General features: G+C 41.7%; 1 protein-coding gene and 3 pseudogenes across 3 annotated transcripts in view; all 4 read left to right on the top strand.

Moving 5' to 3' along the window:
• Positions 1-2,054, top strand: part of LOC149400446 (cytochrome P450 704C1-like) — a 3,218-nt pseudogene extending 1,164 nt beyond the window's left edge. Inside the window, exons 2-4 of the transcript XR_016296285.1 lie at positions 194-911; positions 1,379-1,579; positions 1,681-2,054. The product of XR_016296285.1 is annotated as a cytochrome P450 704C1-like (transcript). The remainder of the gene's footprint in view (positions 1-193; positions 912-1,378; positions 1,580-1,680) is intronic.
• Positions 2,055-34,015: 31,961 nt separating this feature from the next.
• Positions 34,016-36,496, top strand: LOC149400445 (cytochrome P450 704C1-like; annotated as a pseudogene). The gene is made up of 5 exons (XR_016296537.1): positions 34,016-34,293; positions 34,391-34,589; positions 35,520-35,665; positions 35,766-35,966; positions 36,067-36,496. The product of XR_016296537.1 is annotated as a cytochrome P450 704C1-like (transcript).
• A 9,555-nt stretch (positions 36,497-46,051) lies between these two features.
• On the top strand, positions 46,052-49,236 carry LOC149400444 (cytochrome P450 704C1-like). The gene is made up of 5 exons (XM_089613672.1): positions 46,052-46,707; positions 47,355-47,639; positions 47,738-48,076; positions 48,567-48,767; positions 48,870-49,236. The coding sequence occupies exons 1-5, from the start codon at positions 46,177-46,179 to the stop codon at positions 49,065-49,067; spliced, it is 1,554 nt and encodes a 517-aa protein (XP_089469798.1). The 5' UTR covers positions 46,052-46,176; the 3' UTR covers positions 49,068-49,236.
• Positions 49,237-49,402: 166 nt separating this feature from the next.
• LOC149400443 (cytochrome P450 704C1 pseudogene) lies at positions 49,403-50,189 on the top strand (annotated as a pseudogene).
• Positions 50,190-69,476: the final 19,287 nt, after the last annotated feature.

The following is a 69,476-nucleotide window of genomic DNA, read 5'->3' as shown; positions in this document are numbered from 1 at the left end:
ATTAATAGTTCTGACTTCTGACCCAGGGGGGCTGATATATTAATCTTGATTACTAAATATTAATATGACTATTCTCATCATGACCAACCAATAACTGTGCTATTTATTGCGGTCACATGATATAATATGGATTTGTTAGTAAGATTTGTGAGGCTGTGATTTGGGTATTAAAGCATGGTTGTTATTTCCATAGGATTTGCTAATGCGATGTACATTAGATTCCATATTCAAAGTTAGATTTGGAGCAGAGCTGAATTGCTTGGAAGGCTCAAACAAGGAAGGACTCGCATTCATGAAGGCCTTCGACGACTCGCAAGCTTTGCTTCTCTGGCGATTCATCGATCCGTTTTGGAAGTTAAAAAAGCTTCTCAACATTGGCTCTGAGGCCACTTTGAAGAACAACATGAGACTCGTCGATGAATTTGTGGACAAACTTATCCGGGAAAAAAGAAGAATGTTTGAAGAGAGACGAGATTGTGTGAGTGATTCAATAAGTAAAAATACTTTTCTTGCTCTCCAAGACTCAAATAACGGATTTTTTTTCCTTTTAATCTTCTCTTGCTTTGAAATAGAATGACAAAGAAGATATACTTTCAAGGTTTCTATTGGAGAGCGAGAAAAATCCAGAGGAAATGAACGACAAATATCTGCGAGACATAATTCTGAACTTCACGGTCGCCGGCAAGGACACCAGTGCAAACACTTTGTCGTGGTTTCTCTACGTGTTGTGCAAAAACCCGGTTGTACAAGAAAGAGTTGTGCGAGAAATACGAGACGTTTTCGGAGACAAAGCTGATGAAACCAACATCAAAGCGTTCGTCGAAAACATAACCGATGAAGTGATCGAGCACATGCAATATCTTCATGCAGCGTTATCGGAGACTCTGAGGCTATACCCTGCACTTCCTGTGGTACAAAACTATCACTTACATTTACAGCTTTACAGCTTCAATTTACGAAACTTAGTCCCTTCTTGTAAATTGCTGTGTTATTTTTATTCGGTGTGAGTATACATTTTGATCAGAAATTAGTTTTGTGAGCAAATTTCTTTTAAACATTTACTTTTTTTGGTACTTTGTCTTGTAAATTCTTTTCTAACATAAACCAGTTTTCGTGTTAAAATAATAAAAAAATACTAATTAAATTATAATCAACATAAAATACTAAATAAAAAACATTTTTGGATTATTAGAGTTAGATTGTGTTTTTTTTTTCTATGTACAAATCATAAAGAAGTTATTCAGGTTTCTAATTTTTTTTTTTTTTAATTTGTTTAGGGGTAGAATCATATTGCGTATACATTAACAAAATGTCACACACATAATAAGCATGGAAATTTGTGCTTAAACCCAATCTTTTTATTTTATTAATTTATAAGGGCGGGAGAAACGCGGATAAGGACGATGTTCTTCCAGACGGGTTTAAAGTAAAAAAAGGAGACGCGGTGAACTATTTAGCCTATGCCATGGGAAGAAGAATTGACATTTGGGGAGATGATGCTCTGGATTTCCGCCCCGAAAGATGGCTCAAGGATGGGATTTTCCAACCCCAATCACCGTTCAAATTTATAGCTTTCCATGTCGGTTTATTCGTTCCGTATATTCTCTCTCTTTTTTTATACCTTCTCTTGCAAGGCAACTATTTTTTCTTTATTTGAGACGGGTCGAAATGAATTTTCAGGCTGGTCCTCGGATCTGTCTCGGGAAGGACTTTGCGTACCGACAGATGAAAATTCTTTCAATCGCATTGCTCCGCTTCTTCCGCTTCAGATTGGCCGACGAATTGAAGCCTGTTACATACAAAATGATGTTCACTCTTCACATCGAAGGTTCTCTCTCTCTCTGCGCTATTCCGAGGAGTGACATTACAGTCTCATGAAAGAGATCAATCAACATTTTAAGCTAAATACTCTCTAGAGTGAAAAAAAAATTGTATGTGCCTTCAGAAAATGTCTGTTTTTTTTCTTCTTCTTAGTATTTTGTTGCTTTCTTACACAGCTATACCAACTTATATAAATATTTTAAAATATCATAATTTTCTAGTGTCTCTCGTTTATTACCAGTTAACTGGATATCGTGGCTGGGTTAATTATATTGGGCTTGATCATACTTAAAAAAAAAGGTAGAGCTTAAACAAACCTTAAACACCAAGGGAACAGACTCTTCTCGGTGGTAAATGTGTTGAAAACATAAGGGGAGAAAAACAATGTCCATGCATAGGTCCATCATCCTTGGAAATTGCAACACTCTATTTCTCATGTATTTTTTGTATAATTCCTAGATTAACTCTTCATTGGTTCCATGTAAAGTAATCATGTTTACTTGTCTTCATTATATGTATAAATAGAGGTTTCACCTCTCATAACAAAAATAATGAGAAAAAGATTCAGTCTTCATAATTCTATATGGTATCAGAATTCAGAAATTCAATCACCATGAACACCTTCGAAAACTCATCCGCGTTCGACACCACTTCATAAACTACGTCCACTCAGTCAAACCCCGACTCATTCTCCCAACATATCACAAGTCACAAACTTAATGGCCACAACTTTCTATAGTGATATCAATCTGTGCTCATGTTCATCTCAGGACGAAGTAAGGATGACTATCTCATCGGTGTAGTTGAAGCTCCGAAGTGCGAAGATCCAACGTTCAAGAGTTGGAAGGCTGAAAATAATATGGTGATGTCCTGACTTATAAACTCAATGCACCCCGAAATCGGGGAAACCTTCCTTCTCTACTCCACAGCGGCGGAAATCTGGCAAGCAGCTAGAGAAATCTTCTCAAACTCCGAAGACGTGTTTGAGCTGTTTGAAACTGAGAACACTCTCCATGACCTATGTCAAGGAGAGATGTCTGTTACTCAGTTCTTCAGCTCGCTCACACATCTATGGCAGATGATCGATCTCTACAAACATCACCAGTAGACCTGCCCTGAGGACTCGAAGCTTTACCGCAGGACCGTGGAGACCAAGCGTGTGTTTAAACTGTTATCCGGACTAACAAAGACCTCGACGAGGTCAGAGGTTGGATACTCAATACAAAACCACTACCATCTCTCCGGGAAGCCTTCTCTGCGGTAAGACAAGAGGAGAGTAGGAGAAAACTCATGCTCGGAGGAAATCTACCTTATACGAGCTCAAATCCGAGCTCATCCTCAGACTCGTCTGCTTTCACCTCGCATGGAGACGAAGTCCTCGCAGCTCGCGTCTCAACAGAGAGACCTCGCAAAGCTCGTCCCTACTGTGACCATAGCAGATGGCCTGGTCATCTTCGAGAAACATACTGGAAGTTGCATGGGAAACGACGAAGCCCTCGCAGCTCGCGTCTCAACAGAGAGACCTCGCAAAGTTCGTCCCTACTGCGACCACTGTAGACGACCTGGTCATCCTCGAGAAAAATGCTGGAAGTTGCATGGAAAACCAAGTTCGAAGTCGACTCAAAATACTAAAGATCCAAACTCAACCGGAAACTTGGTATCCACCTCATCCGCTGCCTCAACTTCGACCTCGGACCCCTCTCCATTCAGCAATGACCAGCTCGCCATGCTCTAGAGACTTGTTAAACAAGTCCAACTCACTGGTGAAAGCTCAGGCATTGACCCTCTAGGTAACTCCCCTAGAGCTCTTCATGTAAGTGCGGAGAATCCTTCAGCGTGGATTGTCGACTACGGTGCCTCAGTTCACATGACTGGTAATCGAAATCTATTCACGAATTACTTTATATGTGATAGAAGCATATCAGTCACCATTGCAAACAGAGCCAAAACTCAAGTTATTGGTATCGGCACCGTGGTCTTGTCGAACTCTATGAGGCTAGAGTTTGTGTTCTTTATCCCTTAGCTACAGTGCAACCTCATATCTGTACACAAAAGCCTAGCTCAAGTTCTTCTCGAGACATACCCTCATTCTCGTCTCATTTCCACATTACCTGCAAAGGTATTCGGCTGCTCAGTCTTCACTCATTCATATAACCAAGGTAAACTAGAACCAAAGTCCCTTAAGTGTATCTTCCTTGGTTATTCAGCAACTCAGAAAGACTATAAATGTTATGAACCTCGGTCATGAAAGTTCATAGTCTCTATGGATGTCTCATTTCATGAGCTAAGTCCTTACTTCTCCAATTCAGCTCGTCAGGGGGAGAATGATGAGAATGACTTCCCAAATTGGCTCATCATAAATCTAGAATTCAACTCACCTCAAATTCCTCCCAGCTCGACACTTCTCCCAAACACAGTTCCTCCAAGTCCGACCTTGCTTCCTTCACAGAGCTTGCCATCACCTACCCCAAACATAGTCACCTCGCCACTCATCCCAAATTCGACATCGTCTCCGAGTCCGACCTCGACTTCGAGCTCGCCACTCATCCCAAGTTTGACCTCATCAAGTTCACTCTCTATACACAGCTTGTCACAAACTCCCATCACTAGTTCGCTAAATACTGAACCATTAAACTCCGGTCACTTACGAACTGACCCAGAGTCCGGTACAAGCTCGCGACCATGAAGTCTCTCCAGACCTGAATCTCGACACTAATGATCAAGGTATACACTTCATCTCCTGACTCACCCATCGCCTTGAGAAAAGGATCTCGTTCTTGTCGACCATACAAGAATGACGGTTTTGTGTACTATGGGAATCTCTCCGCGAGCTATCAAGCCTATGTCGCGAAGTTGGATGAGGAAAAAGGTGCCGCAGTCAATCGAGGAAGCTCTCCAGATCCCAACATGACGAGATGCTAGTAATGCCGAGATCCAAGCCCTCAAACAGAATGAAACGTGGGACATCACCAAACTACCACCAGGCGAGCGAACTGTGGGATATAGATGGCTCTTCACCATCAAACACAATCCAGACGTGTCACGTCCCGCAGGACACCCATCGCCCTCGGATCGCGACCTTTCTCGTAACATTTTCATAACCATTTATATTTTCAAATGAAATGAACATAAAACATTTTCAAACGTCATTTACAAAACGTTTATTAAATAAACAGCGGAAATAAAATTAATTTACATATAAGGAATAACAAGGGTTCCTAGAGCTAGTCCGCTAAAAACTGGTAAAATTTTTCGCTTTTAGAAGAGTTACAAAAATGCGGACTACCCTAGCTTGCTATCCATAAGCACAGGCCCATAATCGTGCTAACCGAGTTTCAAAACGTAAAAAGAGGTTCGGGCCGATTATCTAAACGTTATGATATAATAAAAGTTCTTCCAAAAGCTATATAAAACTTTCACGAGCATATAAGCTCGGTTTTCAAAAAAACCTGATACCCATTTCCCAAAAAGACATTTCCTATGCCACAGGTCGTCATGAGATCTACCTTGACTAGCACTCCTGCTTCGCCTGAGCTTTTCCTTTATCTACAAGGAGAGGGATTTAAGGGGTGAGTCACACCGACTCAGTAAGCAGGATATCTAACCTAGCACTACATGAGATGCATGAGTGCAGATGATAGAATACAGATGACAGCAGGTGATAGATTCATAAGAATAAAGAAGTTCCATTATTCAATCAGGATAACAAAAATCTCATTCAATCAACATAGACATATTCAGTTTTAGAACCCCGTTCTAAAACAATCAAACACATAATCATATAGGAATCCGGCTAACAACCGTCTTCCTAGAAACTCATCCATCTCGCTCATACCGGCGCCTTACATCAGTGGACTGGCCAATCAACACTTCAGTCCGCAGCCGTTCATGAGAGATGAGTAAACCATTATGAGAACTTGAGCCTAGCCCTCAGAAGGCCGAAGTTTTAAACGTCTGGGATCCACTAGCACATGTAGGAGGGCCTTAGCGCGCATTTGGTAGAGGGAATCAAACCCTCACCAATCCCTGGTCGATCCAGGGTTCATATTTCCTTCAGGACAGGTAAGCCACTCATCGACTTACCTGAAGCCACCCATCGACTTCCCATTAAAGGGCCTTCGGGAATGCCACTCGCTACATTGCCGACAAGAGTTCGTTATGTTTTACAGGAGCTGTCTACAGCCTACCTGCCTATCTTAATACAGGAGGAGATCTTATCGGGATAAAGCCCGTCATTAACATTATTAATTTCACTGTATGGCTCTTTAAGTATTTTAGAAGGAGTTGTCGACAGCTGTGAGGCTGGACCTTCTCCTAGAACAGTTCTTCTCGGGATTGAATCCGAAGGACACCGTCTTTCCTCCTCCCGTTGTCCTCTCATCAGGACGAAGGGGTAAAACCTATAACAGAAGCTCAACATAACTTTAAAGGCTTCAAGGTTCTTAACCCGCTAACCGTTTAACCCTATCATTTTATTATCTTATTAGTTAGTGGCCGAAGCCTTATTCGGTCATCTTGTCTAACTGAGGGTTTCTCTTTGTTTTAGGATTAAACGAAGAAACATAAACAATTACTCTACTAGGCACCATTCCCCTTTTGGCGCCTCAAACTTAAATCCCACTTACCCGGAATAGTTCGTCGGAGAACTCGATGAATTCCGGAGGACACTTTGCTTTACACGCTTCCCGAGACCTTTAGCACGTCCTGGAGCGTCGAGAGAAGAGTTAATCGAGCTTTAATTTCGATAACTCTTTTTCTTAGAATCTTCAAAACCGGCTTCGTCGCCTCCGCCTCGTCCGGTTTCCGTTCGTCCGTCTAGATCTTGCTTTTGGAGGAATCGAACTCTCCGAGGTTCAATCTTCTCTTCACCGGTGTCTCCTCGCCGGCGGCGCTCTCGGCGGCTCGCGGCGGTCGCGCGCTCGGTCTTGGCTGGATGGCGCGCGCGAAGCTTGGGCTCGGGATAGCTGGACGAGCGCAAGCGAGGAAGAAGAAGGGAAGAGGAAAGGATGGCGGCGTGGGTTGAGCGACCGAGAGAAATGGCTCGGTGATGGTTGTCTGGGATTTTTTTTTCGTCTGGTTCGGCTGAGAGAAACGCGAAGAAGATGAGGGAAAAAGAGAGAGAGAGATCGAAAATGAGAGTGAGAGAGAAGGAAATGAAATCCACGTGGCAAGTTCCTCTTGAGCCACATGTGGACAGGTGGCCCAATAAAATTTTGACACGTCCCTCTTAAAACAACCCCATTTTCCTCTTTTTCTTTCAATCTCATCCCTTATTTGTTGCACATAAGTCCTTTTAAAATAAAACTTCACAACTTCGTCCTTGATTAATTGAAAATAATCTCGAAAAATAACCGAGAAAATTCTCATTAATTCTCGTTACCTTGAATATATTTAAGGGATTTCATAATTTATTTTCACTCTTGAGATTTTTAATCTCCGAGTACATTCCGAGTAATTTTATTCAGAAAATAATATCCGGTTTACTCGAATATCTTTATTCCGAAATTTCATCACCCTCAAATATTATTTCCTTCGTTCTCAAGCACTTAACTTTATTCCAACATTCAAGTGCTTTCAAAAATCTCTTTCCTTATATTCGGATGATCAAAACTCACCATTTCCTTATTGTGAATTCTTATAATTCATTCAACATGGAGAGAGAAGAAAATTTCCTTTATTTATTGATAAGAGGAAATTTTTACAGAAGCTGACGTGTACAAAAGTCGGGTCTCACAACCCCTAACCCCTTAAAGAAGTTTCGTCCTCGAAACTTAGAAAAGCGATGGGTACTTTTTCTTCATTTCTTCCTCGAGTTCCCATGTCGCTTCTTCGACATTGTGCCTTTTCCATTGCACTTTCACCAAGGGGATTACTTTGTTCCTCAAAACCTTCTCTTTCCTGTCGAGAATTGCAACTGCTGGCTCTTCATATTGTACATTCTCTGAAACCTCGACTTCATGGACCGGAAGAACGTGAGAAGTGTCCTCTACATATTTCCTTAGCATGGAAACATGGAAGACATTATGCAGATGAGACATTGACGGTGGCAAAGCTAAACGATAAGCTACCACTCCAACGCGCTCCAGGATCTCAAAAGGTCCTGTATACCTGGGGCTCAGCTTACCCTTCTTGCCGAATCTCATTACCCCGCGCATTGGTGAAACTTTCAGAAACACTTTGTCTCCGACCTGAAACTCAAGAGGTCGTCTTCGTTTATCTGCATAGCTCTTCTGACGATTCTGAGAAGCCTTCATCCTCGCTCGGATCTTCTTGATTGCTTCTGTGGTTTGCTCTAGCATCTCTGGCCCTACGAGCTTGTTCTCTCCGACTTCGTCCCAGTGGACAGGGGATCGACATTTCCTTCCATAGAGTGCTTCATATGGCGCTATTCCAATAGTCGCTTGATAACTATTGTTATACGCAAATTCTATCAAAGGAAGGTAACGGCTCCACGAGCCCTGAAAATCTAACACACTGGCTCGGAGCATATCTTCCAGAATCTGAATGGTGCGCTCACTCTGCCCATCAGTCTGAGGGTGGAAGGCTGTACTGAACTTCAATCTTGATCCCATGCCATCGTGGAGACGTTGCCAAAACCTCGAAGTGAATCGAGTATCTCGATCTGAAACGATCGACAAAGGAACTCCATGCAGGCGCACTATCTCCTTGATAAATAGCTCAGCTAATCTATCAATTGAATAAGTGGTCCTTATGGGAAGAAAGTGGGCCGACTTCGTCAACCTGTCTACAATCACCCAGACTGCGTCATACCCTGTCGTAGTCCTGGGTAAACCCGACACGAAATCCATCGTGATCTGGTCCCACTTCCACTGTGGAACTTCCAAGGGTTGCAACATCCCTGCGGGTTTCTGATGCTCAGCCTTAATCTGCTGGCATGTAAGACACTTTTGGACGAACGTCACCACATCTCTCTTCATACCCGGCCACCAATAGATCTTCTTGAGATCTTGATACATTTTCGTCGCACCTGGATGGATCGAATATGGAGTCCCATGAGCTTCTTGCAGCAATTGGCGTCGGAGATCATCACCGGCAGGCACACAGACCTTACCATTACATCTCAACATTTCCCGATCGTCGAGTTTGAATTCACCTTCTTGATTCCCTTGGGCGTCAAACATCTTCCCAAGCAAGAAATCATCCGCGTATTGTCCCTCCTTTATCTGCTCAAGAAGGGTTGGTCGCACATTAAGAGCTGCTAATCTCCCAGTGATCAGCTGCATCTCCAACCTTTCTATCTCTGACTTGAGCTGAGGAGACTGTCCAACTAGATTCGCAGCTACTGCGGCGGTCTTTCGACTAAGGGCATCAGCCACCTTATTCGCCTTTCCAGGGTGATAATGAAGCTCAAAGTCGTAATCATTCAACAATTCCATCCAACGTCCCTGCCTCATATTCAACTCTTTCTGAGTAAAGAGGTATTTGAGGGTCTTATGGTCCGTGTAAATGTCGCAGTGCACTCCATATAGATAATGTCTCCAAAGTTTGAGTGCAAAAACCACAACTGCGAGCTCCATATCATGCGTTGGATACCTTGTCTCGTAGTCCTTGAGCTGTCGAGATGCGTAGGCGATCACCTTGCCCCGTTGCATCAGCACTGCTCCTAGGCCTTGTTTCGATGCGTCACAATAAATTGCAAAACCTTCAGTTCCTTGTGGGATTGCAAGGATTGGAGCTATCGTTAGGCGCTTCTTTAGCTCTTGAAAACTGCTTTCACCCTTGTCTGTCCATTCAAACTTGGTTCCTTTTCGCGTCAATTGCGTCAGAGGCATGGCTAACTTAGAAAATCCTTCCACGAATTTCCTATAGTAGCCAGCTAAACCTAGGAAACTTCGGATCTCCGTTACTGTTTTCGGCCTATTCCAGTCCTTAACTGCTTGAATCTTTGCTGGGTCGACCATAACTCCTTCCTTCGAAATGACATGACCCAAGAAGATTACCTTGTCAAGCCAAAATTCACACTTCGAGAACTTGGCATAAAGCTGTTTTTCTCGGAGTTTCGCTAGAACCATTCTTAAATGCTGCTCATGATCCTCCTGGGTCTTCGAGTATATGAGGATATCGTCTATGAAAACGATCACGAACTTATCCAAGAACGCCTCAAACACTCGGTTCATTAAATCCATAAATGCTGCAGGAGCATTCGTCAATCCAAAGGACATGACTAAGAACTCATAATGCCCATATCGCGTTCGGAACGCTGTCTTCGGAATGTCTTCACCTCGGACCTTAAGCTGATGATAGCCCGAACGTAGATCAATCTTCGAGAAAATTTGCGCTCCTGCTAATTGATCAAACAAATCGTCGATACGAGGAAGCGGGTATCTATTCTTGATAGTCACCTGGTTCAATCCTCGGTAGTCGATGCATAACCTTAGAGAACCATCCGCTTTCTTCACGAATAACACCGGCGCTCCCCACGGTGAATGACTTGGACGGATGAAACCTTTATCCAACAACTCCTGTAACTGCGTCTTAAGCTCTTTCAACTCTGCTGGAGCCATCCGGTATGGGGTCTTCGATATCGGTGCAGTTCCAGGAATCAATTCTATGCAGAATTCGATCTCCCGATCAGGTGGTAATCCAGGTAGATCTTCAGGAAATACTTCTAGAAACTCCTTTACGACTGGAATATCCTTCGGCTCTACCTTCTGTTCCTTCGATACATCTCTTACGCTTGCCAGGAATCCAGCACATCCACTCTGTAGCATCCTCAAAGCTCTCATCGCTGACACCATTGGAAGGGCTGGTTTCCGAGATGACCCATGAAAGTAGAACGATTCACTCCCAGGAGCTTGAAACTTAACCTCCTTCTTATTGCAATTAATCACCGCGTGATGCTTGCTTAACCAATCCATCCCGAGTATAACATCATAGTCAACCATTTCAAGTTCAATCAGATGAGCCATCAGCTCTCTACCTTGAACGTGAATTGGTACGTTTTTGAACCATAACTTAGATTCGAACAGATCTCCTGCCGGACTGACAGTTATGAACGGGTAGGAAAAATTCAACTTTTCACGTCCTAACTTTTCAGCTACTCTAGATGCAATAAATGAATGCGTAGCACCTGAATCCATGAGTACATAAGCTGAGAGATTTCCCACAGAAAGCTGACCTGTAACTGCAGTAGATGTTCCTGCACGCACATCATCTTCACGAATAGTGAACACTCGAGCATTGGCTTTCGGTGGGGCCTTGGCTGGTACATCTCCTTGTCTCGGGTTTGGACAGGTCCTGGAATAATGTCCCACTTGGCCACAATTGTAACAAGTAACATTATTGGCTCGGCACTCGCCTGAATGTCGGTTCCCACACTTCGCACATTGAGGGATGTTCTGATTGTCAGGTCTGGCGCGCTTGTTATCGACGTTCTGGTCACCTTTCTGGAAGCGCTTACCTTTTCCATACGAGTTTCCGCCTCCCGACTGATTCCTCTGTTGAGGCTGATTTCTATAGTTCGTCGGATTACGGCGTCCTGACTGCTGCTGGAAACGATTCCTCTTGAACTGATTCCCTGTATTCGAACCAGCTTGTGGTGGCGGCACTATAGTAAGAGGAGTTGGAGCAGAAACTGCCACGTCTCCATGCCAAGCGTCGATCCTCAACGCCCTTTGAACCGCACTAGCGTAGGTTCTTGGCCCAGTGTCTCCGCTCTCTACCAGCATCACGATTCCAACGTTCAAACCATGCATAAACTTCGTCTTCCGTGCTTGATCGGTCGGAACCACGGACGGAGAAAACTTTGCTAGCTCGTCGAACTTCGCAACGTATTCCGCTACTGGCATCTTCCCTTGACGCAGATTCATGAACTCTCGAATCTTGCCGGATGTGCTTGCCTCGCTCAGGTATTTCTCATGAAAGAGGTTTATGAAGTGTACCCATGTCATAGTCGTTACATCCTCTGACATGACAGTTACCTCCCACCAGCTTCGAGCCTCAAAGGTCATCTGGTAGACCGCGCAAGCTACGCGCTCCGCGTCGGACAATTGCATATAGCTGACGATCTGTTGGATCTTCTTGATCCAATTCTCAGCCGCTACAGGGTCTGGACCTCCTTCGAACACTGGTGGCTTCTGCTTCCGGAATCGTTCGTACACTGGCTCTCCTATAACAGGGGCTACATCAGGAATACGGTAGTTCAGCTCTTCCGCTCTCGCTACCGGTAAGGCTGGAAGAGGTTCTTGAGGTTGGTTCTCGGCAGCTAGAGGAGGATCCGGTTGAACCTGCTGATCCATTCGCTCAAGCAGCAATGCCATCAAACGATTCTGTCTCTCCGTTTGCTCATTCCTTTGCTGCGCTTCTCTAGCCTGTCGTTCCAACGATTGCTCTATCCTTGCGATACGAGCGTCAAGACTTTCCCCTTCTTCTGCCATTACTCCCAGATTCTAAAGGAATCACATAACAATAGCCAGGTCAGAAACTGAACGACGACAGAAAGCTCAAGATATCGTACATATTCTTCAACGAATCCAAACAGGAAACACAGCACACCGACACATTGATACCCTCATACTCCTAGTAACCATAAAAAAAAAATCACACATGTAGACACTCAGACCGTAAACAAGATGCTCAGTCAACTAATAGATCTCACAGTCTACAGAAATGACTAAACCTGTGGCTCTGATACCAAAAACTCTGTCACGTCCCGCAGGACACCCATCGCCCTCGGATCGCGACCTTTCTCGTAACATTTTCATAACCATTTATATTTTCAAATGAAATGAACATAAAACATTTTCAAACGTCATTTACAAAACGTTTATTAAATAAACAGAGAGACCTCGCAAAGCTCGTCCCTACTGTGACCATAGCAGATGGCCTGGTCATCTTCGAGAAACATACTGGAAGTTGCATGGGAAACGACGAAGCCCTCGCAGCTCGCGTCTCAACAAAGAGACCTCGCAAAGTTCGTCCCTACTGCGACCACTGTAGACGACCTGGTCATCCTCGAGAAAAATGCTGGAAGTTGCATGGAAAACCAAGTTCGAAGTCGACTCAAAATACTAAAGATCCAAACTCAACCGGAAACTTGGTATCCACCTCGTCCGCTGCCTCAACTTCGACCTCGGACCCCTCTCCATTCAGCAATGACCAGCTCGCCATGCTCTAGAGACTTGTTAAACAAGTCCAACTCACTGGTGAAAGCTCAGGCATTGACCCTCTAGGTAACTCCCCTAGAGCTCTTCATGTAAGTGCGGAGAATCCTTCAGCGTGGATTGTCGACTACGGTGCCTCAGTTCACATGACTGGTAATCGAAATCTATTCACGAATTACTTTATATGTGATAGAAGCATATCAGTCACCATTGCAAACGGAGCCAAAACTCAAGTTATTGGTATCGGCACCGTGGTCTTGTCGAACTCTATGAGGCTAGAGTTTGTGTTCTTTATCCCTTAGCTACAGTGCAACCTCATATCTGTACACAAAAGCCTAGCTCAAGTTCTTCTCGAGACATACCCTCATTCTCGTCTCATTTCCACATTACCTGCAAAGGTATTCGGCTGCTCAGTCTTCACTCATTCATATAACCAAGGTAAACTAGAACCAAAGTCCCTTAAGTGTATCTTCCTTGGTTATTCAGCAACTCAGAAAGACTATAAATGTTATGAACCTCGGTCACGAAAGTTCATAGTCTCTATGGATGTCTCATTTCATGAGCTAAGTCCTTACTTCGCCAATTCAGCTCGTCAGGGGGAGAATGATGAGAATGACTTCCCAAATTGGCTCATCATAAATCTAGAATTCAACTCACCTCAAATTCCTCCCAGCTCGACACTTCTCCCAAACACAGTTCCTCCAAGTCCGACCTTGCTTCCTTCACAGAGCTTGCCATCACCTACCCCAAACACAGTCACCTCGCCACTCATCCCAAATTCGACATCGTCTCCGAGTCCGACCTCGACTTCGAGCTCGCCACTCATCCCAAGTTCGACCTCATCAAGTTCACTCTCTATACACAGCTTGTCACAAACTCCCATCACTAGTTCGCTAAATACTGAACCATTAAACTCCGGTCACTTACGAACTGACCCAGAGTCCGGTACAAGCTCGCGACCATGAAGTCTCTCCAGACCTGAATCTCGACACTAATGATCAAGGTATACACTTCATCTCCTGACTCACCCATTGCCTTGAGAAAAGGATCTCGTTCTTGTCGACCATACAAGAATGACGGTTTTGTGTACTATGGGAATCTCTCCGCGAGCTATCAAGCCTATGTCGCGAAGTTGGATGAGGAAAAAGGTGCCGCAGTCAATCGAGGAAGCTCTCCAGATCCCAACATGACGAGATGCTAGTAATGCCGAGATCCAAGCCCTCGAACAGAATGAAACGTGGGACATCACCAAACTACCACCAAGCGAGCGAACTGTGGGATATAGATGGCTCTTCACCATCAAACACAATCCAGACGTGTCACGTCCCGCAGGACACCCATCGCCCTCGGATCGCGACCTTTCTCGTAACATTTTCATAACCATTTATATTTTCAAATGAAATGAACATAAAACATTTTCAAACGTCATTTACAAAACGTTTATTAAATAAACAGCGGAAATAAAATTAATTTACATATAAGGAATAACAAGGGTTCCTAGAGCTAGTCCGCTAAAAACTGGTAAAATTTTTCGCTTTTAGAAGAGTTACAAAAATGCGGACTACCCTAGCTTGCTATCCATAAGCACAGGCCCATAATCGTGCTAACCGAGTTTCAAAACGTAAAAAAAGGTTCGGGCCGATTATCTAAACGTTATGATATAATAAAAGTTCTTCCAAAAGCTATATAAAACTTTCACGAGCATATAAGCTCGGTTTTCAAAAAAACCTGATACCCATTTCCCAAAAAGACATTTCCTATGCCACAGGTCGTCATGAGATCTACCTTGACTAGCACTCCTGCTTCGCCTGAGCTTTTCCTTTATCTACAAGGAGAGGGATTTAAGGGGTGAGTCACACCGACTCAGTAAGCAGGATATCTAACCTAGCACTACATGAGATGCATGAGTGCAGATGATAGAATACAGATGACAGCAGGTGATAGATTCATAAGAATAAAGAAGTTCCATTATTCAATCAGGATAACAAAAATCTCATTCAATCAACATAGACATATTCAGTTTTAGAACCCCGTTCTAAAACAATCAAACACATAATCATATAGGAATCCGGCTAACAACCGTCTTCCTAGAAACTCATCCATCTCGCTCATACCGGCGCCTTACATCAGTGGACTGGCCAATCAACACTTCAGTCCGCAGCCGTTCATGAGAGATGAGTAAACCATTCTGAGAACTTGAGCCTAGCCCTCAGAAGGCCGAAGTTTTAAACGTCTGGGATCCACTAGCACATGTAGGAGGGCCTTAGCGCGCATTTTGTTGTCAATGGTGCCCACAAGAAGAGTAGTAGTGTCTATTTATGTACATTTGATGTCATATAGTCTTACGAAGACTCTTGCTTGTAATTGCTTATTCATTAATAAAAAGTTGAAACGTTCATTCAATCTTCCTTGTCTGAAGCTTTATGATAAAACCATAGTCTTTTAGTCCATAAACAAACTAAACAACTTACGAAGAGACAAATGTAGATTTGCATGAACAAACTCTTCGTAGTTTGCTTAAAACGATATATTCGCAATCTTAGGGTCAAAGGACTATTGACCTCAGTATGATTGTTAGAAGAATCTATGATGTCTGGTTATGAGGCATTGAGAGTTGGAGACTCTATAGTTCTTCTAGGTATCTTCCGAAGGTACTGAATTGACCAGTGCACTTCTAGAGACAATATAAGAACAAACCATTTAACCTCTTGTGTCTCGAAGTCACTATGTATGAATTGCATCATGCTTACCTTAATCCTGAAATGAGACATGCCATTTCACACCTTAGTATTCTCATTTGAGAAAGTCAAAGTTCGGACTCACTATGTGATTCCGAACAAGGCCTATTGGTGAAGTACTAAGTTGTGAGTCTGTCATGAGTAACTTTGTGAAGTTCTCATAGATATGGAATTCATGTACAAGATTGCTGAAATGCAATGTATGTCACCTCATGCTTTGTTCCTTGGAGTGTGAATAAATGAACTGGCCAGTGTCCAAATTGAGTCTCGACTCTTTTGGATGAAACAATGTGACTTGTTAGCTCCTCGTCAATACATTGTTTCTAACTTATTCACAAGCGACAAAGGAGTTGAGGAAATAACAGCTAGAAGGGTAAAATGGTAATTTAGTAAATCCCGACTAGCTGATGACATTCATGAAGGGTAAACATAGATAATATTCAGTGGATCCGCTCATCATAATTAGGTCGAATTCTTGAGTAGAAAATAAATTCATTTGAACCGAGAGATTTTCAGTGTCAGCTCTTTAGTGGAGTCAGTTGGCATTAAGCTAAACTTGGAAAAGGTTTGTGAACTTTTGAGTCCAAGTGTTTAGCTAAATCTTTGTTCATTTGGGTCCATGAGGTCACTGTCACGAATCACATCGATAGGAATAGTTAAACTGGAAGCTAAGCCAAAACAAGAACGAAAATAGTTAAAAGGGTATTTTTGTCTTTTGAGACAAAGGATGAAATGAATGTCAATAAATTTTTTGACAAGGTCATTTTGTGACATGTTTCACTCGGCCATGACTTGATCATTGGGCCTTGTGAATTAATTTCATTTCATAAGAATTTTATTGAAAATTCTTAATGGGCCTTTTTCATGTTGTCATGAACAAGTGAAAAAGCTTCTAGAAGGCCTTTCTAGCATCACTATAGGCGCCCAAATACCCAAGAGACAAGAGAGAATATTTGGTGCATAAATGTATGAAGATACTTGCCAAAAGAAAAAGAGGAAACAAATTTCCTCTAAGGGAAATAAGAGGTAGGCGCCCAACACAAGAAACAAGCAAGGAATGGAACAAAAAAGGAAACAAATCCAAGGGCTTCTAGAAGCCTATTTGGCCGAGTGACTCTAAGGGAAGGAGAGCAATATTTGCTCATGAATATGTGATATTCAATGAAAGAGGAAACTACCTTATTGAAGGTAAAACCTCCCCTATAAATAGAGGCCTCATTCCCTTCATTCCATTCATTTCCACATAAGTTAGAGATTGAGAGCTTCTCTCTCTAGACCTTGTGGTGGCCGAAATCCTCTCTCTCTCTCTTTCTATTTTATTTTCGATTTTTCTTGTTTTGGCACCTAGGTCCTCACTCGACCTAGTGTTTAGCTCTGCGACTTCGAGACTCGTTCTTAAGTCGTAGTGTTTAAAAGTGCCCACTCACTGATTCCTTCTTTTCGAGTGATTTAGTGATAGAAACTTTCGTGGTTGCTCGAGGTGCCGAGGAAAGGAAGAGAGACGTGCTGCGAGGGGAGACGAGCGTTGCAACTTTCCAAAAGCTTCTACAAGGTTCAAGCTTCAAGAAAGGTTAGTAACTTTAATAGCTCATATTAGTTTTTATTTACATGCATATGCTCTTGTCTAGGTTAGTAAATACTAGTTTTACTTAAAAAGAAAATTTTTAAAATTCCGCCGCTTAACGAAGCGTTAAACTTTTTCTCAAACCCTAGATCGATTCCAACAAATGGTATCAGAGCTATGGTCAAAGGAATGCATGTGCATGTTTTTAAATTATGAGCTTGAAAATCGTTTTCGAAAGTTTACTAATTTTGTGACAAGTTAGAATTGTAATCTTAGATTTTTTTTTAATTTATTGCTCATGCCTTTAAATTAAAAACCATGTTGATTTTCTATGAGTTTGGGATGATGTTAAAACACATTAGAATCAGTTCTAAAAGTTTTTAATTTTTTATATTGAAAAACGTGTTTTAAAGGTTTGAGATTTTTCGAGTAAATTTTGTGACTAGTTTTATTATCTTGCTAGTTTCTTATTTTTACTTGAATCGTTTTATGCTTGTTGTTATTTCTTTTATTCTATGTTATTACCCTGCTAATAAAACACAAATAAAAGCTTTAAACAACATCTTAAAACGTTCCGTTACACTCGATTCTTTTTCGCACCTAAAAGGACGAAGTTTTAATTTATTTCTTTTTCTTCGAGCTGGAATGTAAACCCGCATTAAAAGCGGCATAACTCTCTGCTCAGAAATCGAAATTTAATGATTCTTGAATCAAATTAAATCTCTGTCTGTCCTCTGTCCAATGCCACCGGTTTCGGCTCAAAAGGACATCGGAGCCGCCAGATATGGCGATTTTACTCCGAGGTGCGCGGCTGTCTGAAACTCCAGTTTTTTTTAGAAATCCGGATTTTCAAACCCCACTACCATGAGTTATAGAACTCTAATGAGAAAATTTTCTTGAGCAAAAATGTTTTTCATATGATTATAAACATGATGTGTAAAGATTAAAAGTTTTGATTTTTGAAAGATTAATTGAAATTGAATTTTTTACAAAACTAGTTTGAATTTTGAAAACCGTTTTCACTTTCAAACTTGAAAATATTTTGTCATCCAAATCAAATAATTTTTCAAAATGTTTTCAAAACTATATCTATATCACATATGTTCAAAATCTATATGCTCTTGAAATTTTGAGTGGGAGGTCTCTTTGTAGACAAAGCCGAAAAATAAAAAGATGTGTAATCTCAAACTTTCAAGTGTTCGAGTGAGTTGAAGTTCACACTTCCCTCACGCACTTTCCCGAAATAGAAAATAGGAAAAGATCGAGTATGTCCCTTGTGCCTTTATGCACTAATACTGCTCTGAACATGTCGATCTAGGATTCTCTTCTAGTTGTCCGCTCTGTCGCTCTCTAACTAGGAAATTTGTTTCCGAACTTAAAAGAGTCGATGAACCAACTCCAAAAACTAAGTGGGAGGGTTATACTTGTTGTTTGTAACCCACGATCCCCAACACTAATGAAAAGTGCAAGTGTCGCCGGACTAAGAGTCACCCTCGTGGCCCTCTCTTAAATGAGAGTACTCAAGGGCGCTTTGCTCTGATCATTGCTCAATGAGCTACGTCCGAGAGTGAGACGATGATGACAAGACCTCCCCTCGGCGGATTGTTTTTCAAAGTCAATCTTTTGGACTAAGTGGTTGGTTACACACTTAGACTCAATCCCTAGTAATCCTCCCTCGAGGCCCTGCGAAAGGATGTGAGTGATCAAACCAATTTACAAGGTGGCTAGTCAAAATTGATGTATTGACATCTTGGCTATGCATTAATGATGAGTCATTTACTTATGAAAGGAGACTCGTTGCGGCCTTCCCTCGAAGGAGTAAAGTGTCATTTCGTTCATAACACCTTTGGATTTTACAAAAGTCTTAATGAAACTTAAATCCTAAACCAAAGACTAATCATAAACTTGTTTCAACTGTTATAGGCAATATGTCTCTCAACCCTCTCTCTATCTTTCTTTCCTCGAACCAACTCGAAAACGAAAACTACATAGATTCGAAACGTAACCTCGACATAATACCTACCATTAACAAGCACAAATGGGTACTCACCACCCCGTGTCCTCCTCTGACGAATGATGATTCAACTCAAGAGGACAATAACGCCTTAGCGGCCTGGCTTCGATCCGATGAGATTGTGAGGTGCTATATCTTAGCATCTATGAACAATATACTGAACAAGCAACATCGTGACATCGAGACTGGCGCTGACATGCTCTACAATCTCCTTGAGAGTTTTGGAGGGCAAAGGCGTCAAGCAAGGCAAAAAGCAGTCCGACAGTTTATGAACTGTCATATGAAGGCTAGGACTCCTGTTAGAGACTTTATGATACTGATCATTAGTTTTCTAAATAAAATGGAAATCCTAGGATCTGAGACTGATGGGAAGAATCTCATAGATATGATCTTAGAAACTCTCCCCGCGTCTCTTGATACCTCCAAGATGAACTACTCCATAAACAAGCTAGAGTACACTGCTACCAAGCTTATGGAGGAACTTCACACTGCTGTAGGTTTCACTAAGAGAAAGAGGAATCAAGGAGAGGCACATGCTACTGAGCAAAAAGCCTCCGCCTCTGAAACTGTGAAGAGACCTTACAAGGCCGACAAAAAGAACTGTCCCGCCTATCTCAAAGCAAAGGAACATAGTATTGTACTAGTTACCGAAGCATGCTTAGTAGCTGATAATGTATCAACGTGGATTCTTGACTCCGCTGCTACTAACCATATTTGCTGTTCCTTGAATGGTTTCAAGAAAACCAAAAGCTTAGAGAAAGGCGAGTTCTGTTTCAAATGGGGTGATGGGAGCCTGGTGTCTGCAAAGGCTGTGGGATCTGTGACGCTGTCTTTTGAAGACCGCACTTTAAACTTGAATAATGTATATTTTGTTCCTACCTTTGGGAAGAACTTAATATCCGTTGCTCGTCTTCGTGAGCAAGATTATTGTTTAAAGTTCATTAAGAATGGAATTCGTATTTCGTTTCCTGATAATTCTTTTGTCACTGACGCATGTATGAAGAATGCTCTTTTCTACATCTATCCCACTCAACCTTCTCTTTTAGACACCGAAATAGATAATGATCTAATTAGGGAGCCAAAGAGGATCAAACTTTCTGAATCCTCCGATCTAACAAAATCAACACACCTATGGCACTTAAGACTTGGTCATATCAGTCTAGAAAGGATTAAGAGACTTGTGAGGGATGGTCCACTCCAAGCCTCTGCAATAGGTTCACTACCTACTTGTGAATCCTGCATAGAAGGAAAAATGACTAAGCGACCTTTCTCTGATAAAGGTCGAAGAGCCACTGAGTTGCTGGAACTAATACATTCTGATGTATGTGGACCGCTCAACCAACAGGCACGTGGAGGATACGAATACTTCGTTACCTTCACTGATGATTACTCAAGATATGGGTTTGTCTATTTGCTTAAACACAAATCCGAGACCTTTAACGTATTTAAGGTCTTTAGGGCTTTAGTGGAAAAGCAAACTGGCAAAGTGATCAAAACCCTTCGATCTGATCGAGGTGGTGAGTATATGTCTGGAGAGTTCGATGACTTTCTTAAAGAAGAAGGTATCGCTTCTCAGCTTACCGCACCTGGCACACCTCAACAAAACGGAGTGTCAGAGCGAAGAAACCGAACTCTTATGGAGATGGTTAGATCGATGATGAGTTACTCATCACTCCCGCTTTCCTTTTGGGGATATGCCCTCGAAACAGCCGCTTACATTCTGAACCAAGTTCCGTCTAAAACGGTTCCTGGTACTCCTTATGAAAGATGGACTGGCCGTAAAGTAAGTTTGGGCCACATCCGAATTTGGGGTTGCCCTGCACATGTGCTAAGGCAAAAGACTAGCAAGTTGGCTAGTAGGTCAGAATTGTGCCTGTTTGTAGGATATCCAAAGGAAACCAAAGGTTTCATTTTCTATAGTCCCGAGGACGATAAGACTTTCGTTAGCACGAATGCTCGTTTCCTCGAGGAGGACTTTATGAATGATGCAAAACCTAGAAGCAAAATTGTGCTTGAAGAAAAGTTGGGCGAGGAAGCTTCTACCTCATCTGTAAGAACTGTTCTTACCCCAACTGAAACACAACCTAACTCATCAGAATCTCGTCAAGTAGTACTTCGACGTAGTGGGAGGGCTACTCAAAAGCCTGACAGGTACATGTCTTATGGAGACTCTCTTGTAGCCGTCTCCGACATGGATGATCCTGTTTCCTATAGCCAAGCAATGGCTTGTTCTGAATCAAACCTTTGGCTTGACGCCATGAAAGTTGAGATGCACTCGATGTATGTCAACAAAGTCTGGAAACTTGTAGACCTTCCTGAAGGGATTAAACCCGTAGGGTGTAAGTGGATATACAAGAAGAAAAGGGGTCCTGATGGGAACGTTGAGACGTTCAAAGCACGACTTGTGGCGAAGGGTTATACCCAACAAGAAGGGATTGACTATGAAGAAACCTTCTCGCCAGTCGCGATGCTTAAATCCATCCGCATACTCCTATCCATAGCTGCAGCTCTCGACTATGAGATCTGGCAAATGGATGTCAAGACAGCCTTTCTGAATGGCAATCTTGACGAGCGCATTTACATGGCTCAACCAGACGGTTTCGTGGATAAAGGTCAAGAGACCAAGGTTTGTGAGTTGCTTAAATCCATTTATGGACTAAAGCAAGCATCTAGGTCATGGAATATTAGATTCGATGAAACTGTAAAGAGCTTCGGCTTTGAACAGTCAATAGATGAGCCTTGTGTTTACAAGTTAATACACGAAGGCAAAGTTGTGTTTCTGGTACTATATGTCGATGATATACTACTCATTGGTAATGACGTGGGTAAGTTATCTGAGGTTAAGGTCTGACTAGCAAAGCAATTCGATATGAAGGATCTAGGAGAAGCCGCGTACATTCTGGGAATCCAAATCTTTCGAGATAGGAAAAACCGGACCCTGTCGCTCTCTCAAGCATCTTATATTGATAAGGTGATGGATCGCTTCTCGATGCAAGACTGCAAGAGGGGTCAAACACCCTTTAGGCATAGAGTTTCACTCTCTAAGGACCAGTCTCCCAAGACTGCACAAGAGATTGAAGACATGAGGAAAATTCCTTACGCCTCTGCCGTAGGAAGCCTCATGTATGCTATGCTTTGCACCCGACCTGATATATGTTTCGCCGTTGGCGTAGTTAGTCGTTTCCAATCCAACCCTGGACCCGAGCACTGGATTGCTGTTAAGCATGTTCTTAAGTATCTTCGAAGAACTAGGAACTTGATGCTTACATACTCAGGTACTGACCTGACTATGACGGGATATACCGACTCCGATTTTCAAGCGGATAAGGATTCCAGGAAATCCACTTCGGGATCTGTGTTCATCCTTAATGGTGGAGCTGTTGTGTGGAGAAGTATTAAGCAATCTTGCATTGCTGACTCCACAATGGAAGCAGAATATGTGGCTGCTTGTGAAGCATCCAAAGAGGCTGTATGGCTTAGAAAGTTCCTTAAGTATTTGGAAATTGTTCCAGACGTCGACGAGCTCATGACCCTTTATTGTGATAATAGTGGGGCTGTCGCTAACTCAAAGGAACCTAGAAGCCATAAGCGCTCTAAACATATTGAGAGGAAATACCATTTGATTCGAGAGATCGCGCAACGTGGAGACGTGGAGGTGAAGTAGATCTCTGGAAGATCCATTCACCAAGGCCCTAGCGAACATGGTCTTCGACCAACTTCGAGAGGGATTAGGCATGTAGGACTACTCACATCTTCTTTGAGTCAAGTGGGAGTTTGTTGTCAATGGTGCCCACAAGAAGAGTAGTAGTGTCTATTTATGTACATTTGATGTCATATAGTCTTACGAAGACTCTTGCTTGTAATTGCTTATTCATTAATAAAAAGTTGAAACGTTCATTCAATCTTCCTTGTCTGAAGCTTTATGATAAAACCATAGTCTTTTAGTCCATAAACAAACTAAACAACTTACGAAGAGACAAATGTAGATTTGCATGAACAAACTCTTCGTAGTTTGCTTAAAACGATATATTCGCAATCTTAGGGTCAAAGGACTATTGACCTCAGTATGATTGTTAGAAGAATCTATGATGTCTGGTTATGAGGCATTGAGAGTTGGAGACTCTATAGTTCTTCTAGGTATCTTCCGAAGGTACTGAATTGACCAGTGCACTTCTAGAGACAATATAAGAACAAACCATTTAACCTCTTGTGTCTCGAAGTCACTATGTATGAATTGCATCATGCTTACCTTAATCCTGAAATGAGACATGCCATTTCACACCTTAGTATTCTCATTTGAGAAAGTCAAAGTTCGGACTCACTATGTGATTCCGAACAAGGCCTATTGGTGAAGTACTAAGTTGTGAGTCTGTCATGAGTAACTTTGTGAAGTTCTCATAGATATGGAATTCATGTACAAGATTGCTGAAATGCAATGTATGTCACCTCATGCTTTGTTCCTTGGAGTGTGAATAAATGAACTGGCCAGTGTCCAAATTGAGTCTCGACTCTTTTGGATGAAACAATGTGACTTGTTAGCTCCTCGTCAATACATTGTTTCTAACTTATTCACAAGCGACAAAGGAGTTGAGGAAATAACAGCTAGAAGGGTAAAATGGTAATTTAGTAAATCCCGACTAGCTGATGACATTCATGAAGGGTAAACATAGATAATATTCAGTGGATCCGCTCATCATAATTAGGTCGAATTCTTGAGTAGAAAATAAATTCATTTGAACCGAGAGATTTTCAGTGTCAGCTCTTTAGTGGAGTCAGTTGGCATTAAGCTAAACTTGGAAAAGGTTTGTGAACTTTTGAGTCCAAGTGTTTAGCTAAATCTTTGTTCATTTGGGTCCATGAGGTCACTGTCACGAATCACATCGATAGGAATAGTTAAACTGGAAGCTAAGCCAAAACAAGAACGAAAATAGTTAAAAGGGTATTTTTGTCTTTTGAGACAAAGGATGAAATGAATGTCAATAAATTTTTTGACAAGGTCATTTTGTGACATGTTTCACTCGGCCATGACTTGATCATTGGGCCTTGTGAATTAATTTCATTTCATAAGAATTTTATTGAAAATTCTTAATGGGCCTTTTTCATGTTGTCATGAACAAGTGAAAAAGCTTCTAGAAGGCCTTTCTAGCATCACTATAGGCGCCCAAATACCCAAGAGACAAGAGAGAATATTTGGTGCATAAATGTATGAAGATACTTGCCAAAAGAAAAAGAGGAAACAAATTTCCTCTAAGGGAAATAAGAGGTAGGCGCCCAACACAAGAAACAAGCAAGGAATGGAACAAAAAAGGAAACAAATCCAAGGGCTTCTAGAAGCCTATTTGGCCGAGTGACTCTAAGGGAAGGAGAGCAATATTTGCTCATGAATATGTGATATTCAATGAAAGAGGAAACTACCTTATTGAAGGTAAAACCTCCCCTATAAATAGAGGCCTCATTCCCTTCATTCCATTCATTTCCACATAAGTTAGAGATTGAGAGCTTCTCTCTCTAGACCTTGTGGTGGCCGAAATCCTCTCTCTCTCTCTCTTTCTATTTTATTTTCGATTTTTCTTGTTTTGGCACCTAGGTCCTCACTCGACCTAGTGTTTAGCTCTGCGACTTCGAGACTCGTTCTTAAGTCGTAGTGTTTAAAAGTGCCCACTCACTGATTCCTTCTTTTCGAGTGATTTAGTGATAGAAACTTTCGTGGTTGCTCGAGGTGCCGAGGAAAGGAAGAGAGACGTGCTGCGAGGGGAGACGAGCGTTGCAACTTTCCAAAAGCTTCTACAAGGTTCAAGCTTCAAGAAAGGTTAGTAACTTTAATAGCTCATATTAGTTTTTATTTACATGCATATGCTCTTGTCTAGGTTAGTAAATACTAGTTTTACTTAAAAAGAAAATTTTTAAAATTCCGCCGCTTAACGAAGCGTTAAACTTTTTCTCAAACCCTAGATCGATTCCAACACATTTGGTAGAGGGAATCAAACCCTCACCAATCCCTGGTCGATCCAGGGTTCATATTTCCTTCAGGACATGTAAGCCACTCATCGACTTACCTGAAGCCACCCATCGACTTCCCATTAAAGGGCCTTCGGGAATGCCACTCGCTACATTGCCGACAAGAGTTCGTTATGTTTTACAGGAGCTGTCTACAGCCTACCTGCCTATCTTAATACAGGAGGAGATCTTATCGGGATAAAGCCCGTCATTAACATTATTAATTTCACTGTATGGCTCTTTAAGTATTTTAGAAGGAGTTGTCGACAGCTGTGAGGCTGGACCTTCTCCTAGAACAGTTCCTCTCGGGATTGAATCCGAAGGACACCGTCTTTCCTCCTCCCGTTGTCCTCTCATCAGGACGAAGGGGTAAAACCTATAACAGAAGCTCAACATAACTTTAAAGGCTTCAAGGTTCTTAACCCGCTAACCGTTTAACCCTATCATTTTATTATCTTATTAGTTAGTGGCCGAAGCCTTATTCGGTCATCTTGTCTAACTGAGGGTTTCTCTTTGTTTTAGGATTAAACGAAGAAACATAAACAATTACTCTACTAGGCACCATTCCCCTTTTGGCGCCTCAAACTTAAATCCCACTTACCCGGAATAGTTCGTCGGAGAACTCGATGAATTCCGGAGGACACTTTGCTTTACACGCTTCCCGAGACCTTTAGCACGTCCTGGAGCGTCGAGAGAAGAGTTAATCGAGCTTTAATTTCGATAACTCTTTTTCTTAGAATCTTCAAAACCGGCTTCGTCGCCTCCGCCTCGTCCGGTTTCCGTTCGTCCGTCTAGATCTTGCTTTTGGAGGAATCGAACTCTCCGAGGTTCAATCTTCTCTTCACCGGTGTCTCCTCGCCGGCGGCGCTCTCGGCGGCTCGCGGCGGTCGCGCGCTCGGTCTTGGCTGGATGGCGTGCGCGAAGCTTGGGCTCGGGATAGCTGGACGAGCGCAAGCGAGGAAGAAGAAGGGAAGAGGAAAGGATGGCGGCGTGGGTTGAGCGACCGAGAGAAATGGCTCGGTGATGGTTGTCTGGGATTTTTTTTTCGTCTGGTTCGGCTGAGAGAAACGCGAAGAAGATGAGGGAAAGAGAGAGAGAGAGATCGAAAATGAGAGTGAGAGAGAAGGAAATGAAATCCACGTGGCAAGTTCCTCTTGAGCCACATGTGGACAGGTGGCCCAATAAAATTTTGACACGTCCCTCTTAAAACAACCCCATTTTCCTCTTTTTCTTTCAATCTCATCCCTTATTTGTTGCACATAAGTCCTTTTAAAATAAAACTTCACAACTTCGTCCTTGATTAATTGAAAATAATCTCGAAAAATAACCGAGAAAATTCTCATTAATTCTCGTTACCTTGAATATATTTAAGGGATTTCAGAATTTATTTTCACTCTTGAGATTTTTAATCTCCGAGTACATTCCGAGTAATTTTATTCAGAAAATAATATCCGGTTTACTCGAATATCTTTATTCCGAAATTTCATCACCCTCAAATATTATTTCCTTCGTTCTCAAGCACTTAACTTTATTCCAACATTCAAGTGCTTTCAAAAATCTCTTTCCTTATATTCGGATTATCAAAACTCACCATTTCCTTATTGTGAATTCTTATAATTCATTCAACATGGAGAGAGAAGAAAATTTCCTTTATTTATTGATAAGAGGAAATTTTTACAGAAGCTGACGTGTACAAAAGTCGGGTCTCACAAGACGGCACAGTGGAGAGGTTCAAAGCTCGTCTTGTCGCAAAAGGATACACTCATGCATATGTCACCGATTATCAAGAGACGTTCGCTCCAGTCGCGAAGTTCAACACCATCAGAATCCTTCTTTCACTAGCAGCCAACTTAGATTGGCCCCTCATTCAGCACGATGTGAAGAATGCATTCCTGAATGGAGAATTAGAAGAGGAAGTCTACATGCAACTCCCACCAGGATTCGATAATGATCAAGGTGCCAACAAAGTCTGCAAACTCAAAAAGTCATTATACAGACTAAAGTAGTCTCCTCGAGCGTGGTTCGGAAAATTCACCAACGTGCTCAGGCGATGCGACTACAAGAAGGGTCAAGTAGACCCGATGCTCTTCTCAAAGATCTCTATGTTGGAATTGATCTAGGGTTTAAGAAAAAGTTTAACGCTTCGGTAAGTGCGGAATTTTAAAAATTTTCTTTTGACAAGTAAAACGATTTTACTAGTCTAGACAAAGAGCAAGCACATGTAAATAAAAACTATTATGAGCATAAAAGATTACTAACCTTTTAGAAGCTTGAACGTTGAGAAGCTTTTGGAAAATTGCAACGTTCGTCTCCCCTCGCAGCACGTCTCTCTTCCTTCCTCGGTAACTCGAGCAACCACGAAAGTTTCTATCACTAAATCACTCGAGAGAAAAAAGAATTAGTGTGTGGGCACTTTTAAATACGACGACTCGAGAACAAGTCTCAAAGTCGTAGAGCTAAAACCACTAGGTCAAATGAGGACCTAGGTGCCAAAACAAAAATGAAAAATAACTAGAGAGCGAGAGAGGAGAAATCGGCCACAAGGTCTAGGGAGAGAGTCTCTCAATCTCTAACTTATGTGGAATGAATGAAATGAGAAGAATGAGACTCATATTTATAGGAGAGGTCTTACCTTCAATAAGGTAGTTTCTTCTTCTATAGAATATCACATATTCATGAGCCAATTTCCCATTTTCCCACTTGAGATACTCGGCCAAACAAGGTCTTCTAGAAGTCTTGATTTGTTTCCTATTTTGTTCCTTTCTCTAGTTGGCCGAAATTCTCTATGCCATGCATAGGAAATTTGTTTCCTCTTTTTCTTTTGGCAAGTATCTTGATACATTTATGCACAAAATATTCTCTCTTTCCCTTGGGTAGTAGGCGCCCATATTCAATCTAGAAGGGGTTTCTAGAAGCTCCTTCATTTGTTCATGACAACATGAAAAAGGCTCATTAAGAATTTTCAATAAAATTCTTATGAAATGAAATTAATCCACAATGCCCAATAAAATTAATTTTGGCCGAGTGATTCATGTCATTAAATGACCCTGTCAAAAAAATTTATTGACATTCATTTCATCCTATGTCTCAAAAGACAAAAATACATTTTTGACAATTTTCACAAAACTTGTCTCGTTTTTGTTTTGACTTAGCTTCTAGTTTAACTATTCATACTCGATGTGATTCGTGACAGTGAGCTCATGGATCCAAATGAACAAAGCTTGAGCTAAATACTTGGACTCAAAAGTTCACAAACCTTTTCCAAGTTTAGCTTAATGTCAACTGACTCCACTAAAGAGTTGACACTGAAAATCTCTCGGTTCAAATGAATTTATTTTCTACTCAAGAATTCAACCAAATTATGATGAGCGGATCCACTGAATATTATCTGTGTTTACCCTTCATGAATATCATCAGCTAGTCGGGATTTACGAAATTACCATTTTACCCTTCTAGCTGTTATTTCCTCAACTCCTTTGTCGCTTGTGAATAAGTTAGAAACAATGTATTGACGAGGAGCTAACAAGTCACATTGTTTCATCCAAAAGAGTCAAGACTCAATTTGGACACTGGCCAGTTCATTTATTCACATTCCAAGGAACAAAGCATGATGTGATATACATTGCATTTCAGCAATCTTGTACATGAATTCCATATCTATGAGAACTTCACAAAGTTACTCATGACATTCTCACAACTTAGTACTTCACCAATAGGCCCTGTTCAGAATCACATAGTGAGTCCGAACTCTGACTTTCTCAAATGAGAATACGTAAGTTGTGAAATGGCATGTCTCATTTCAGGATTAAGGTAAGCACGATGCAATTCATACGTAGTGACTTCGAGACATAAGAGGTTAAATGGTTTGTTCTTATTTTGTCTCTAGAAGTGCACTGGTCAATTCAGTACCTTCGGAAGATACCTAGAAGAACTATAGAGTCTCCAACTCTCAATGTCCCATAACCAGACATCATAGATTCTCCTAACAATCATACTGAGGTCAATAGTCCTTTGACCCTTAGATTGCGAATATATCATTTTACGCAAACTATGAAGAGTTTGTTCATGCAAATCTACATTTGTCTCTTCGTAAGTTGTTTAGTTTGTTTATGGACTAAAGACTAATGTTATATCATAAAGCTTCAAACAGACAAGGAAGAATGAATGAACGTTTCAACTTTTTATTAATGAATAAGCAATTACAAGCAAGAGTCTTCATGAGACTTTATTACATCAAATGTACAAAATAAAGACTACAACTCTTCTTGTAGGCACCATTGACAACACTCCAGGCAAGGCAATCACACCATCATTAATTTGTATGTGGATGACATAGTCATCACTGGAGACGATCTAGAAGAAATCAAGAGACTGAAGCAGACTTTGTCATCCGAGTTTGAAGTCAAGGACCTCGGCAGTCTGCGATACTTCCTAGGCATAGAGGTCGCCCGATCTGAAAAAGGCACTTTGTATGTCAGCGCAAGTACACTTTGGATCTCCTTAAAGAAACTGGCATGCTCGGCTGTAAACCAGATGACACTCCGATGGATGCCAATGTGAAACTTCTAGCTCGCACCACCGAGGTCGCCATCGACAAAGAAATATTCCAACAGCTCGTAGGAAAAATCATCTACCTCACTCACACGAGACCAGATATTGGATTCGTAGTATGGTTAGTAGATTCATGAGTAATCCATCGAAAACTCACATGGACGCAGTTATGAGGATTCTCCAATACCTCAAAGCTGTCCCAGGAAGTGGTCTCTCCTTCAAGAAAAGACGAAGTCATGGTATCGAAGTTTTTCACTGATGCAGACTAGGCAGGATATATCCCAGACCGAAGATCGACATCAGGCATATGCACCTATGTCTGGGGAAACCTTGTCACATGGCGAAGCAAGAAACAGTCTGTCGTCTCGAGAAGTAGTGTTGAAGCCGAGCTCAGGTCTTTAGCCAGCGGAGTATGTGAAGGCATTTGGCTGAGGAGAGTTCTCGTCGACCTCAAAATCGATGTCGAGGGTCCTGTCAAGCTCTTATGTGATAATCAAGCAGCACTCAGTATAGCTAAAAATCCAGTTCACCACGACAGGACCAAGCATATTGAGATTGACCGATAATTCATCAGTGAAAATATTGAAGGAAAAATCATCGATCTGGAGTACATTCCGATGGGTCACCAGATCGCTAACATTCTCACCAAAGCCCTTCCTCGAGCGACATTCTCCGAGCAATGTAGCAAGCTTGACCTTCTCAACATGTACAGTCAAGCTTGAGGGGGAGTGTGAAAACATAAGTGGAGAAAAACAATGTCCATGCATAGGTCCATCATCCTTGGAAATTGCAACACTCTATTTCCCATGTATTTTGTTTGTATAATTCCTAGATTAACTCTTCCTTGGTTCCATGTAAAGTAATCATGTTTACTTATTTTCATTATATGTATAACTAGAGGCTTCACCTCTCATAACAAAAATAATGAGAAAAAGATTCATTCTTCACAATTCTACAAAATGCAATCTGAGTAAAACTAGATGCTCTTGCTAATGAGTGAGCAACACAATTCGCAAATCGTTTAACAAATTTCAATGAACAAATAGGCAGATTAAACACAAAAATCCTTGAGAGTCTTGAACTATTCGACCAAACAGTGAGAACATAGCATCTTGTTGGATAACGCCTCGTATTACTTTCAGACAATCCGCTTCTACAATGATTGAAGTGTAATTTCGACGCTAGCTTATTAGACAAAATAAGCCTTGACTCTTGTCTTCTCTCCAACAGCCTTCCATTTGTTGTTTGAGCTTACACGCGCTTTTAACTGTGTACCAGCTCGAGGGTTCCTCTGACCATTGTCAACCATCTTCTTGATCTGAGATACTTGAAAGGGATCTTCAGAATTAAATCCCAATCCCAGTCGTTGAGCATATCATTTACCAGGTCCTCATCCCATCATTTTTTGCCGACTACCATATCAAACTCTCCACTGTAGCATCTTCTAGTCCTTAGATTTTGCCTACAAATGGGTTCTCGGTATGACGGAGCCAAGGTTCCTCTAAAATTGCCACCTTAGAACTCGAACCGATACTTTGTCTCACTCGCGTTGTAAGAAAAATTTCTTACAACGATTGAGTCCCAAATGCTCCGCCAAATAAACCTTGGGTCGAGCCGAGCGTGCTATCGAGAATTGAGCATTTAGCATAATACTGTACCTTAAATATTCTCCCAACGAGAGAGTTTTTCCGCGTTAATAATTGCCAAGCTTGCTTCCCAAGCATCGCAAGGTTAAAATCACGAAGATGAGGAAATCCTTGCATAAATCCCTTTCTTTTCCCGTACACATTTCTGATGGAAGTAAAAAAGACACTCGTTGCGTGAGTAATTTCAAACATAACCCACGTGAAAATGAAAATTAATTCATATTAGATTAGGAAAATAGTCAACTTAAACGTTTGACATTGCTAAATAACCAACGTTTGGTAAATCTTAGGTAAATAGTCATTTTCGTGCATTTACATACGTAAATTTTAGATAAATAACCAACTCCATATATTAGGCCACGTCATTATTTACAGTTATTTACCTAAGATTTACCAAACATTGGCTATTTAGCAATGTCAAACGTTAAGTTAACTATTTTCCTAATTTTTTGTTCAAATATTGATCATATTTGAATTGATTAAAAGATAAATAATAATAGTGGTTCCTTAATTGGTGGTAATTTCACACCAGTGAGTTTGTGCGTTCAAACCTTACCCTTGAAAAAAATTATCTCTTTTATTAACTTCAACTGGACACATCATAGAGGTTGATCAATCTCCACTGTATTGAATTTGGACTTGATCATAGAATCTCTCATAAATTGTAGTTGATCTTTGACGGGCATATATAAGAATTTTTTCTGGAGGGTCAAATATGATCTAATCATATAATTTTGGGAAAATTACACATATATACCTTCTATTTAAGTGAAATGTCGAGTTTAACTTTTGGTTTTCAAAAATATCGAGATCATACCCTCTGTTTAACTAAAATGCCGAAATTATACTCTGAAATAGACAACAGTATCACATATCTTCTTTTTATTGATTTTTAATTGACGTTGACTATAATATTTATATGTAAACACCAATTATCTTTATACATTCGTGTCATATATGTAATTTATTAAAAGAACTAAAAAATAAAAAACAATCTATTAATCGTGAAGAACGCAAAAAAGAGGCAAAAATGTAAAAATCGACAGTTGATAGTCATCAAAATTACAGATTCGAACAGAGAATCCAAGATTTAGAGTTGCAATTCGAACACAGAATGAAATCATCTCTTGGGAGATATGAATTTTATTATTTAATTTCAATTTAAGGCTATTTTTATTTCAAAATTGGAAATTTGGAAGTTAAAATACTGTTTTGAATTTGATTCGGTTTTTCTTATATAAGAGTTAATATCAATGAAAGGAAGGGAGATTTGTTACACTGTTATCCATTTCAGAGTATAATTTCATCATTTTAGTTAAACAGAGGGTATGATCTCGGCATTTTTGAAAACCAAAGGTTAAAGTCGACATTTCACTAAAACACATGATATATATGTGTTATTTTCCCTATACTTTTGAGACTAAACAAAACAAAACAAAAAAACAAAAAAAAAACCTTATAAGCCATGCTCTCTAACAAATGGCGTGAAAGATTATTATTCATCATATTATATTCCAAATATTAAGTATTATATCCTTGGCTTGAGATGTGTTTTCCTAAAAACTATCATATATAAAAAAAACAAAGTCAAACCTCTAAGAGATGTGTAAGAAGTAAGATATGTCCAATACATAAAAAGAAATTTCATTAATTGGAGTTAATAGTTGATTAAATATCTAAATTAGATCCTAACTCTGAAAAATATCTAAAACTGGACTTTTAACCCAAAATCGGACAAAAATAGGGGAAACGCTGCGTCGTTTCTCAGGGACTTTAGCTGCGTCGTTTTTAGGGGAAACGCTGTCAAGCTCGCTAGGGTCGTCCATGGATTCGCTCTTCAACACATGGCTTTCTTTCGATGTCCAAGTGAGTTTATTATACAGCATATCACCCACCACGTGTGCCAAAACCGCAAAAGTATCATTTATATCACCAAGTTTTAGTTACTACATGTTCTTCTTTTATTGCTTAATTATTCTTTATATTTTATAAATTTCAAAAATTCTCAAACCCCTCATCAATATTTTGATTAATATTTTGTGGTTCAATTCACCGAATTTGACGTGTAATAAAACTAGATATGTTATGAGAATTATTGTTAAATATTTATCGATTAGTATGAATAAGCTATATTAAATTAATGATTTATTGATAAAATTTGAATGATGAGAATATATAAGGAATTATTTAAATCTTTTTTATATAACCTATTCTATTATTGTTTATATTTTTATATGGTTATCTTGACTCTTAAATTTCAAATCATTATACTGAAACTTAATAAATTCATAAGTAGTTTTGGACGGCTGTCATTAAATATTATCTTAGACTTATTATTAGTATGAAGATAATGGAAAACTTAATTTATTATATGTTATCCAATTTAAACATCCCAATAACATCTCTGTGTGTGTGTGATGACTACTAGTTTTGACGGTCATGTACTTTAATCTCAATACGAGTAAAAGAACCTTTTATAGGTATTTGTTAGGCTGTGTATTGAATACTAAACCAGGGTTGTATCCTGTTTTTTCTTTTCATTTTTTTGGCTGTAGGAATTGCTTATGAGATGCACATTGGATTCCATATGCAAAGTTGGGTTCGGAGTTGAACTAAATTACTTGGAAGGCTCCAACAAGGAAGGACTCGCATTTATGAAGGCCTTCGACGACTCTCACCTTTTAACTGTCCGGCGGTACATTGATCCATTTTGGAAGCTGAAAAGTTTCTCAACATCGGATCCGAAGCCATTTTGAAGAAAAACATAAGACTCGTCGATGAATTTGTTAGCCAACTTATCCAGAAAAGAAGAAAAATGTTGGAAGACGGACAATATTGTGTGAGTTCAACAAACGCGTCGTTCCTTTCTTGCTCTCCAAGTCTTCATTAACAGGTTTTTTTCGTCTTCTTCATCATCTACCTCTGCTTTGACTTAGATTGCCAAAGAAGATATACTTTCAAGGTTTCTTGTGGAGAGCAAGAAAAATCCAGAAGAAATGAACAACAAGTATCTGAGAGACATAATTCTAAGCTTCACGTTCGCGGGCAAGGACACGAGTGCGAACACATTGTCGTGGTTTCTCTACATGTTGTGCAAGAACCCCGTCGTTCAAGAAAAAGTTGTGCAAGAAACAGGCCCGGCCCAACCATGAGGGAGTTAAAGCAATTGCTTTAGGCCTCATGTTGAGGAAGGCCCCAAAATTTCGAAAAACTTATTACCTCAAATATCGTATTTTATAACTAATTTCTGATAATACTTAGATAGCTGTTTTTATTCCGAGAATAGCTTATTTAACTCTAAGAATATCTCATTTATTGTTTTTCTCTTGTTTAAATTTGCTTCAAGTGTGATAATTACAGTAGGTATCTTATTTTTAAAATACAATATATCATATTTCATTGTTTTCTAATAATATATTTTTCTATTATAACAACATCTTAGTTTCCAATTTTTTTGTTTCTCTTATTAATCAGTGTTTTAAATAATTTTACCATATTCAAACTAAAAAATTGTGATTTGAAATTAATAGGATAAAAAAAAGGCCAAAAGACAAAAAAAAAATGACTTTCATGTTAATTATTTTTTTGGGATGATTGAAAGAAAAAAAAAAATTAGGCCCCTTTTTTTTCTTCGCCCAGGGCCTTCGATTTAGTTGAGCCGGCTCTGCTTATATAAAAATCATATATGCAGTCCATTAACTCTTCTATATATATTCTCCAAATTAGGCTCTCTTATGTGCAAATAAATATAAAAAAGTAATTATCATTTATATTTCTCTGTTTATTATTGTTTTTTTTCTTTATTATTTATGTTGTTTGCGTTATAAATATCAATTAGACATTTTTTTCCTGATTGTTATATATTGTCAATAATTTTTTGTTTGGGTTACTTTGCAAATATAAATAAAGAATAATTGCGCATACTACCAGTAAAAATTAGTAATTGGAGTACAATAAAATTAAGAAAAAAAAAAGAATAAAATTTGTATGTTTAAAAAAAATTTAAAGGCCCTATTTCGAACTTTCGCTTTAGGCCCCGTAATCTATTAAGCCGGCCCTGGCAAGAAATACATGAAGTTATCGGAGACAAGGCCGAGGAAACCAACATCGAATCATTCGTGGAAAAAATAACCGAGAAAGTACTCGACCAAATGCAGTATCTTCATGCAGCATTATCAGAGACTCTCAGGCTATACCCTGCAGTTGTTGTGGTAAGCCTGTTTACAATTCAAATTTTAGTTAATGCGTAACCTAATTCAGTCTTCTAAATGGTCGATTCATATTTATTAGTACTTTTATCGATTTTATTAGGGTTCGAGGAGCGCGGATAAGGACGATGTTCTTCCCGACGGGTTTAACGTAAAAAAAGGAGACGCGGTGAACTTCTTGGCTTATGGCATGGGAAGAATGACCGACATTTGGGGAGACGATGCCCTGGATTTTCGTCCCGAAAGATGGCTCAAGGACGGGATTTTTCAACCCCAATCTCCGTTCAAATTCGTAGCCTTTCATGTTGGTAGTTTTATTCTAATTTTTCTTACCTTCTCTAGCAAGGCAACCTCTTTTTTTTTTAATATATATTTGACACTTGGTCGGAATGATCTATATTCAGGCTGGTCCTCGGATGTATCTTGGGAAGGACTTTGCGTACCGGCAGATGAAGATTTTGTCGATCGTGCTGCTTTATTTCTTCCGTTTTAGACTGGCCGACGAGTCAAAGCCCGTGAAATATAAAATCATGTTCACTCTTCACATTGAGGGTTCTCTGTCTCTGCGGGCTGTTCCAAGGAGTGGCGTAAGAGAGAATCAGTATGAAAAGAAAAATACTTGGTGATTATAATGTGTATATGCATTCAGACAAAAGTCTTTTTCTTCTTAATATGTTGTCCCTTTTCTTTTCTTTTTTTAGGACAATATATGTTGTCCCTTTCTTACATACTTATATTACACCAACTTATGTAACGAATCCATGGTTGGATATTGCTCAGAATATTTTCTCTCTTTTATTAATTTCAATTGGACATTTCATAGAGGTTGATCAAACTCCACTGTATTGAATTTGGACTTGATCATTGAATCTCTCATAAATTGTAGTTGATCTTTGACGGGCGTATAAGAATTTTTTAAGAGAGTCAAATATGATCTAATCATATAATTTTGAGATTAAAAAAAAAAAAAAAAAAAAAAAAAAAAAAAAAAAAAAAACTTATAAGCCATGGTCTCTGACAAATGGCGTGAAAGATTATTATTAATCATATTATATTCCAAATATTAAGGATTATATGCTTGACTTGAGATGTGTTTTCCTTTCCTAAAAACAAACATATATAATAAAACAAAGTCAAACCATATAAGAGATGTGTAAGAAGTAAGATATGTCCAATACATAAACACGTCTCTAACTGCTCAGATCTTTCGTCCTCGTTTCTTAACTTGAAAACTGTTTTTGACTTTTCTAACTTGAACAGTATGAAAAAACTGAATTTACTGTTTGTTTGATGATTCTCAGAATACAACTCAAAAAAATTTCAAACTGTTTTATCTTTTAATGAAGAAAATCAGAAAACAGTTTTTAGGTGTTTTTCAATTTTTTCACTCAATTTTTTTTTTTTTTTAAATATCTCCTCTTGAAATCTCATTCTCTCTTATCAACATCATTTCATTTTCTTCACTTTTGATTATCGAATTCGTTTTCGTTCCCTGAAAAACTTAAAATTTTCAATTATGGCAAACTTTAAACAATCGGAATTTCATTTTACAAACTGTTAATTGGTCGTGATCCTCTCGTCGAGCACATAAGTTTTCACTATTTTTAATCAACATTAGGTATCAAAATTTGATATTTGTTCTATTGACTACAAAGACAAACGGTATTTTCCGATGAACTTGTGAACAATCATTATAACTAAAGGTACGACCATTATATTCGCAACAAAGATTTTCAATTAGTATATATCTCGACGTCTAATTCTTATGTGAATTATTACACTACAATGACAAAAAACTGAATAAAAAAAAATTGAAATCCTTACCCAATTGAAAAAGAAAAAAATGGTCGTTCAAACTTTGCTATACACAGTTCGATCGCCAGGCCGTGTCTACGATCGCCAGGCCGACCTCGCCACCGAGTCTCCGACGTTCCGGCTTCTGACGCCGGCGGCGAGCGAGGTGTTCACCGTCGACGCGCGCAACGTGGAACACGTGTTGAAAGGAAGCTTCGAGAGGTTCTCAAAGGGGGACAGAGTCAAGGAGATGATCAGAGATCTGCTGGGACAAGGGATCTTGCTCGCCGACGGCCACGAGTGGAAGAGCCAGAGAAAGCTCGCTAGCTTCGAGTTCTCAATTGGCTTTCTCAGGGACTTTAGCTGCGTCGTTTTTAGGGAAAACGCTGTTAAGCTCGCTAGGGTCGTTCATGGACTCGCTCTTCAATACAAGGCTTTCGATGTCCAAGTGAGTTCAATTTTGCATTTTGTATTCATAAATCTGAAATTTGTTATCTTCATCTTTCAAAATAATCCCAATTTAGACTTTCATTCCCCTCGTCGTTTTGTATGTTGTTTTATTTGGTGGCTGAAGGAATTGAAGATTTGGTGGGGGTAAATTTGAAAACAAATTCAGGATGGATAAATTTGAAAAACAAAACATATATATGTATATATATATATATAAAATTAAACTTTTAGGGTAAAAAGGTACAGCTTTTACAAGCTCAGGGGCATCAATTCACTACTGGTGTTGGAGTACGTCACTCAACACGTCACTCATCACTACTCCTTTTCGTAATCAGCATTCTCAAACCAAATAATTAATATTAAATCAAAGAGCATTATTATGTTGAAAACATAAGAAGTTTCATCACTAGCTCTGGCCCAGCACCTGTAATTATATATTATCATTAACTAGCTATATAGTTACAAATTTAATGGAATATACAATTTATTATGTTATCTTTGATTACCTAATGATGAGCAAGCCATGACTGTGGTGTGTGGTTAATCTTCATTTTAAACATGTACATAAACGAGTTTACCTTACCTGTGTGTGTGTGTAAATGATGATTTACCTTTCATAACTGTAGGATTTGCTGATGAGGTGCACATTAGATTCCATATCCAAAGTTGGGTTCGGAGTAGAACTGAATTGCTTGGAAGGATCAAACAAGGAAGGGCTCGAATTTATGAAGGCCTTCGACGACTCCCACTTTTTAATTGCCTGGCGATACCTTGATCCGTTTTGGAAGCTGAAAAAGTTTTCCAACATCGGATCCGAAGCTCTTTTGAAGAAAAAAATAGCACTCATCGATGAGTTCGTGGGGCAAATTATCCGGAAAAGAAGAAAAGTGTTGGATGATGGGCAACATTGGGTGAGTTCAACAAACCTTCATTTCTTTCTTGCACTCCAAGTATCCCAATAACGGTCTTCTTCTTCTACTACTACTACTTTGACATAGAATGACAAAGAAGATATACTTTCAAGGTTTCTTGTGGAGAGCAAGAAAAATCCGGAGGAAATGAACGACATATATCTGAGAGACATAATATTAAACTTCGCTATCGCCGGCAAGGACTCGAGTGCGAACACATTGTCGTGGTTTCTCTACATGTTGTGCAAGAATCCCGTCGTACAAGAAAAAGTTGTGCAAGAAATACGTGAAGTTATTGTTGAAAGTTCAGCTCCAGAGTTACCTTGCGCGACACGTCATCAAGAGCCCCAAACCAGCTCGCTTAACTCCTCAGCTCGCTCGCTACCAGCTCGCTTAACTCCTCAGCTCGCTCGCTAAACCAGCTCGCTTAACTCCTCAGCTGCGTCTACAGTGTCCAGGTGCATCTCCAGGCTGAAGACCAAGTTCAAGTGGCGTGCTGACGTGGTCCTACGAGTGAACAGGATTAAGAGATCGTCAACGGCTGAGATTCACGCTAGTAGATCTACGCGGTTATTTCTGTTTTAATGTATCTACCCGGGTTTGTGTACTCGTGGTTTGTTATAAGTAGAGATAGCTAGAGTTTGATCAGATTGATCGAAAATTCATTGTAAGAAAAAGGCATTGAGTGAGATTCTCTGGAAAAGCCAAATTCTTGAGTGATTGTGAGTTTTCGTCTGAGGTGCTCTTGGTGAAGAGTTGTAATTGGATTGGTTGTATTCGCTTGAAGATTAGTGCAAATCGAACGTCCTTGATATGAAGGAGTTCGCGGGGATGTAGGCTTGTTAACGCCGAACCTCGATAACAATCAGGTGTTCTTCGTTCTTTTCTTTTCGTTTTCAATTTTTCTGGTTTTGGTTTTGCGTTGTGTGGTTGCGTGCGATTTAAGGTATCTGGTTTGATACTGAGTTGTGGTGAACGTTTGTAACAGTGGTATCAGAGCTTGGTTCCTCTCCGACAACTTTTTTCTTTGGTGATCTTCGTGGACTCGAAGATCCTCTTGAATCGCAACACTGGAAGACACGCAGGGCTCTAATCAAGAACAGGCAGAACAAGGCTTACCTCTATCGCCATCAGATTCGAGAATCGATCTCGCAAATCCCTTGGCGTCGACTCACACATCAAGAACCTCTGAAAACCCTGTGCTGTGGAATCCACTTGCAGCAATGAGGGTTGACATCGACAAATTCGACGGCACCGGTGATTTCCGCATCTGGAGGCGCAAGATCTCTGCGCTGCTCGCGCAACAAAGATTGCTCCGAGTGATTACAGATCCGGTGACGTGGCCTTCTGATTTCCCTGAAGATCAGAAGAATGAGATGCTGGAGACAGCAACAGGTACCATCATCTTTCATCTCTCAGACTCAGTCATTAGACTGGTAGACAAAGAAGACACTCCTCTCAAGATTTGGAAGAAACTGGACGAGCTGTTCCAGACAAAGTCACTCTCAAACAAAATCTACCTGAAAGAAAGGCTCTTTGGGTTCAAGATGGACTCCACCAAGTCTCTTGAGCAGAATCTTGATGAGTTCTTGAAGATGAACATTGAGCTGGCCAACTCCGGGGAAAAAGAAGAGCTTAGTGATGAGAATCAAGCCATCATCATCCTGAACTCTCTCACAGACACCTATAGGGAAGTCAAGCTTGCTATCAAATATGGGAGATCTGCAATTACCCTAGAAGAAGTCATCTCTGCACTCAAGTCAAGAGCCTTGGAGATCAAGTCAGACAAACAAGGTGAAGGTGAGAATCACCTGGCCCGAGGAAGAAGCCAAACCAGGTCTTCTACCAAGGAGAAGGGCAAGAACAAGTCCAGATCAAAGTCAACCAACCCTAGCAAAGCTCCAAATCCCAATGCTGACAAGAAGTGCTATCACTGCAACAAGATTGGTCATATTAAAAAGGAATGTTATTCCTGGATAAAGAAGAACCAGAACTCCACCAAGCCCAGCACATCCACTCAAGAGACCACTGATTCAGCTAATCTTGGTGAGGGTTACATGAGTGATGGAGAAGTGCTTTCAGTCACCAATGGTGATAAAGAATCAGGATGGATTCTTGATTCTGGGTGTACTTACCACATGACCAATAATAAGGCATGGCTGAGAGAGTTCAAGAGCCTTGAGGGTGGCAAGGTGGTAATGGAAACAATGAAACTTGCCAAGTCACTAGCATGGGTTCTGTCAGTTTCAAAATGCATGATGGTGCTATAAGGATTCTCAGAGATGTGAGGCTTGTGCCTAAGCTATCAAGAAACTTGATTTCTCTGGGTGTTCTTGATGACTTAGGCTACACCAACAGCATCAACAATGGTTCTATGAAGATCTGCAAAGGCTCACTGGTGGCTATTAGAGGTCAGAAAATTGCTGGCCTCTATCACATGATAGGTGAGACTCTCACTGGCCAGGCTGCTATGGCCACAAGCCATGAAGATCAGAATGCCAAGCTGTGGCATAACAGACTTGGACATATCAGTGTCAGAGGTCTTCAAATCATGTGTGATCAACACCTGATGGGCAAGGATAAGATCAGTAAATTGGATTTCTGTGAGCACTGCATCCTGGGAAAGCAACACAGGGTCAAGTTCAGCACTGGCAAGCATCAGTCACAGCATCCTCTTGACTACATCCACTCAGACCTATGGGGCCCAGCAAAGGTATCAACACATGGAGGTAACTTCTATTTTCTGTCTATCATTGATGATTTTTCAAGAAAAGTTTGGATTTATCTGTTGAAACATAAGAGTCAAGCCTTTGCTAAGTTTAGGGAGTGGCATACACTCTTAGAAAACCAGCTAGACAGGAAAGTCAAAACCCTTAGAACTGATAATGGTCTAGAGTTTTGTAGTGAGGAGTTCAATAGTTTCTGTGCTAAGCTAGGTATCCAAAGACATAGGACAGTTAGATTGACTCCTCAACAGAATGGGGTAGAGGATGAACAGAACTCTTCTAGACAAAGCTAGGTGCATGTTATTTAGCTCAGGTCTGTCTAAAGCTTTTTGGGAAAAGCCATAGTTACTGCTACCTATCTAGTGAATAGGTGTCCCTCTAGTGCCTTGGAGTTCAAAACCCCTGAAGAAGTCTGGTACAACAAACCCCCTGACCTTAGTCACCTTAAGACTTTTGGCTGTGCTGCTTATGCACACCAAAGTATAGGTAAGCTTGAACCTAGATCCCTCAAGTGTATCTTCTTAGGTTACCCTCAGGGTGTCAAGGGTTATAGGTTGTGGGCGAGAGATGGCTCAGGGTTTAAGACCATTATCAGTAGGGATGTGGTATTTAATGAACTTGAGTTTCCATGTTTCAGACAAACTGTTGAGAAAGGTACAGCAGGCTCAGATAGCAACACCACAAGAACCAGGGAAACTGTCATTGAGCTTCAACCAGGAACTGATGTCCCTGGCCAGGTGGAGCCCAGTGAAGATGATGTGGATCAGGTGGAGCAACATGACAGCTCAAGCACTACATCAACACCCCTCAGTCAGGACCATCAGGACAGAGAGTCTGAAGATCATGAACAAAGAAGCCAAGACCTGGGTGGTCAAACAGATGATCATGACTCGCCACACTCCTATCATCTTGTTAGAGACAGAAGCAAGCGAGTTCTCAAGCCTACTCAGAGATATGGATATCACGTCTACTCAGAGCTCATTGCCTATGCCTTCACCTCAGCTCTTGAAATTGAGTTGAAGGAACCCCTGTACTACAAAGAAGCTGTGAGTGGTACTGAGTCAAAGCTTTGGATCAAAGCCATGAAAGAAGAAATGGAGTCACTATACAGGAATCACACCTGGATAACTGTTGACAAACCAAAGCATCAGAAACCAGTTTCCTGCAGATGGCTCTATAAAATCAAGGAAGGAACCAGTCCTAGTGAACCTGTGAGATACAAGGCCAGGCTGGTTGCAAAGGGTTTCACACAGGTGGATGGCATTGATTACACAGAGATTTTCTCTCATGTAGTCAAGTACAAGACTATCAGGATTATGCTTGTTGTTGTTGCTCAGTTCAACTTGGAACTTCACCAGATGGATGTGAAGACAGCTTTCTTGCATGGAGATTTGGAAGAGGTTATCTACATGGAGCAGCCAGAGGGGTTTGAAGTTCATAGAGACAAGGATCAGGTGTGTTTGCTGAAGAAATCCTTGTATGGGCTCAAGCAATCACCCAGGCAATGGTACAAGCGCTTTGATACCTTCATGCTGAAGCAAGAGTTCAGTCGTAGCTCTTATGATCCTTGTTTGTATTTCAAGGGTCAAGATGTCCTCAATTGTGTGTTTCTGCTGTTATATGTGGATGACATGCTGATCATCAGCAAGTCAATGAGTAAGATCTTGGTCTTGAAACAACTCTTGAGTACTAAGTTTGATATGAAGGATCTCGGTGGAGCTAAGAAGATCCTTGGAATTAGCATCATCCGAGATAGAGCTAATCAGAGCCTAGTGATGTCTCAGCAGGGCTACTTGGAAAAACTCATTGACAAGTTCTCCATGAGAGGATCAAAACCTGTCAGACAGCCTCTTGGTTCTCATTTCCTGGTGTCAAGTGCTCAGTGTCCCAGTACCTTGTCAGACAAGGAATACATGAGCAAAGTGCCCTACTCAAGTGCTATTGGATCAGTGATGTACTCCATGATCTGCACAAGACCTGACCTGGCCCATGCTATCAGCACCCTGAGCAGGTTCATGTCTAATCCAGGCAAAGAACATTGGCTGGCTATGAAGTGGCTGTTGAGATACATTGCAACCACAACCAATGTTGGCCTGAGGTACTTGAAGACAGGCACACAATTGGAGGTTGAAGATTATGTGGACTCAGACTATGCTGGTGATATAGACACAAGAAAGTCTACAACAACTTATTTCTTCTTGCTATGTGGAAATTGCATCAGCTGGAAGTCACAGTTACAACTCGTGGTGACTTTATCTACTGCTGAAGCTGAGTATATAGCTGCTACTGAGGCAGTAAAAGAAGGGATATGGCTGAAGGGAATGCTCCAGGAATTGAAGCTTTATGAGGGCTCTGTGAACATCTATTCAGACAGTCAGAGTGCCTTGCATCTGTGCAAGAATCCTGTGTTCCATGACAGGACAAAGCATGTAGACATCAAATACCATTTCATCAGGGAAAGGATATATGATGGAGAGGTTGTTATGAACAAGGTGAGCACAGATGACAACCCGGCTGATGTTGGCACCAAGGTGGTAACTCTAGGCAAGTTTAAGCATTGTCTTAAACTGCTGAGAGTTCTTGCCATGTGAGTCAGGGGTTGGTCTCGAACAATGATTTCAGAAATGAAAGGAAAAGATTTGCACTAAGGTTTAAGCAAGGTTAGTGTCTGAAGCAGAAGGTGGAGATTGTTGAAAGTTCAGCTCCAGAGTTACCTTGCGCGACACGTCATCAAGAGCTCCAAACCAGCTCGCTCGCTAAACCAGCTCGCTTAACTCCTCAGCTGCGTCTACAGTGTCCAGGTGCATCTCCAGGCTGAAGACCAAGTTCAAGTGGCGTGCTGACGTGGTCCTACGAGTGAACAGGATTAAGAGATCGTCAATGGCTGAGATTCACGCTAGTAGATCTAGGCGGTTATTTCTGTTTTAATGTATCTACCCGAGTTTGTGTACTCGTGGTTTGTTATAAGTAGAGATAGCTAGAGTTTGATCAGATTGATCGAAAATTCATTGTAAGAAAAAGGCATTGAGTGAGATTCTCTGGAAAAGCCAAATTCTTGAGTGATTGTGAGTTTTCGTCTGAGGTGCTCTTGGTGAAGAGTTGTAATTGGATTGGTTGTATTCGCTTGAAGATTAGTGCAAATCGAACGTCCTTGATATGAAGGAGTTCGCGGGGATGTAGGCTTGTTAACGCCGAACCTCGATAACAATCAGGTGTTCTTCGTTCTTTTCTTTTCGTTTTCAATTTTTCTGGTTTTGGTTTTGCGTTGTGTGGTTGCGTGCGATTTAAGGTATCTGGTTTGATACTGAGTTGTGGTGAACGTTTGTAACAGTTATCGGAGACAGAGACGAGGAAACCAACATCGAATCATTCGTGGAAGACATAACCGAGAAAGTACTCGGCCAAATGCAGTATCTTCATGCAGCGTTATCAGAGACTCTCAGGCTATACCCTGCGCTTCCTGTGGTAAATAATATTTTACAAACTTCAAGTTTATTTAATGCTTAGTCTAATCGAGTCTTGTAAAAAGTCGAGCTCTTACTTACTTTTCAAATTATTAACTTTAGGGTTCGAGGACCGCGGATAAGGACGATGTTCTTCCAGACGGGTTTAAAGTAAAAAAAGGAGACGCGGTGAACTATTTGGCCTATGCCATGGGAAGAAGAATCGGCATTTGGGGAGACGATGCCGAGGATTTCCGCCCCGAAAGATGGCTCAAGGACGGGATTTTCCAACCCCAATCGCCGTTCAAATTCATAACCTTTCATGTATGGTTTATTCGTTCTATATAATCTTTTATAAAATAAAAATAAAAATAGAAACTCTCTAGCAAGAAACAACCTTTTTATTATTAGCTGACATGGGTTGAAATTAATTTTCCAGGCCGGTCCTCGGATTTGCCTTGGGAAGGACTTTGCGTACCGACAAATGAAGATTTTATCGATCACACTGCTTCGTTTCTTTCGCTTCAGATTAGCCGATGAATCGAAGCCCGTGAAATACAGAATCATGTTCACTCTTCACATTGAGGGTTCTCTGTCTCTCTGCGCTGTTCCAAGGAGCGGAACTAGAGTCTCATGAAAATTACTCTTATGAGAGTCTCGTATAGCTAGTGTGCTGTTTCACATGTGAAGTTTGGTGTTTTAATAAGCTCAAATTTTCCTATCATCTCTCTCTTACAAGTCACACAGACATTTTTTCAATATGAGAACTTCAGTTAGCAATTTTCTTTTGTTTTAGATGGTTAACGGTTAATTATTAATCATTCAAAACGATTAAAAAATTGACCGATTAATTGTGATTTTTTTTCAAAGCGATTAACTAATTAACTACTAATTTTAATATTTTTTGTGGTTAACTATAAAATAATCGATTAAAATTCATATTAACCGAGCTATTTTTAGATAACGAGAGAAGCACGAATCAAAGATTTTTGGCTAATAAAACAAAGGTGGGACCCACGAAGAAACCATCTAAAAACAAAATTCGACAACGTCACACTTTCCTTTGCTTTTGACAGACACCACTTGAATAATTCAACCGCCGGAAAGATAAGCGTAAAAATCTCTAGCGCACTTGGCTCATAGTATTTCAGATCAGAGCTCTTTTCCTTTCTTTTTTTTTTTTAAAAAAAATGAACGCTTACACTTTCCTCTCCGTATTCTTCACACTAACATCGATATCAGTAGCGATCATCTTTGTGGCCTTGGCTTACTTGGCCATTAAGACCTACACAGGCAAGTCAATCACCGACTCTTCTTACCCTCCCGTGAAAGGCACGATCTACGGCATCTTGTTCCACTACGGCCGTGCGTACGATTACCAGGCCGACCTCGCCGCCGATTCGCCGACGTTCCGGCTCCTCAAAACGGCGGCGAGCGAGGTGTTCACGGTGGACGTTCGGAACGTGGAACACGTGCTGAAAGGAAGCTTCGAGAGCTACTCGAAGGGGGACCGGAGCATGGAGATAGCGAGAGATCTGTTCGGACAAGGGATCTTCGTCGTCGATGGCGACAAGTGGAAGCAGCAGAGGAAGCTCGCGAGCTTTGAGTTCACGACGAGGTTTCTCAGGGACTTTAGCTGCGTCGTCTTCAGGGAAAACGCCGTCAAGCTCGCTGATGTCGTTCGTGGATTCTCTGTTCAGGACCAGGTTTTTGATATGCAAGTAAGATTCGTTATTTTTCAGTTTCTCATCATTTTTATATGACCTTTTTTTTTTTGGTAAAATTCATCACTGAAATACTTATGGACTGACGGTTCACAGATTTTCTTTGAAACGATGAATTCATTATCTGAAATATAAGAATATTAAAATGATATCATGAATCTCTCACCGGATTGTTGAGGTTATTTACCAGTCGTTAAAGTTAAGCCTTTACCAAAAAAAAAAACAAAGTGAAGACTTTATGCGCATCCCCCAGGAAAAAAATGGCCTCTTTTTTTTTTTTTTTTTTTTTTTTTCTGTGTGTGTGTGTGTGTAGATGTGCTTAAAGTTGTCTTTTTTTTTTCAGAATAAACATAAGATACGGGGGACAATGACACATCAATACTTGCATTATATTGAATATACAACAACTGAATCATTGGTTATTCATTCATGTGTCGCAGCTTTTGAAATTAATAGTTCTGACTTCTGACCCACAGGGCTGATATATTAATCTTGATTACTAAATAATATGATAATTCTCATCATGACCAACCAATAACTATGCTATTTATTGCGGTCATATGATATAATATGGATTTGTTAGTAAGATTTGTGACTTGTGAGGCTGTGATTTGGGTATTAAAGCATGGTTGTTATTTCCATAGGATTTGCTAATGCGATGTACATTAGATTCCATATTCAAAGTTGGATTTGGAGCAGAGCTGAATTGCTTGGAAGGCTCAAACAAGGAAGGACTCGCATTCATGAAGGCCTTCGACGACTCGCAAGCTTTGCTTCTCTGGCGATTCATCGATCCGTTTTGGAAGTTAAAAAAGCTTCTCAGCATTGGCTCTGAAGCCACTTTGAAGAACAACATTAGACTCGTCGATGAATTTGTGGACAAACTTATCCAGGAAAAAAGAAGAATGTTCGAAGAGAGGAGAGATTGTGTGAGTGATTCAATAAGTAAAAATTATTTTCTTGCTCTCCAAGACTCAAATAACGGATTTTTTTTTTTCCTTTTTAATCTTCTCTTGCTTTGAAATAGAATGACAAAGAAGATATACTTTCAAGGTTTCTATTGGAGAGCGAGAAAAATCCAGAGGAAATGAACGACAAATATCTGCGAGACATAATTCTGAACTTCACGGTCGCTGGCAAGGACACCAGTGCAAACACTTTGTCGTGGTTTCTCTACGTGTTGTGCAAAAACCCGGTTGTACAAGAAAGAGTTGTGCGAGAAATACGAGACGTTCTCGGAGACAAAGCTGACGAGACCAACATCAAAACGTTCGTCGAAAACATAACCGATGAAGTTATCGAGCAAATGCAATATCTTCATGCAGCGTTATCGGAGACTCTGAGGCTATACCCTGCAGTTCCTGTGGTAAAAAACTATCACTTACATTTACAGCTTTACAGCTTCAATTAACGAATACGTAGTCCCTTACTCCCTTCTTGTAAATTGCTGTGTTATTTTTATTCGGTGTGAGTATACATTTTGATCAGAAATTAGTTTTGTGAGCAAATATTTTTTAAACATTTGATTTTTTTGGTACTTTGTCTTGTAAATTCTTTTCTAACATAAACCAGTTGTTCGTGTTTAAAATAATAAAAAAAATACTAATTAAATTATAATCAACATAAAAATACTAAATTAAAAAAAAAAAAAAAAACATTTTTGGATTATAAGAGTTAGATTGTGTTTTTTTTTTTTCCTATGTACAAATCATAGAGAAGTTATTCAGTTTTCTAATTTTTTTTTTAATTTGTTTAGGAGTAGAATCATATTGCGTATACATTAACAAACGTCACACACATAATAATCATGGAAATTTGTGCTTAAACCCATTCTTTTTATTTTACTAATTTATAAGGGCGGGAGAAACGCGGATAAGGACGATGTTCTTCCAGACGGGTTTAAAGTAAAAAAAGGAGACGCGGTGAACTATTTAGCCTATGCCATGGGAAGAAGAATCGACATTTGGGGAGACGATGCCGAGGATTTCCGACCCGAAAGATGGCTCAAGGATGGGATTTTCCAACCCCAATCGCCGTTCAAATTTATAGCTTTCCATGTCGGTTTATTCGTTCCGTATATTCTCTCTCTTTTTTTTTATACCTTCTCTTGCAAGGCAACCATTTTTCTTTATTTGAGACGGGTCGAAATGAATTTTCAGGCTGGTCCTCGGATCTGTCTCGGGAAGGACTTTGCGTACCGACAGATGAAGATTCTTTCAATCGCATTGCTCCGCTTCTTCCGCTTCAGATTGGCCGACGAATCAAAGCCTGTTACTTACAAAATCATGTTCACTCTTCACATCGAGGGTTCTCTCTCTCTCTGCGCTATTCCGAGGAGTGACATTACAGTCTCATGAAAGAGATCAATCAACATGCTAAGCTAAATACTCTCTAGAGTGAAAAAAAATTGTATAGGCCTTCAGAAAATGTCTCTTTTTTTTCTTCATTCTTAGTATTTTGTTGCTTTTTTACACAGCTATACCAACTTATATAAATGTTTTAAAATATCACAATTTTCTAGTTTCTCTCGTTTAATACTAGTCAACTGGATATCGTGGCAGGGTTAATTATATTGGACTTTGAATTGGGCTTGATCATACTTTAAAAAGAAAAAAGAAAAAAAAAAGGTAGAGCTTAAACACCAAGGGAACAGACTCTTCTTGGTGGTAAATACAATCTGAGGATAAATTAGATGCCCTCGCTAACGAGTGAGCAACACAATTCGCAGATCCCGATCGTTGAGTATATCATTTACCAGGTCCTCATCCCATCGTTTTTTGCCAACTACCATATCAAACTCTCCACTTTAGCGTCTTCCCTCCGGTCAAAGGAACACTCTTCCGCCTCGTATTCCACTACGGCCGTGTGTACGACCACCTGACCGACCTCGCCGCCGAGTCACCCACATTCCGGCTTCTCACGCCGGCGGCGAGCGAGGTCTTCACCGTCGACGCGCGCAACGTGGAACACGTCTTGAAGGGAAGCTTCGAGAGCTTCTCCAAAGGCGACCGGGTCAAGGAGATCATCGGAGATCTGCTGGGACAAGGGATCTTGCTCGCCGACGGCCACAAGTGGAAGAGCGAGAGAAAGCTCGCTAGCTTCGAGTTCTCAACTGGGTTTCTCAGGGACTTTAGCTGCGTCGTTTTTAGGGGAAACGCTGTCAAGCTCGCTAGGGTCGTCCATGGATTCGCTCTTCAACACACGGCTTTCGATGTCCAAGTGAGTTTATTACACAACATATCACCCACCACGTGTGCCAAAACCGCAAAAGTATCATTTATATCACCAAGTTTTAGTTACAACATGTTCTTCTTTTACTGCTTACTTATTCTTCATATTTTATAAATTTCAAAAATTCTCAAACCCCTCATCAATATTTTGATTAATGTTTTGTGGTTCAATTCACCGAATTTGACGTGTAATAAAACTAGATATGTTATGAGAATTATTGTTAAATATTTATCGATTAGTATGGATAAGCTATATTGAATTAATGATTTATTGATAAAATTTGAATGACGAGAATATATAAGGAATTATTTAAATCTTTTTTATATAACCTATTCTATTATTGTTTATATTTTTATATGGTTATCTTGACTCTTAAATTTCGAAGCATTATACTGAAACTTAATAAGTTCATAAGTAGTTTTGGACGGCTGTCATTAAATATTATCTTAGACTTATTATTAGTATGAAGATAATGGAAAACTTAATTTATTATATGTTATCCAATTTAAACATCCCAATAACATCTCTGTGTGTGTGTGATGACTACTAGTTTTGACGGTCATGTACTTTAATCTCAATACGAGTAAAAGAACCTTTTATAGGTATTTGTTAGGCTGTGTATTGAATACTAAACCAGAGTTGTATCCTGTTTTTTCTTTTCATTTTTTTGGCTGTAGGAATTGCTTATGAGATGCACATTGGATTCCATATGCAAAGTTGGGTTCGGAGTAGAACTAAATTACTTGGAAGGCTCCAACAAGGAAGGACTCGCATTTATGAAGGCCTTCGACGACTCTCACCTTTTAACTGTCCGGCGGTACATTGATCCATTTTGGAAGCTGAAAAGGTTTCTCAACATCGGATCCGAAGCCATTTTGAAGAAAAACATAAGACTCGTCCATGAATTTGTTAGCCAACTTATCCAGAAAAGAAGAAAAATGTTGGAAGATGGACAATATTGTGTGAGTTCAACAAACGCTTCGTTCCTTTCTTGCTCTCCAAGTCTTCATTAACAGGTTTTTTTCGTCTTCTTCATCATCTACCTCTGCTTTGACTTAGATTGCCAAAGAAGATATACTTTCAAGGTTTCTTGTGGAGAGCAAGAAAAATCCAGAAGAAATGAACAACAAGTATCTGAGAGACATAATTCTAAGCTTCACGTTCGCGGGCAAGGACACGAGTGCGAACACATTGTCATGGTTTCTCTACATGTTGTGCAAGAACCCCGTCGTTCAAGAAAAAGTTGTGCAAGAAATACATGAAGTTATCGGAGACAAGGCTGAGGAAACCAACATCGAATCATTCGTGGAAAAAATAACCGAGAAAGTACTCGACCAAATGCAGTATCTTCATGCAGCATTATCAGAGACTCTCAGGCTATACCCTGCAGTTGCTATGGTAAGCCTGTTTACAATTCAAATTTTAGTTAATGCGTAACCTGATTGTAAAGGAAAACTTTTGAATCTCGCCGTTTGCAAAATTTACGAGCTTCCGTGTGTTACAAGTAAGTTCTTGAATGAATTATGGACGTATAAGTTTATCGAGTTAATTTAAATTATTTTAAGGTAATGAAAAATCTCGGAATAAATAAAAGATTTATCGAGTTCGTCTCGAGTAATAAATTATTTTCCGAGGAAATATTCCGGAATTTAATTTAAGAAATAAATTCTCAAGGACGAGAATTATTTCCGAGAAACCTTAAATATATTTAAATTAATCGAGAACGAATGAGAATTCTCTCGGGTTTTTTTTTAAAAGGACAAGATTGAGAAATTTTATTTTGAAAGGACTAATGTGCAACAAATTGAAGGACGAGATTGAAAGAAAAAGTTGAAGAAGGGCTGTCTGGTGAGTGACGTGTCAAAAATGTGGTGGGCCACTTATTTTCCGTATGGCTAAGTGAGGAGCTGCCATGTGGCAATTTTCTTCCTCATCCTCTTGAATTCGGACACCTCACCATTTCTCTCTTCCTTTCCTTCTTCCTGATCTTTCTACTTTCTTCTTCTTCATTTTGCACGATATTTCTTCTCTCTTCTTCTCCTCACCGCGCGCTCAACCTGCAAAGGATAACGAAAAAAAAAAAAAAAAAATTGGACAGCAGCAACTGAGAGCTCTTCCTCCGGCCGCTCAACCCTCCAGCCCCACCCTTCCATCCCCTCTTCTTTTTCCTTGCGTGCGCTCGTGGAGTGCCTCATCACTGAGCCGTGCGCGCGCCATCCAGCCGAGACCGAGCGACCGCCGCTGAGCCGCCGTGAAGCTTGAGCCGCCGCGAGCTAGAGTAGACGCCGGTGAAGAAAAAGGTGAACACCAAAGAGTGTAATTCCTCCAGAAACAAGGTTTTAGTTTCTCGACGCTTCAGGATGTGTAGAGTCTCGGGAAGCATGAAAAGCAAGGAAACTCAGGATGCTAGTTCTTTCGACGTTTCGACAAGAGTCAAGTGCCTCGAAGAACGTGTGAAGCAAGACATATTCGGGAATCGTCGAGCTTTCTGTCAAATAATTCCGGGTAAGTGTGGAGACATAAGTCAACTACTTACCAAGGGAATAACCCTGTTTGTTTGTGCATTTGTTTGCTAGTAAACAAGAGTAGGTGAAAGCCCTAAAATGAATGAACTTAAAAGTTAAGGCTTCGGCCACTCTTGCTTGAAAACTTAATTCGGGTACGCCCGTTAGGTTCAAACGCTAACTTGAACCAGCCACGTTTGCTATGTGTATAGTTAGACCTCTCTTCTAATTCTAGGAAGTAGGTTAGAATCGAGATGACGGAAGAGCAATAGACTCTCGAATTCAATCGGGAGTAGAGGGTTCGGAAGTCACATTTCGAACTTTCAGCTTAAAACACTTAACGAGCTTCAAAGAGAAACAGTAAGTTTTTCGGGGTTTATCCTGTTAAGCTCTTCCGTATATAAGTATAACGTGTACGCTGCTAGCCGCAGAGTACCCAAACTTTAATTAAACTCATGTCGGTGGTACCCACAAGTCAATGACTTGTGTTTGTGGCAGACCTAGGTGGTCTGTATGGCGCTGAGTACTCAAAACTGGGGAGAACCCAACGGTAACGGGCAGTCGCCATGAGCGAACCCGATGGTAAAGGGCAGTCGCCTCGAGCGAACCCAACGATAACGGGCAGTCGCCACGAGCGAACCCGATGGAAATGGGCAGTCGCCTAGAGTGAACCCATTCAGCAATGAGCAGTCGCCTCGAGTGAACTCATTGTCGTGCCAAGGGGGCACACATGCGCCGACGTCAGATGAAGATGGTACCACTAGTGGATCCCAGACAATCTTAAAACACCCAAGCCGCCGTAAGACTGCTGCTCGAGGTCTGAGGCTGGCTTATTGTCGTTGTGGAGATCGTAGCAGAAGAGGATGTACGATCTTGCAGAACGACAAGTGAATAGTTAGAGTGTGATATCACGCGTCAGTCATGCTCTAATGTTATGTTCTAGTTATATCTAGCAATCATTCTGCATTCTTGTGTATTTGTTTGCACGTCACATGGCATTAGTCGTTTTACTTTATAGATAGACTCCCACTTACTGAGTCAATCGACTCATAGTTTTATGACCCTTGGTAATGTAGATAAGGGAAAAGCTGGTAAGCGGGAAACGAGATTGAAGACCGAGACCGAGCGCGTATTGCCTTGACCTATGAGCTATGGGGTTTCTTGATTCGGGGGTTAGTGTCTTTTGTTAAAACGTTCCGGAACATATTTGTATAGGAGTCGCTATAAGACTCTAAGTTATAATAGCGAAAAATTTCCCCGAATTTTCGCAAACTATTTTATTATGTTTAATTTATGTGTTTATATTATGAGTTATGTACAGATTTGAGTTGATCAGTCGCGGTTCGTGGGCGAGCTATCGCTCGCGGGTCGTGACAGATTTTGTGGTATCAGAGCCCCAGGTTTAGCCGTTTCTGTAGACTTGGAATACGTGTTCTCGGTATAGGTCGCGAGTATGCCATGTGATAGTGTTGTGCTTAAAGTCGACCTGTCTAGAGATAGGTTCGACATGATGCAAGATGTGTTGCTAGGAGTTAGATCTCTCCTCCCCGATGAGATTCATATGTACCTCGATAGGGTTACGTGAATTCCTTCGACCGCAAGTACGTTCAGTGTCGTGAAAGGCACCATCACTTAGGGGCCGGTGAATCGGTCTGACTTGTGAGTGGATGAGTGTCATCTCGACGTTTCACTACTCAAGTACGAATATCACGATAACCCCTCCTTATTGGCCGACGATGACTCGTTTCACCTCTGACGGCATTATCAGCCGAGATTGTGAAATGTTCCGGAAGGTGATACTACACACGTTCGGGACCAGGAGAGAGGGACGAGTGAGAGGAGCAAGCTTACGGATTCTACCAGCTCAGGATTGAATCGGTTGTCCGATATGGAGACCGACTTGTCCAAGAAATTATGGACCGCTGTCTGATGTGCTCGAGGATAGACTCCAGCGAGGTATCGAGTATTGAGAGCTGTGTGTAGAGCTCCAATATCTGACGTTGGAATCTGATTGCCCCTCATTCATTGTCTTGCGAATGCAGACTGAGTTCCTCGTCGTGACGCGATGTGGTATATGAGTACCTTACCCCCGATGATTGCTTTTTCGGTGGTCGTTCCGCATGATGACGAGAAGGTTGACTGTGACGAGGAAGATTCCGAGAAGGATTCCGCTGAGCATTCGGACGACCCAGCTGCGTAGACGTTTGCTTGTCAATCACGAGAGTGGTTGCTTTGTGTGCGTAACGAGAGAACTAGCATTTTGCGCTTAAGTCTCGTTTGACTAGCTCTTGAGAGGCTAGTCCAGGTTGGTTATGCATTCTCGATGATGTGACTTGGATTTTATCCATGCCCTCTTCCATGAGTAGAATTGAGCGGGCATGGAGCCTAGACGAGACCCGTCTAATGCCGAGAATGTTACAGCGGTGGATCTCACGGAGATCAGACACGCGCTGGAGAGACAAGCTGTTGACGCGACCTAAAGAGATGAGATGAATCAGAGGCTCGCGCAGTAGCTAGATGAGCAGAACCACACGATCGCAGAACTCTTAACGACGCTGAACGCGCCGCCTCAACAGCACCCAGCGCCTCCAGTTCCAGGAGAACGACTAGAAAATCCACTGCAAGTGCCTATGGATCCTCCTGAGGAGTTCAACATCCAGATTCCTGACATCGTTCCTCCTATGAGCGAGCCGGTATACGAGTGGTTCTGTGAGCAGAGCCTCCGACATTGACGGCCATGTTGATCTAGATGCAGCTGAGAACTGGGTCAAGAAGATGCATCAAATCTTCAACTACATGCAGCTATCTGTTACTGAGAGAGTGGCTTGCGCTGTGAATGAACTGGAGGATGAGGCTAGGGGCTGGTGGGAAGTGATGACGTCATCTGAGGATGTCCACTCGATGACGTGGTTCCATTTCCTCAAACTGTTCCGTGGGAAGTATCTGAGTGAAGCTAACTTGTCGGACAAGTTCGTTATCGTGTTTATTGACAACATCCTGGTTTACTCGAAAATCAAGGCAGAACACCAGAAACCAGCAGGAATGCTGCAACCACTTGAGATTCCACAGTGGAAGTGGGAGCATATAACGATGGATTTCGTGTCAGTTCTGCCAAAAACCACAGCTGGTCACGACTCAATCTGGGTCATTGTCGACATATTGACCATATCAGCTCATTTCCTGCCCAACAAAACCACGCACACCGTGGATAAGCTCGCTGAACTCTACATAAAGGAGATTGTACGTCTTCATGGGGTTCCTAGCTCAATTGTTTCTGACCGTGATGCTCACTTCACATCCAGGTTCTGGAAGAGATTACAAGAGAACCTGGGAACTCGCCTGAAGTTTAGTACTGCTTTTCACCCGCAAACCGATGGTCGAAGCGAACGAACGATCCAAGTATTGGCGGATATGCTCTGAGCTTGTGTTTTAGACTTCCAGGGCTCGAGAAGTCGTTATCTTCCGCTAGCTAAATTTCTCATACAACAGCAGCTACCAAGCGACGGTTGGCATGGTGCCGTATGAAGCTTTGTATGGACGGAAGTGTCGCTCTCCAATCCATTGGGATGAAGATGGTGAGAGCAAGTTTATCTGATATGCTTGAACAAACCATAGAAGTGGTTCAGAAGATCCAAGCTCGAATAAAAACGTCCTAGAGTCGTCAGAAAAACTACGCTGACAGGCGTAGGAGGCCTCTAGAGTTCGAAGCAGGAGAAAAAGTTTTTCTGAAGATCTCACCAATGCAAGGAGTTATGAGACCTTTGAGATCCTTAAGCATGTAGGCAAGACCGCTTATCGCTTGGCGTTACTGTCATCTATGTCCAACCTTCATGATGTGTTTCACGTGTCCATGTTATGGAAGTACGTGTCTGACCCTTCGCATGTTCTACAAGAGCAAGAGGTTGAGATCTCTCCTGAAATCTGATATGAAGAGCCAGCCGTTGCGATTCTTGATCGCAAAGATAAAGTCTTAAGGAACAAGACCATTCATTTGGTCAAGGTTTTGTGGAAGAGACATGTTGTAGAAGAAGCTACATGGGAGCTCGAGAGTGAGAAGCAAAAGAAGTACCCTGCTCTGTTTTAAGTTTCGAGGACGAAACTCTTTTAAGGGGGTGGAGATTGTAAAGGAAAACTTTTGAATCTCGCCGTTTGCAAAATTTACGAGCTTCCGTGTGTTACAAGTAAGTTCTTGAATGAATTATGGACGTATAAGTTTATCGAGTTAATTTAAATTATTTTAAGGTAATGAAAAATCTCGGAATAAATAAAAGATTTATCGAGTTCGTCTCGAGTAATAAATTATTTCCCGAGGAAATATTCCGGAATTTAATTTAAGAAATAAATTCTCAAGGACGAGAATTATTTCCGAGAAACCTTAAATATATTTAAATTAATCGAGAACGAATGAGAATTCTCTCGGGTTTTTTTTTTTAAAAGGACAAGATTGAGAAATTTTATTTTGAAAGGACTAATGTGCAACAAATTGAAGGACGAAATTGAAAGAAAAAGTTGAAGAAGGGCTGTCTGGTGAGTGACGTGTCAAAAATGTGGTGGGCCACTTATTTTCCGTATGGCTAAGTGAGGAGCTGCCATGTGGCAATTTTCTTCCTCATCCTCTTGAATTCGGACACCTCACCATTTCTCTCTTCATTTCCTTCTTCCTGATCTTTCTACTTTCTTCTTCTTCATTTTGCACGATATTTCTTCTCTCTTCTTCTCCTCACCGCGCGCTCAACCTGCAAAGGATAACGAAAAAAAAAAAAAAAATTGGACAGCAGCAACTGAGAGCTCTTCCTCCGGCCGCTCAACCCTCCAGCCCCACCCTTCCATCCCCTCTTCTTTTTCCTTGCGTGCGCTCGTGGAGTGCCTCATCACTGAGCCGTGCGCGCGCCATCCAGCCGAGACCGAGCGACCGCCGCTGAGCCGCCGTGAAGCTTGAGCCGCCGCGAGCTAGAGTAGACGCCGGTGAAGAAAAAGGTGAACACCAAAGAGTGTAATTCCTCCAGAAACAAGGTTTTAGTTTCTCGACGCTTCAGGATGTGTAGAGTCTCGGGAAGCATGAAAAGCAAGGAAACTCAGGATGCTAGTTCTTTCGACGTTTCGACAAGAGTCAAGTGCCTCGAAGAACGTGTGAAGCAAGACATATTCGGGAATCGTCGAGCTTTCTGTCAAATAATTCCGGGTAAGTGTGGAGACATAAGTCAACTACTTACCAAGGGAATAACCCTGTTTGTTTGTGCATTTGTTTGCTAGTAAACAAGAGTGGGTGAAAGCCCTAAAATGAATGAACTTAAAAGTTAAGGCTTCGGCCACTCTTGCTTGAAAACTTAATTCGGGTACGCCCGTTAGGTTCAAACGCTAACTTGAACCAGCCACGTTTGCTATGTGTATAGTTAGACCTCTCTTCTAATTCTAGGAAGTAGGTTAGAATCGAGATGACGGAAGAGCAATAGACTCTCGAATTCAATCGGGAGTAGAGGGTTCGGAAGTCACATTTCGAACTTTCAGCTTAAAACACTTAACGAGCTTCAAAGAGAAACAGTAAGTTTTTCGGGGTTTATCCCGTTAAGCTCTTCCGTATATAAGTATAACGTGTACGCTGCTAGCCGCAGAGTACCCAAACTTTAATTAAACTCATGTCGGTGGTACCCACAAGTCAATGACTTGTGTTTGTGGCAGACCTAGGTGGTCTGTATGGCGCTGAGTACTCAAAACTGGGGAGAACCCAACGGTAACGGGCAGTCGCCATGAGCGAACCCGATGGTAAAGGGCAGTCGCCTCGAGCGAACCCAACGATAACGGGCAGTCGCCACGAGCGAACCCGATGGAAATGGGCAGTCGCCTAGAGTGAACCCATTCAGCAATGAGCAGTCGCCTCGAGTGAACTCATTGTCGTGCCAAGGGGGCACACATGCGCCGACGTCAGATGAAGATGGTACCACTAGTGGATCCCAGACAATCTTAAAACACCCAAGCCGCCGTAAGACTGCTGCTCGAGGTCTGAGGCTGGCTTATTGTCGTTGTGGAGATCGTAGCAGAAGAGGATGTACGATCTTGCAGAACGACAAGTGAATAGTTAGAGTGTGATATCACGCGTCAGTCATGCTCTAATGTTATGTTCTAGTTATATCTAGCAATCATTCTGCATTCTTGTGTATTTGTTTGCACGTCACATGGCATTAGTCGTTTTACTTTATAGATAGACTCCCACTTACTGAGTCAATCGACTCATAGTTTTATGACCCTTGGTAATGTAGATAAGGGAAAAGCTGGTAAGCGGGAAACGAGATTGAAGACCGAGACCGAGCGCGTATTGCCTTGACCTATGGGCTATGGGGTTTCTTGATTCGGGGGTTAGTGTCTTTTGTTAAAACGTTCCGAAACATATTTGTATAGGAGTCGCTATAAGACTCTAAGTTATAATAGCGAAAAATTTCCCCGAATTTTCGCAAACTATTTTATTATGTTTAATTTATGTGTTTATATTATGAGTTATGTACAGATTTGAGTTGATCAGTCGCGGTTCGTGGGCGAGCTATCGCTCGCGGGTCGTGACAGATTTTGTGGTATCAGAGCCCCAGGTTTAGCCGTTTCTGTAGACTTGGAATACGTGTTCTCGGTATAGGTCGCGAGTATGCCATGTGATAGTGTTGTGCTTAAAGTCGACCTGTCTAGAGATAGGTTCGACATGATGCAAGATGTGTTGCTAGGAGTTAGATCTCTCCTCCCCGATGAGATTCATATGTACCTCGATAGGGTTACGTGAATTCCTTCGACCGCAAGTACGTTCAGTGTCGTGAAAGGCACCATCACTTAGGGGCCGGTGAATCGGTCTGACTTGTGAGTGGATGAGTGTCATCTCGACGTTTCACTACTCAAGTACGAATATCACGATAACCCCTCCTTATTGGCCGACGATGACTCGTTTCACCTCTGACGGCATTATCAGCCGAGATTGTGAAATGTTCCGGAAGGTGATACTACACACGTTCGGGACCAGGAGAGAGGGACGAGTGAGAGGAGCAAGCTTACGGATTCTACCAGCTCAGGATTGAATCGGTTGTCCGATATGGAGACCGACTTGTCCAAGAAATTATGGACCGCTGTCTGATGTGCTCGAGGATAGACTCCAGCGAGGTATCGAGTATTGAGAGCTGTGTGTAGAGCTCCAATATCTGACGTTGGAATCTGATTGCCCCTCATTCATTGTCTTGCGAATGCAGACTGAGTTCCTCGTCGTGACGCGATGTGGTATATGAGTACCTTACCCCCGATGATTGCTTTTTCGGTGGTCGTTCCGCATGATGACGAGAAGGTTGACTGTGACGAGGAAGATTCCGAGAAGGATTCCGCTGAGCATTCGGACGACCCAGCTGCGTAGACGTTTGCTTGTCAATCACGAGAGTGGTTGCTTTGTGTGCGTAACGAGAGAACTAGCATTTTGCGCTTAAGTCTCGTTTGACTAGCTCTTGAGAGGCTAGTCCAGGTTGGTTATGCATTCTCGATGATGTGACTTGGATTTTATCCATGCCCTCTTCCATGAGTAGAATTGAGCGGGCATGGAGCCTAGACGAGACCCGTCTAATGCCGAGAATGTTACAGCGGTGGATCTCACGGAGATCAGACACGCGCTGGAGAGACAAGCTGTTGACGCGACCTAAAGAGATGAGATGAATCAGAGGCTCGCGCAGTAGCTAGATGAGCAGAACCACACGATCGCAGAACTCTTAACGACGCTGAACGCGCCGCCTCAACAGCACCCAGCGCCTCCAGTTCCAGGAGAACGACTAGAAAATCCACTGCAAGTGCCTATGGATCCTCCTGAGGAGTTCAACATCCAGATTCCTGACATCGTTCCTCCTATGAGCGAGCCGGTATACGAGTGGTTCTGTGAGCAGAGCCTCCGACATTGACGGCCATGTTGATCTAGATGCAGCTGAGAACTGGGTCAAGAAGATGCATCAAATCTTCAACTACATGCAGCTATCTGTTACTGAGAGAGTGGCTTGCGCTGTGAATGAACTGGAGGATGAGGCTAGGGGCTGGTGGGAAGTGATGACGTCATCTGAGGATGTCCACTCGATGACGTGGTTCCATTTCCTCAAACTGTTCCGTGGGAAGTATCTGAGTGAAGCTAACTTGTCGGACAAGTTCGTTATCGTGTTTATTGACAACATCCTGGTTTACTCGAAAATCAAGGCAGAACACCAGAAACCAGCAGGAATGCTGCAACCACTTGAGGTTCCACAGTGGAAGTGGGAGCATATAACGATGGATTTCGTGTCAGTTCTGCCAAAAACCACAGCTGGTCACGACTCAATCTGGGTCATTGTCGACATATTGACCATATCAGCTCATTTCCTGCCCAACAAAACCACGCACACCGTGGATAAGCTCGCTGAACTCTACATAAAGGAGATTGTACGTCTTCATGGGGTTCCTAGCTCAATTGTTTCTGACCGTGATGCTCACTTCACATCCAGGTTCTGGAAGAGATTACAAGAGAACCTGGGAACTCGCCTGAAGTTTAGTACTGCTTTTCACCCGCAAACCGATGGTCGAAGCGAACGAACGATCCAAGTATTGGCGGATATGCTCTGAGCTTGTGTTTTAGACTTCCAGGGCTCGAGAAGTCGTTATCTTCCGCTAGCTAAATTTCTCATACAACAGCAGCTACCAAGCGACGATTGGCATGGTGCCGTATGAAGCTTTGTATGGACGGAAGTGTCGCTCTCCAATCCATTGGGATGAAGATGGTGAGAGCAAGTTTATCTGATATGCTTGAACAAACCATAGAAGTGGTTCAGAAGATCCAAGCTCGAATAAAAACGTCCTAGAGTCGTCAGAAAAACTACGCTGACAGGCGTAGGAGGCCTCTAGAGTTCGAAGCAGGAGAAAAAGTTTTTCTGAAGATCTCACCAATGCAAGGAGTTATGAGACCTTTGAGATCCTTAAGCATGTAGGCAAGACCGCTTATCGCTTGGCGTTACTGTCATCTATGTCCAACCTTCATGATGTGTTTCACGTGTCCATGTTATGGAAGTACGTGTCTGACCCTTCGCATGTTCTACAAGAGCAAGAGGTTGAGATCTCTCCTGAAATCTGATATGAAGAGCCAGCCGTTGCGATTCTTGATCGCAAAGATAAAGTCTTAAGGAACAAGACCATTCATTTGGTCAAGGTTTTGTGGAAGAGACATGTTGTAGAAGAAGCTACATGGGAGCTCGAGAGTGAGAAGCAAAAGAAGTACCCTGCTCTGTTTTAAGTTTCGAGGACGAAACTCTTTTAAGGGGGTGGAGATTGTAAAGGAAAACTTTTGAATCTCGCCGTTTGCAAAATTTACGAGCTTCCGTGTGTTACAAGTAAGTTCTTGAATGAATTATGGACGTATAAGTTTATCGAGTTAATTTAAATTATTTTAAGGTAATGAAAAATCTCGGAATAAATAAAAGATTTATCGAGTTCGTCTCGAGTAATAAATTATTTTCCGAGGAAATATTCCGGAATTTAATTTAAGAAATAAATTCTCAAGGACGAGAATTATTTCCGAGAAACCTTAAATATATTTAAATTAATCGAGAACGAATGAGAATTCTCTCGGGTTTTTTTTTTTAAAAGGACAAGATTGAGAAATTTTATTTTGAAAGGACTAATGTGCAACAAATTGAAGGACGAGATTGAAAGAAAAAGTTGAAGAAGGGCTGTCTGGTGAGTGACGTGTCAAAAATGTGGTGGGCCACTTATTTTCCGTATGGCTAAGTGAGGAGCTGCCATGTGGCAATTTTCTTCCTCATCCTCTTGAATTCGGACACCTCACCATTTCTCTCTTCCTTTCCTTCTTCCTGATCTTTCTACTTTCTTCTTCTTCATTTTGCACGATATTTCTTCTCTCTTCTTCTCCTCACCGCGCGCTCAACCTGCAAAGGATAACGAAAAAAAAAAAAAAAATTGGACAGCAGCAACTGAGAGCTCTTCCTCCGGCCGCTCAACCCTCCAGCCCCACCCTTCCATCCCCTCTTCTTTTTCCTTGCGTGCGCTCGTGGAGTGCCTCATCACTGAGCCGTGCGCGCGCCATCTAGCCGAGACCGAGCGACCGCCGCTGAGCCGCCGTGAAGCTTGAGCCGCCGCGAGCTAGAGTAGACGCCGGTGAAGAAAAAGGTGAACACCAAAGAGTGTAATTCCTCCAGAAACAAGGTTTTAGTTTCTCGACGCTTCAGGATGTGTAGAGTCTCGGGAAGCATGAAAAGCAAGGAAACTCAGGATGCTAGTTCTTTCGACGTTTCGACAAGAGTCAAGTGCCTCGAAGAACGTGTGAAGCAAGACATATTCGGGAATCGTCGAGCTTTCTGTCAAATAATTCCGGGTAAGTGTGGAGACATAAGTCAACTACTTACCAAGGGAATAACCCTGTTTGTTTGTGCATTTGTTTGCTAGTAAACAAGAGTGGGTGAAAGCCCTAAAATGAATGAACTTAAAAGTTAAGGCTTCGGCCACTCTTGCTTGAAAACTTAATTCGGGTACGCCCGTTAGGTTCAAACGCTAACTTGAACCAGCCACGTTTGCTATGTGTATAGTTAGACCTCTCTTCTAATTCTAGGAAGTAGGTTAGAATCGAGATGACGGAAGAGCAATAGACTCTCGAATTCAATCGGGAGTAGAGGGTTCGGAAGTCACATTTCGAACTTTCAGCTTAAAACACTTAACGAGCTTCAAAGAGAAACAGTAAGTTTTTCGGGGTTTATCCCGTTAAGCTCTTCCGTATATAAGTATAACGTGTACGCTGCTAGCCGCAGAGTACCCAAACTTTAATTAAACTCATGTCGGTGGTACCCACAAGTCAATGACTTGTGTTTGTGGCAGACCTAGGTGGTCTGTATGGCGCTGAGTACTCAAAACTGGGGAGAACCCAACGGTAACGGGCAGTCGCCATGAGCGAACCCGATGGTAAAGGGCAGTCGCCTCGAGCGAACCCAACGATAACGGGCAGTCGCCACGAGCGAACCCGATGGAAATGGGCAGTCGCCTAGAGTGAACCCATTCAGCAATGAGCAGTCGCCTCGAGTGAACTCATTGTCGTGCCAAGGGGGCACACATGCGCCGACGTCAGATGAAGATGGTACCACTAGTGGATCCCAGACAATCTTAAAACACCCAAGCCGCCGTAAGACTGCTGCTCGAGGTCTGAGGCTGGCTTATTGTCGTTGTGGAGATCGTAGCAGAAGAGGATGTACGATCTTGCAGAACGACAAGTGAATAGTTAGAGTGTGATATCACGCGTCAGTCATGCTCTAATGTTATGTTCTAGTTATATCTAGCAATCATTCTGCATTCTTGTGTATTTGTTTGCACGTCACATGGCATTAGTCGTTTTACTTTATAGATAGACTCCCACTTACTGAGTCAATCGACTCATAGTTTTATGACCCTTGGTAATGTAGATAAGGGAAAAGCTGGTAAGCGGGAAACGAGATTGAAGACCGAGACCGAGCGCGTATTGCCTTGACCTATGAGCTATGGGGTTTCTTGATTCGGGGGTTAGTGTCTTTTGTTAAAACGTTCCGAAACATATTTGTATAGGAGTCGCTATAAGACTCTAAGTTATAATAGCGAAAAATTTCCCCGAATTTTCGCAAACTATTTTATTATGTTTAATTTATGTGTTTATATTATGAGTTATGTACAGATTTGAGTTGATCAGTCGCGGTTCGTGGGCGAGCTATCGCTCGCGGGTCGTGACAGATTTTGTGGTATCAGAGCCCCAGGTTTAGCCGTTTCTGTAGACTTGGAATACGTGTTCTCGGTATAGGTCGCGAGTATGCCATGTGATAGTGTTGTGCTTAAAGTCGACCTGTCTAGAGATAGGTTCGACATGATGCAAGATGTGTTGCTAGGAGTTAGATCTCTCCTCCCCGATGAGATTCATATGTACCTCGATAGGGTTACGTGAATTCCTTCGACCGCAAGTACGTTCAGTGTCGTGAAAGGCACCATCACTTAGGGGCCGGTGAATCGGTCTGACTTGTGAGTGGATGAGTGTCATCTCGACGTTTCACTACTCAAGTACGAATATCACGATAACCCCTCCTTATTGGCCGACGATGACTCGTTTCACCTCTGACGGCATTATCAGCCGAGATTGTGAAATGTTCCGGAAGGTGATACTACACACGTTCGGGACCAGGAGAGAGGGACGAGTGAGAGGAGCAAGCTTACGGATTCTACCAGCTCAGGATTGAATCGGTTGTCCGATATGGAGACCGACTTGTCCAAGAAATTATGGACCGCTGTCTGATGTGCTCGAGGATAGACTCCAGCGAGGTATCGAGTATTGAGAGCTGTGTGTAGAGCTCCAATATCTGACGTTGGAATCTGATTGCCCCTCATTCATTGTCTTGCGAATGCAGACTGAGTTCCTCGTCGTGACGCGATGTGGTATATGAGTACCTTACCCCCGATGATTGCTTTTTCGGTGGTCGTTCCGCATGATGACGAGAAGGTTGACTGTGACGAGGAAGATTCCGAGAAGGATTCCGCTGAGCATTCGGACGACCCAGCTGCGTAGACGTTTGCTTGTCAATCACGAGAGTGGTTGCTTTGTGTGCGTAACGAGAGAACTAGCATTTTGCGCTTAAGTCTCGTTTGACTAGCTCTTGAGAGGCTAGTCCAGGTTGGTTATGCATTCTCGATGATGTGACTTGGATTTTATCCATGCCCTCTTCCATGAGTAGAATTGAGCGGGCATGGAGCCTAGACGAGACCCGTCTAATGCCGAGAATGTTACAGCGGTGGATCTCACGGAGATCAGACACGCGCTGGAGAGACAAGCTGTTGACGCGACCTAAAGAGATGAGATGAATCAGAGGCTCGCGCAGTAGCTAGATGAGCAGAACCACACGATCGCAGAACTCTTAACGACGCTGAACGCGCCGCCTCAACAGCACCCAGCGCCTCCAGTTCCAGGAGAACGACTAGAAAATCCACTGCAAGTGCCTATGGATCCTCCTGAGGAGTTCAACATCCAGATTCCTGACATCGTTCCTCCTATGAGCGAGCCGGTATACGAGTGGTTCTGTGAGCAGAGCCTCCGACATTGACGGCCATGTTGATCTAGATGCAGCTGAGAACTGGGTCAAGAAGATGCATCAAATCTTCAACTACATGCAGCTATCTGTTACTGAGAGAGTGGCTTGCGCTGTGAATGAACTGGAGGATGAGGCTAGGGGCTGGTGGGAAGTGATGACGTCATCTGAGGATGTCCACTCGATGACGTGGTTCCATTTCCTCAAACTGTTCCGTGGGAAGTATCTGAGTGAAGCTAACTTGTCGGACAAGTTCGTTATCGTGTTTATTGACAACATCCTGGTTTACTCGAAAATCAAGGCAGAACACCAGAAACCAGCAGGAATGCTGCAACCACTTGAGGTTCCACAGTGGAAGTGGGAGCATATAACGATGGATTTCGTGTCAGTTCTGCCAAAAACCACAGCTGGTCACGACTCAATCTGGGTCATTGTCGACATATTGACCATATCAGCTCATTTCCTGCCCAACAAAACCACGCACACCGTGGATAAGCTCGCTGAACTCTACATAAAGGAGATTGTACGTCTTCATGGGGTTCCTAGCTCAATTGTTTCTGACCGTGATGCTCACTTCACATCCAGGTTCTGGAAGAGATTACAAGAGAACCTGGGAACTCGCCTGAAGTTTAGTACTGCTTTTCACCCGCAAACCGATGGTCGAAGCGAACGAACGATCCAAGTATTGGCGGATATGCTCTGAGCTTGTGTTTTAGACTTCCAGGGCTCGAGAAGTCGTTATCTTCCGCTAGCTAAATTTCTCATACAACAGCAGCTACCAAGCGACGATTGGCATGGTGCCGTATGAAGCTTTGTATGGACGGAAGTGTCGCTCTCCAATCCATTGGGATGAAGATGGTGAGAGCAAGTTTATCTGATATGCTTGAACAAACCATAGAAGTGGTTCAGAAGATCCAAGCTCGAATAAAAACGTCCTAGAGTCGTCAGAAAAACTACGCTGACAGGCGTAGGAGGCCTCTAGAGTTCGAAGCAGGAGAAAAAGTTTTTCTGAAGATCTCACCAATGCAAGGAGTTATGAGACCTTTGAGATCCTTAAGCATGTAGGCAAGACCGCTTATCGCTTGGCGTTACTGTCATCTATGTCCAACCTTCATGATGTGTTTCACGTGTCCATGTTATGGAAGTACGTGTCTGACCCTTCGCATGTTCTACAAGAGCAAGAGGTTGAGATCTCTCCTGAAATCTGATATGAAGAGCCAGCCGTTGCGATTCTTGATCGCAAAGATAAAGTCTTAAGGAACAAGACCATTCATTTGGTCAAGGTTTTGTGGAAGAGACATGTTGTAGAAGAAGCTACATGGGAGCTCGAGAGTGAGAAGCAAAAGAAGTACCCTGCTCTGTTTTAAGTTTCGAGGACGAAACTCTTTTAAGGGGGTGGAGATTGTAAAGGAAAACTTTTGAATCTCGCCGTTTGCAAAATTTACGAGCTTCCGTGTGTTACAAGTAAGTTCTTGAATGAATTATGGACGTATAAGTTTATCGAGTTAATTTAAATTATTTTAAGGTAATGAAAAATCTCGGAATAAATAAAAGATTTATCGAGTTCGTCTCGAGTAATAAATTATTTTCCGAGGAAATATTCCGGAATTTAATTTAAGAAATAAATTCTCAAGGACGAGAATTATTTCCGAGAAACCTTAAATATATTTAAATTAATCGAGAACGAATGAGAATTCTCTCGGGTTTTTTTTTTTAAAAGGACAAGATTGAGAAATTTTATTTTGAAAGGACTAATGTGCAACAAATTGAAGGACGAAATTGAAAGAAAAAGTTGAAGAAGGGCTGTCTGGTGAGTGACGTGTCAAAAATGTGGTGGGCCACTTATTTTCCGTATGGCTAAGTGAGGAGCTGCCATGTGGCAATTTTCTTCCTCATCCTCTTGAATTCGGACACCTCACCATTTCTCTCTTCCTTTCCTTCTTCCTGATCTTTCTACTTTCTTCTTCTTCATTTTGCACGATATTTCTTCTCTCTTCTTCTCCTCACCGCGCGCTCAACCTGCAAAGGATAACGAAAAAAAAAAAAAAAAATTGGACAGCAGCAACTGAGAGCTCTTCCTCCGGCCGCTCAACCCTCCAGCCCCACCCTTCCATCCCCTCTTCTTTTTCCTTGCGTGCGCTCGTGGAGTGCCTCATCACTGAGCCGTGCGCGCGCCATCCAGCCGAGACCGAGCGACCGCCGCTGAGCCGCCGTGAAGCTTGAGCCGCCGCGAGCTAGAGTAGACGCCGGTGAAGAAAAAGGTGAACACCAAAGAGTGTAATTCCTCCAGAAACAAGGTTTTAGTTTCTCGACGCTTCAGGATGTGTAGAGTCTCGGGAAGCATGAAAAGCAAGGAAACTCAGGATGCTAGTTCTTTCGACGTTTCGACAAGAGTCAAGTGCCTCGAAGAACGTGTGAAGCAAGACATATTCGGGAATCGTCGAGCTTTCTGTCAAATAATTCCGGGTAAGTGTGGAGACATAAGTCAACTACTTACCAAGGGAATAACCCTGTTTGTTTGTGCATTTGTTTGCTAGTAAACAAGAGTGGGTGAAAGCCCTAAAATGAATGAACTTAAAAGTTAAGGCTTCGGCCACTCTTGCTTGAAAACTTAATTCGGGTACGCCCGTTGGGTTCAAACGCTAACTTGAACCAGCCACGTTTGCTATGTGTATAGTTAGACCTCTCTTCTAATTCTAGGAAGTAGGTTAGAATCGAGATGACGGAAGAGCAATAGACTCTCGAATTCAATCGGGAGTAGAGGGTTCGGAAGTCACATTTCGAACTTTCAGCTTAAAACACTTAACGAGCTTCAAAGAGAAACAGTAAGTTTTTCGGGGTTTATCCCGTTAAGCTCTTCCGTATATAAGTATAACGTGTACGCTGCTAGCCGCAGAGTACCCAAACTTTAATTAAACTCATGTCGGTGGTACCCACAAGTCAATGACTTGTGTTTGTGGCAGACCTAGGTGGTCTGTATGGCGCTGAGTACTCAAAACTGGGGAGAACCCAACGGTAACGGGCAGTCGCCATGAGCGAACCCGATGGTAAAGGGCAGTCGCCTCGAGCGAACCCAACGATAACGGGCAGTCGCCACGAGCGAACCCGATGGAAATGGGCAGTCGCCTAGAGTGAACCCATTCAGCAATGAGCAGTCGCCTCGAGTGAACTCATTGTCGTGCCAAGGGGGCACACATGCGCCGACGTCAGATGAAGATGGTACCACTAGTGGATCCCAGACAATCTTAAAACACCCAAGCCGCCGTAAGACTGCTGCTCGAGGTCTGAGGCTGGCTTATTGTCGTTGTGGAGATCGTAGCAGAAGAGGATGTACGATCTTGCAGAACGACAAGTGAATAGTTAGAGTGTGATATCACGCGTCAGTCATGCTCTAATGTTATGTTCTAGTTATATCTAGCAATCATTCTGCATTCTTGTGTATTTGTTTGCACGTCACATGGCATTAGTCGTTTTACTTTATAGATAGACTCCCACTTACTGAGTCAATCGACTCATAGTTTTATGACCCTTGGTAATGTAGATAAGGGAAAAGCTGGTAAGCGGGAAACGAGATTGAAGACCGAGACCGAGCGCGTATTGCCTTGACCTATGGGCTATGGGGTTTCTTGATTCGGGGGTTAGTGTCTTTTGTTAAAACGTTCCGAAACATATTTGTATAGGAGTCGCTATAAGACTCTAAGTTATAATAGCGAAAAATTTCCCCGAATTTTCGCAAACTATTTTATTATGTTTAATTTATGTGTTTATATTATGAGTTATGTACAGATTTGAGTTGATCAGTCGCGGTTCGTGGGCGAGCTATCGCTCGCGGGTCGTGACAGATTTTGTGGTATCAGAGCCCCAGGTTTAGCCGTTTCTGTAGACTTGGAATACGTGTTCTCGGTATAGGTCGCGAGTATGCCATGTGATAGTGTTGTGCTTAAAGTCGACC

This window comes from Urtica dioica, chromosome 4 (genome assembly GCF_054948205.1).
Source record: "Urtica dioica subsp. dioica isolate 48M chromosome 4, U.dioica_male_clone48M_v1_H2, whole genome shotgun sequence".
NCBI classification, from domain to species: Eukaryota; Viridiplantae; Streptophyta; class Magnoliopsida; order Rosales; family Urticaceae; genus Urtica; species Urtica dioica.
Note: the sequence above shows the minus strand (reverse complement) of the source record. Positions and strands in the feature narration are given on the sequence as shown.

Coding starts and splice junctions, on each gene's coding strand:
- LOC149400444 (XM_089613672.1), top strand. CDS start 46,177: ATGAACGCTTACACTTTCCTCTCCGTATTCTTCACACTAACATCGATA. Junction 47,640..47,737: donor TCGAAGAGAGGAGAGATTGT/GTGAGTGATTCA, acceptor GCTTTGAAATAG/AATGACAAAGAAGATATACT. Junction 48,768..48,869: donor TCAAATTTATAGCTTTCCAT/GTCGGTTTATTC, acceptor ATGAATTTTCAG/GCTGGTCCTCGGATCTGTCT.